We start from the raw sequence: 72,089 nt of genomic DNA on the forward strand, positions 1-72,089 counted from the left end.
CCCCGCGCACTATTTCACACGAGTCCGTACGGCCCCGCACGATCACCACAGAAAAATTTCAGTCCGCGCCGCCCGGCACCACCGAGGGGAGGGCGGGGGGCAATAGGGGGGCAGGGGGATTAATTTTGAGTCCGATGTGCGTCCTTTTTATTCCTTATTCCACAACCAACGTGCAAGTGGTCGACTGCAAATGCTGCTGGGGTTACGGGGGGTCACGGAGCTCCGTGCAGTGTCCGTACGGGCGCATCGCGTGCTTTTCGTGCCGCATTCGCAGTACGGAGCTGTTTTGCAACGCGCGTGCCTCGTGGCCGCCCCCGTGGGCCCCCTCCGCACCTCCACCACCGCACGAGGCCCTCTCCGTGCTCTTCTTCAGCAGCCGAAGCAACACGTAATGGGAGGTGGAGGTGCGGGGGGCGACGTCACGGGCGGGAAACGAGCTCCTTTATTCGGACGCTCGTGTAGCATTCCGCGATGAGCGTTACGTGCACGAGCTCGGCGGAGGGATTTTCCCCACGGATTCCGGCCAAGGCCCCTCGGCCAATGAGCGGAGCGCATCCCACGCGTCCTTTTTGTGCTTTCCGAGCACGTGCACGGGACGTACGAGACGTGTGGGCAGAGTGTGTGCTGTGTGTGTGCTGCCTCCCTCCAGCTCACGGCGCCCTCTCGCTGAATACAAATGTTCCTACTCGACCCGGAGCCTCCTCTCCCGTTCCTACTCACAGAGGCGGCGTGCGATGTGAGGCTGGGGGTTATTGGGGCTTGGCGGTGCTTTGGGGGGCTGGGGGTGCTCGAGGAGACCGCGGGTGTAATTGGAGAGACCTGGCTAGAGATACATTTGGGAGGAGGTGGGGGTGCTTGGGGCTTGGCTGCACTTGGGATTCCCTGTTGGGGAGCGCTTGGGTGGGGGGGGGGGGGGGTAAGGACATGCAGCGTCTGCAAGGGGAGGGGGTGATTTGTGATGGTGGAGAGGTCAGGCCTAGGGGGATATGTATATGAGGCTTGGGGATTTTGGGGGCTCTGGGTTCTTAGGGAGTCTAGGTGAAGGGGGCTATGAGCTTGGGGAGGCTGGGAATGCTTGGAGAGATTTGGGAACTTGGTGGTACTTGTAGAAGCTGGAGGGAGGGTGGGGGGGGGGGTTGGGCAGCCTGGGTCGCATGCTCGCTTGGGGTATACTGTGGGCTAATTTACCCCTCGGGGTGTCATGACATCATTTTGCCTCTCCACCTCCACGTGTGCTTCATCACATTTAAGTATTCGGAAAAAGATTCCACAAGTGTCGGAATAACAGGAAATAGTGAAAAGCTCAGCAGCGCTGTCTCCAGACACCCACACAGTTGCAACCACATTGACCTTCCCAAAGATAAAGAGGAAACATAGGGGCAATACCCCTGGTGCTCACCTGGTAGAATAAACCGTTTACTGCACTGACTAAAGGTATTTTAAACCAATTTCTATGGTTGATAGAAGACAGGGCAGCATGTAGAATCACACTAACATAATCATAAGACTTTAAATAAACAAACAAAAAAATACCTATTATAATAATTATAATAATTCATTTATTTTGTATAGCGCTTTTCATGAAGCCCAAAGGCGCTTTGACAGAGTGCAAAACATAATGCATAACAAAACATGAAAACAACAAGTGCAAAAAGACAAGAATCAATAGGGAAATATTTAAAGCAAAAGGAGGGAGAAGGAGAAGTGATAGTCAGGGGTTAAATGCTGTGGGTTGAATGTTGAATGCAGTGCTGAACATTATGGAGGGTAACCCACCTCCCCCGACCCTATATAGCTCGTAAGACCCCAATTTTTCAAATACCTTGGACAAACATTGGTACATCGTGGGTGATGAAGGTTGTGGTGACGTTTCATTGAAACTGTGTGTGTAGTTTCTGAGAAGAAAGCAAATACCTATTTTTGGGGGGTCAAACCTGGATTTACTTTGACCCCCCCGTGGCCCCCCTTAGACTTTGATTTTCTAAGTGCCATGAACAAACATCGGTATATCGTGGGTGATTAAGGTTGTGGTCAAGTTTCATCGAAATCGTATGTGTAGTTTCAGAGGAAAAAGTAAATACCAATTTAGGGGGTCAAACCTCGGTCCACTTTGACCCCCTGTAAACCCCCTTAGACCCCGATTTTTTTAAATGCCGTGAACAAACTTTAGTCACAACAAAACAAATATCATTTGTGCCAAATTTGGTCGCAATCCCATCAGCGGTTTCGAAGATGTTTCAAGTGTTTACGGACTGACGGACGGACAACGCGCCATCGCATAAGCTCCTCTGAACTTCGTTCCAGGTGAGCTAAAAATCACTTCGGTAGGTTAATACTGGTTAATGTAGTTTAATAGTATTATTCGTAACTATCAGGGACCCACGGAACATTCCCGTAATGTAAAATGTGACCATGTCCTGAACTCTCTCCTCTCCCTTCGCCTTGAAAACCACAAGTCTTCAACATCCACCTCTTAACCCCAAGTCCGAAACCTGAGGGAGGTGCCACCAGTTACTGATGTAAATGTTCACAAACTTTTCTTCACCACTGTATTTGGGCTTTGTACACGGCAACACTGCGCTTCCTCGATCGCTGAGGCCGATTGAGGCCGATCTTCACAAAGCGGTGACACCTATCAGCATCAAAACTTATTGGGAAAACTTATAGGTAGGGCATGGCTATTGTGAATATGACAGCTCCGAATATGTCTTTGACTTAGCATAACCGTAAGCACCAACATGGCGACCGTATGCCTTTTTATGCCTCCGCCCCGAAGGTGGCCGGAGGCATTATGTTTTCGGGTTGTCCATCCGTACGGGCTAAACCTCCTTTTTCTCAGCAGCCACATGTCCGATTGAGATTAAACTTTCAGGGTAGGAGTGACACCCACGCATAATGTTTTATGATAATTGTGACGTCATAGGTCCTATGACGTCATAGGTCCTATGACGTCATAGCCTGGTGTTGGCTTAGCGGTTAGGGTGCCGGCTTGGGATCCTAGGATCCTGGGTTTGAATCCCGGTCGATCGCTAAATGAACACCAGGGGGGTTGACTCAGCCTGTCATCCTTCCGAGGTCGGCAAATTGAGTACCAGCTTGCTGGGATGAATGATCCCGGTGTGTACCCCGGTTTAGAATAGGTACACCGTATCCCTGCGCATCGGAAGAGGCGACTAAGGGTTGGCGACAGGAAGAGCATCCGGTCATAAAAACATTGCCTCAAACAGGAAACCATGATTGTCATGGGGCCCGCAAGGCTAACACCTGCTCTAGTGGGGAAAATGGCCTTAAAACGATCATTCATATAGGTCACGTGGTATGGCAGCCATCTTGGATTAAACACAAATAATTAAAAGATTATTTCTCAGAAACCGCTGAATGGAAAAAATTGAAACTTGGCACATTGTCAAGTACTCCCAATGGGGAACAATGGCATGACAATGATGACATCATAGGTGAAGTGGTATACCAGCCAAAAATGTTTTAATCGAATTCCTTATCCTAAAAATCTGAAATTGCATGCACATGATCTCTCACCCATTTGTATTTAGATATATTAAATTTATGGCATCATAGGTCACATGGTTTGGCAGCCATATTGGATTTAATCTAACACTTTAAAATAACAAGTTCTCCCAAACCACCAAATTGATGACTCGAAACTTTACATGTGTCATTGACTAGGCATGTTGATTAAAATATGATCACAAAAACATCATTGGTCACATGGTGTGGCAGCCATATTGTATTGAAGGAAAATATTAAATAATTATATTTCTGAAACCGCTTACCCTATCGATGCAAAATTTTACAAATGTTATCCAACACCATTGCTGCATATAGGTTGAAAATGATGACAACGTAGGTCATGTGGTTTGGCATGTGGTTTGAAAGCCGATATTTTTTTAAATCCCTTCTCTGAAACCGCTTCACCGATCGATGTGATATCTGTCATGACTGGTGAAAATGTGATACTGTATTTGAAAACATCTGAAGGGATTTAAATCAAACTTGTTTATTTTTATGACTTGAGGATATCTACCCATTGTGTGACTATGTGGAGGCATATTGGCGTTTTCAAATGAAATTTTGGGTGAAGTCAGGCAAACTATCCATCAATGGGTGGAATGGAATGTTACACACAGACACACACAGAAGAACAAGTGTATTGTTATATAATAACCATTCCTTTCATGCCGTGAGGTACACAGAGCTGCTGAAGCAGTTTCATTTGGCGAAGGAGTACAATCCTAGACGAATCGCCATTCTGACGTATGATACGCAAATGGCTTACTACCCATGTAAGCTGGTACTTATTTTGCAAACCTCAGGAGGATGACAGGCTGAGTCAAATTAAATGAAAAAATGGGTGAGTAGTAATTAAACGAAGAATGAATGATATACTAATTAAATGAAGAATTGGTGAGTATCAATTACATCAAGAATGAGTGAGTAGTATTTCAAGGAAGAATTCATCAGTAGAAATTAAATGAAGAATGAGTGAGTAATATTTCAATTAAGAATCGGTGAGTAGTAATTAAATAAAGAATGAGTGAGTAGTATTTCAATTAAGAATCGATGAGTAGCAATTAAATAAAGAATGAGTGAGTAATATTTCAATTAAGAATCGGTGAGTAGTAATTAAATAAAGAATGAGTGAGTAGTATTTCAATTAAGAATCGGTGAGTAGTAATTAAATAAAGAATTAGTGAGTAATATTTCAATTAAGAATCGGTGAGTAGTAATTAAATAAAGAATGAGTGAGTAGTATTTCAATTAAGAATCGATGAGTAGCAATTAAATGAAGAATGAGTGAGTAGTATTTCAATTAAGAATCGATGAGTAGCAATTAAATGAAGAATGAGTGAGTAGTATTTCAATTAAGAATCGATGAGTAGTAATTAAATGAAGAATGAGTGAGTAGTATTTCAATTAAGAATCGATGAGTAGTAATTAAACGAAGAATGAGTGAGTAGTATTTCAATTAAGAATCGATGAGTAGCAATTAAATGAAGAATGAGTGAGTAGTATTTCAATAAAGAATCGGTGAGTAGCAATTGAATGAAGAGTAGGTGAGTGGTAATGAAATTGAAGAATGGGTGATACTAATTAAATGAAGAATTAGTGAGTAGTAATTAAATAAAGAATGGGTGAGCAGTATTTCAATTAAGAATTGGTGAGAAGCAATTAAATGAAGAATGAGTGAGTAGTATTTCAATTAAGAATCGATGAGTAGCAATTAAATGAAGAATGAGTGAGTAGTATTTCAATTAAGAATCGATGAGTAGCAATTAAATGAAGAATGAGTGAGTAGTATTTCAATTAAGAATCGATGAGTAGCAATTAAATGAAGAATGAGTGAGTAGTATTTCAATTAAGAATCGATGAGTAGTAATTAAATGAAGAATGAGTGAGTAGTATTTCAATTAAGAATCGATGAGTAGTAATTAAATGAAGAATGAGTGAGTAGTATTTCAATAAAGAATCGGTGAGTAGCAATTAAATGAAGAGTAGGTGAGTGGTAATGAAATTGAAGAATGGGTGATACTAATTAAATGAAGAATTAGTGAGTAGTAATTAAATAAAGAATGGGTGAGCAGTATTTCAATTAAGAATCGGTGAGAAGCAATTAAATGAAGAATGAGTGAGTAGTATTTCAATAAAGAATCGGTGAGTAGCAATTAAATGAAGAATATGTGAGTGGTAATGAAATTGAAGAATGGGTGATACTAATTAAATGAAGAATTAGTGAGTAGTAATTAAATAAAGAATGGGTGAGCAGTATTTCAATTAAGAATCGGTGAGTAGTATTTAAATGAAGAATGAGTGAGTAGTATTTCAATTACGAATCGGTGAGTAGTATTTAAATGAAGAATGAGTGAGTAGTATTTCATTTACGAAACGGTGAGTATCAAATGAAGAATGAATGAGTAGTATTTCAATTAAGAATCGGTGAGTAGCAATTAAATGAAGGAATAGGTGAGTGGTATTTCAATTAAGAATTAGTGAGTAGCAATTAAATGAAGAATGAGTGAGTAGTATTTCAATTACGAATTGGTGAGTAGCAATTAAATAAAGAATGAGTGAATAGTATTTCAATTACGAATCGGTGAGGAGCAATTAAATAAAGAATGAGTGAGTAGTATTTCAATTAAGAATCGGTGAGTAGCAATTAAATAAAGAATGAGTGAGTAGTAATTAAATTAAGAATCGGTGAGTAGTATTTCAATTAAGAATCGGTGAGTAGCAATTAAATGAAGTATGAGTGAGTACTATTTCAATGAAGAATTAGTGAGTAGCAATTGAATGAAGAATGAGTGAGTAGTATTTCAATTACGAATTGGTGAGTAGCAATTAAATGAAGAATGAGTGAGTAGTATTTCAATTAGAAATCGGTGACTAGCAATTAAATGAAGAATGAGTGAGTAGTATTTCAATTAAGAATCGGTGAGTAGCAATTAAATACAGAATGAGTGAGTCGTATTTCAATTAAGAATCGGTGAGTAGCAATTAAATGAAGAATGAGTGAGTCGTATTTCAATTACGAATCGGTGAGTAGCAATTAAATAAAGAATGAGTGAGTCGTATTTCAATTAAGAATCGGTGAGTAGCAATTAAATGAAGAATGAGTGAGTAGTATTTCAATTAAGAATCGGTGAGTAGCAATTAAATAAAGAATGAGTGAGTCGTATTTCAATTACGAATCGGTGAGTAGCAATTAAATGAAGAATGAGTGAGTAGTATTTCAATTACGAATCGTTGAGTAGCAATTAAATGAAGAATGAGTGAGTAGTATTTCAATTACGAATCGGTGAGTAGCAATTAAATAAAGAATGAGTGAGTCGTATTTCAATTACGAATCGGTGAGTAGCAATTAAATGAAGAATGATTGAGTCGTATTTCAATTACGAATCGGTGAGGAGCAATTAAATAAAGAATGAGTGAGTAGTATTTCAATTAAGAATCGGTGAGTAGCAATTAAATGAAGAATGAGTGAGTAGTATTTCAATTACGAATGGGTGAGTAGCAATTAAATGAAGAATGAGTGAGTAGTAATTAAATTAAGAATAGGTGAGTAGTATTTCAATTAAGAATGAGTGAGTAGTATTTCAATTACGAATCGGTGAGTAGCAATTAAATGAAGAATGAGTGAGTAGTAATTAAATTAAGAATAGGTGATTAGTATTTCAATGAAGAACGAGTGAGTAGTAATATTAAATGAAGAATGAGTGAGTAGTAATATTAAATGAAGATTGAGTGAGTAGTATTTCAATAAAGAATGGGTCAGTCGTAACTTCATGAAGAATGGTGAGTAGTAATTAAATGCAGAACAAGTACACATACATTCAAAGTACACCGCCCCCATGCCAAATAATTAAATATCCTACAGCGCGGCATTGCCGGGTCGCCCCCGGCGCCCGGCAATACCGCAGTGCAGCTCATAGAGGCTGCATTGGGAGGGAGAGGTGTACACTAATTGATTGATTAATTGCATAATTAAAATCAATAAAAGATTATCACAAAATATTTTCTTAATCAATTGGCTAATACCATAACAAAACCACTTGTGCTTCATCCGAACATGTATCTTTTAGAAATTTAATTAAATAACTCATTAATAAAAAATTAAATAATTAATTGATAAATCAATAAATAATTAATCGATTAATCAATAAATAATTAATCGATTAAATTATTAATCAATAAATCAAAAATATCCTTGATGGCCACATCACTTGGTCACTATCATGTCCAAATATTAGCTTCCCAGCTCAAAAGGTGCCTGAGATATTGGCCAAATGAGAAAGAAAATAAATAAATGATTAATAATGAAAATAAATAAATAATAATTATGAAAAAATTAAATTATTAATCAATTCGGTCACAGAACACATAAACCACCACCATTTCATCAGAATCTGTAACTGAATTATTTTTTTTTCAGTAATTAATCGAATAATTAAATAATTAATCCATTAATTGATTAATTGATTAATCAATAAATCAAAAATATCCTTGATAGCCACATCACTTGGTCACTCATGTCCAAATATTAGCTTCCGAGCTCAAAAGGTGCCTGAGATATTGGCCAAATGAGAAAGAAAATAAATAAATGATTAATAATGAAAATAAATAAATAATAATCATAAAAAAATTAAATTATTAATCAATTCGGTCATAGAATACATAAACCACCACCATTTCATCAGAATCTGTAACTTAAAAAAAAATTTTTAGTCATTAATCGAATAATGAAATAATTAACCGATTAATTGATTAATTGATTAATTAATAAAACAAAAATAGCCTTTGCAGCCAAATCACCTGGTCATTGGCATGTCCAAATATCAGCTTCCTAACTCAAAAGGTGCCTGAGTTAATGGTCAGAAGAGAAAGGAAATTTGATTAATTAAATAAGTACTTAATTAATCGCTAATAATTAAATAACTCCTTAATTAATTGATTATTCAAAAAAAAAATAGTGTTTTTGACAAAGGACTTTCTCACTACTGTGCCGAAATTTCAGCTTCCTAGCTCAAAGGATGGCTGAGATATCGTCCGGACAAACAAACAAGAAAGCAAGAAAGAAAGAAAGCAAGAAAACAAACAAACAACCAGAGTGAAAACTGAGTACTCCCTTTCAGCGTGCGTCACTGCCGAGCCCCCTTTGGTGCCCGGCAATGACGATTTGCAATGCCTGGAGATGGCATAGGAAAGGTGCGGTGTACAATTATCACAAAATATTTTCTTAATCAATTGGCTAATAGCATAACTAAACCACTGATGCTTCATACGAAGACCTATCTTTTAGAAATGTAATTAAATAAGTCATTAATAAAAAATTAAATAATTAATTGATTAATCAATAAATAATTAAGCGATTAAATGATTAATCAATAAATCAAAAATATCTTTGATAGCCACATCACTTGGTCACTGCCATGTCCAAATATTAGCTTCCCAGCTCAAAAGGTGCCTGAGATATTGGCCAAATGAGAAAGAAAATCAATAAATGATTAATAATGAAAATAAATAAATAATAATCATTAAAAAATTAAATTATTAATCAATTCGGTCACAGAACACATAAACCATCACCATTTCATCAGAATCTGTAAGTGAAAAAAAAATTTTTTAGTACTTAATCGAATAATTAAAAAATTAATCGATTAATTGATTAATTGATTAATCAATAAATCAAAAATGTCCTTGATAGCCACATCACTTGGTCACTCATGTCCAAATATTAGCTTCTCAGCTCAAAAGGTGCCTGAGATATTGGCCAAATGAGAAAGAAGATAAATAAATGATTAATAATGAAAATAAATAAATAATAATCATAAAAATTTTAAATTATTAAACAATTCGGTCACAGAACACATAAACCACCACCATTTCATCAGAATCTGTAACTTAAAAAAAAAAAATTGTCATTAATCAAATAATTAAATAATTAATCGATTAATTGATTAATTGATTAATTAATAAATCTAAAATAGCCTTTGCAGCCAAATCACCTGGTCATTGGCATGTCCAAATATCAGCTTCCTAACTCAAAAGGTGCCTGAGTTAATGGTCAGAAGAGAAAGGAAATTTGATTAATTAAATAAGTACTTAATTAATCGCTAATAATTAAATAACTCCTCAATTAATTGATTAATCAAAAAACAAAAAATTGTGTTTTTGACAAAGGACTTGCTCACTATTGTGCCGAAATTTCAGCTTCCTAGCTCAAAGGATGGCTGAGATATCGCCCGGACAAACAAACAAGAAAGAAAACAAGAAAGCAAGAAAACAAACAAACAACCAGAGTGAAAACTGAGTACTCCCTTTCAGCGTGCGTCACTGCCGAGCCCCCTTTGGTGCCCGGCAGTGATGATTTGCAATGCCTAGAGATGGCATAGGAAAGGAGCGGTGTACAATTAATTAGTAGTATTTCAATAAAGAATGGTTGAGGAACATCTGGGGTTCGGTTGCGAGAGGACGCTGGCGTTGCATATTCGCCGCTTCTCCGACTGGATGGATGTACAGGGTCTGCTTCTACCTTTCTGACCTGACATCTCACACCTGTCCTGCCTTTTCACACCCGCACGTGCCGCGTGTTCTCCGGCTGGATAACGGAATCTGCTTTTGATGGTACGGAATACGGAATTCGAAAGGCCCGCTCCCGTTGATTGTGGCCGTGGCCTTGTTTGCCGGTGGCCTTGTGGCCTTGTTTGCCGCTGTGGTCTTGATTAGCGGCTGCAGTCGTTTGCCGCTGCGTTTGCCGCTGCGTTTGCCGCTTTGCCTCCTCGACCTTGGCCTCGTACTCGTCCCTTCGCTCCTGCCTGGCATGGCTCTGAAGTACTCCGCCGCAAGGCTTCTTCTGCTCAATACCCGCTCCACCCCATCATGCATCTCTGCCATCAAATCAAATGGACTCCTCCGACGACCCAGGTACATTCACCGTGGCTCCGGTCGCAAGTTTGTTTATTTGCAATCAGGTCACTCCATCCCCGTCCTCTGGTCGGCTCAGCGCACTCTCACTCTTCGTCCCAGCGCACCTGGTCACAGCAACCCACACGATCGCACCTCTTGCCTACGAACCCTGGCTAAATCACCTGAATTCATCCCTGCTGTTCAAAACAACATCAAGCTCACCCTGTTCAACACCTGGTCCCTCAACAATAAATGCCTCATCCTGAACGAATACATCCTGGATAACAAACTGGACTTTCTCTGTCTCACCGAAACCTGGCAACAACCTCTGGACTACTACACACTCAACCTCACCACACCCAATGGATATTCCTACGTCAATAAACCACGCTCGGAGGGCCGAGGTGGTGGAATTGCCGTTATCCACCGTCAAGACATCAAGACCAACCTCATCTCCATCTCATCTGCTCCATCATTTGAACACCTGGCTTTAAAACTCTCTGGTCACACGCAGTCAGTCATGGCTGTCGTCTACCGCCCTCCCAAACCACACCCATCATTCCTGTCTGACTTCTCCTACTTTCTGACCCAGCTATGTTCCCTCTCCCCCTCAATCCTCCTCCTTGGTGATTTCAATATCCACATGGACTCCACTGACTCCACAATAACCACTGACTTCACTGATTTACTCACCTGCTTTAACCTCACTCAACATGTCGACTTTCCTACCCATATCCGTGGTCACATTTTGGACCTTGTCTGCTCCACTGGATTAAATTTGCACCATCTCTATGGCTCCGACCTCACCCTCTCTGACCACTTAGCCATCACTCTGACCATCAACATCCCCGCCCCAACACCAAGGCATTATCGCACAATCAACTTCCGTAAGCTAAACGCTCTTTCACCTACCTCATTCTCATCCACCCTCTCTGAAAAAATGTCCACTTCTCCCTTCATTGACCTCCACACCCCTTCCGACCTCACTGACTACTACAACCACACTCTCTCCTCCTGCCTTGACCAGCTTGCGCCTGTAAAAACCAAAACAGTTTCTTTCACCCATTCTGCTCCCTGGTTTACCCCTGAACTCCACCTGATGAAAACTCGTGCTCGCCAACTTGAAAGACTCCGCAATAAAACGGGTCTCACAGTTCACTCCCAAGCCTACAAGGACCACATACAACACTACAAAGATGCCCTCTCCCGCGCCCGCTCTGCCTACTACTCTCAAATTATCCACTCTGGCTCCGGAAACCCAAAAGCACTCTTCTCGACAATAAACAAACTCCTCCGCCCCCTGAACACCACCACCCAGTCATTCACAGTAGACAACTGCATCTCCTTCCTCTCTTTCTTCCAACGCAAAATTGACAACATCTACAACAGCTTGACCACCGCCGCACCCGCTCCCCCTCCAACCACCTGCCCCCCCTTGTCCTGCCATCCCCTGTCTCGGTTCTCCCCAATCTCTCCTACTGACCTCTCTGAACTCCTCATAGGAATGAAAACTGCCACCTGCACTCTTGACCCCATCCCCTCCAGCTTTGTCAAAGCCTCCCTCCCTGCTCTCTCTCCACTTATCATTGCAACAATAAACTCCTCCCTGTCTACAGGCATCGTCCCACCTTCCCTCAAAATTGCTGCTGTTACCCCCATTCTAAAAAAACCTGGTCTAAACCCTGACACCCTAAACAACTTCAGACCCATCTCCAACCTACCCTTTCTGTCAAAAGTTTTGGAACGCGCTGTAGCCACTCAACTCAAACATCATCTCTCTGCCAATAACTTGTATGAAACATTCCAATCCGGATTCCGCTCCAACCACAGTACTGAAACTGCTCTCCTCAAAATCACCAACGACCTTCTCCTCTCCTCTGACGCTGGCAACCTCAACATTCTCGTCCTCCTCGACCTCAGCGCTGCCTTTGACACCATCGATCACACTATCCTCCTCACCCGACTTGAATCCACCTTTAACGTCACCGGCACTGCCCTCTCTTGGATTAAATCATACCTCTCTGACAGATGCCAGTTCATCTCCATCAATAACTGCAAATCCCCCACTGCTCCCCTCCCCCAAGGTGTCCCCCAAGGTTCAGTTCTTGGCCCCCTCCTCTTCATCCTTTACCTGTCCCCGCTCGGTCACTTAATCCGCCGTCATGGTCTCCAATTCCACTGCTTCGCCGATGACATCCAGCTTTTCATCTCCACCAAGTCCGTCTCCACCGACACCCACTCTATCCTGACAAACTGCATCACTGAAATAAAATCCTGGCTTCAAATCAACTTCCTCAAGCTTAACTGTGATAAATCTGAAATAATCATCATTGGCCCAAAAACGCTCACAAAATCCACCCATAACTTTGCCCTCAACATCGACGGTATCCCAGTATCCACCTCCCCTCACATCCGGAATCTTGGCGTCATCTTTGACCAAACCCTTTCCTTCGACAAATACACTAAACAGATCACAAAGTCAGCCTTCTTTCACCTGAAAAACATTGCCCGTCTCCGCTCATCCCTCTCCTCCACGGCTGCAGAAACCCTCATCCACGCCTTCATCACCTCCCGTCTGGACTACTGCAATAGCCTCCTCTATGGTTCACCCTCAAAAATCACCAATAAACTCCAATACATTCAGAACTCCGCTGCCCGTCTACTCACTCATTCCCGGACCCGTGACCACATCACCCCCGTCCTTTACAAGCTTCACTGGCTCCCCATCCCCCAGAGAATCCAGTACAAAATCCTCCTCTTGACATACAAAGCCCTCCATAACCTGGCCCCATCCTACCTGGCTGACCTCCTCTCCAGACACACTCCCACCCGCAACCTCCGCTCTGCTGGTACCAACCTCCTGACCCCCTCCATCCGGACCAAATTCAGATCCTGGGGGGACAGGGCCTTCTCCATCGCTGCTCCCACCCTCTGGAACTCACTACCTCACACCATCAGAGACTCCTCCTCACTCACCACATTCAAAACATCACTAAAGACCCACCTGTTCAACGCTGCATTCAACATTCAACCCACAGCATTTAACCCCTGACTATCTCTTCTCCTTCTCCCTCCTTTTGCTTTAAATATTTCCCTATTGATTCTTGTCTTGTCTTTTTGATTCTTGTCTTATATATATGCCGTATATCGCTGCTGTTTGTTTTCTTGATTCTTGTCTTTTTGCAATTGTTGTTTTCATGTATTGTTATGCATTATGTTTTCCACTCTGTCAAAGCGCCTTTGGGCTTCTGGAAAAGCGCTATACAAAATAAATGAATTATTATTATTATTATAAATGCAGAACGAATTAGTAGTATTTCAATAAAGAATGGGTGAGTAGTAACTTCATGAAGATTGAGTGAGTAGTAATGAAATAAAGCACGGAAAGAACAGACGGTGTAAGACCATAAAGGAGGAGGTAGAAGGCAGAGAGGCCACCGAACTCCCTGCGATGGTGAAGTGATAGACCATAAACTCAGCTTCATCGCCAAAGATTCCAATGATATGGGAGGTCTTGGTTGCCATGGTATCAAGCTGAACAAGGTTTGACGAAGGGTGGGCAGCCAGAGGGGAAAGCAGTACAGTACTCCATCAAGCTGCAGATGAAGGCCTTGTAGCTCGTAGGAGTTCAGGTGTGCCAAGGAAGACCTTTGTATGATGGAGGATGCCTTGTCGGCGGCTGCCTTTGGAGGCCAACTTTGAAATGTGGTTTACCCAAGAAAGATCAGGATTGAAAGACATATTCCAAGTGTTTGACCAGTTTGTGATTTTCTCAAGGTCTGAAGAGAGGGAAGAGGCTGCGGCCTACCTGTCTGAAGGATGAGGGATGTCATGACAGAGAGTGGAGTCATCAGCAAAGAGATAAAGAGGATTTTCCAGAGAGTCAGAGATATCATTGATGAAGATCAGGAATAGGACAGGGCCCAGAACACTGCCTCTGGGTACTCCAGCCTTGACAGGGAGAGGAGATGAAAAGATTCCATTGAGAGCCACACGTTGGATGTGAGAGTAGAGGAAGTCAGTAAGCCATGTGTGGAGGTGATCTTGGATGACATAGGCAGAGAGTTTGGAGAGCAAGGCGGAATGACAGACTGTATCAAAAGCACGAGATACAGTCACGTGAAAAAGTAAGTACACCCCATGTAAAGTTTTGACTTTTTCAACATATTTCAACATACAGCTATTTGATCTTCATTTCAACAATATTGATAGATAAAGGTGATATAATATAACAAATACCATGAAACATTTACATTTTGTAGTCCATTGTATAATTTAAATAAACATAAATGCAAATTTCACATGTGGAAAAAGTATGTACACCCCTGCATTTATCACTACTTCAAATACCTAAAATTAGAATCAGGTGCACCAGCTCAGGTGCAAATGATTAGAACATCGTTAGAGAGGATCTTGGAGGAACCTGTCTTATTTAAACCTCAGACATTTAGTTTGGTTTGCTCTTTGTTGTTGAAATGTGTGGCGTCACCATGCCTAGATCAAAAGAGCTCTCTGAAGCCTTCAGAAAGAAGGTTATAGATGCCTACGAGTCTGGGGAGGGATTTAAAAAGATCTCCAAACAATGTGAAATCAATCATTTGACTGTCCGGAAGATCATCTACAAGTGGAGAAGATTCCAAACAACTGCCAACTTGTTCAGGCTAGGCCGCCCCAGCAAGTTCAGCTCGAGAGCAGACCGCAAGATGCTGAAAGAAGTCTCTAAGAACCTCAGAATGTCATCACGGAACCTACAGGTAGCTCTTGCCACTGTTGATGTCAAAGTGCACGAGTCTACCATTAGAAAGAGGCTGCACAAATTTGATCTACATGGGAGGTGTGCCAGGAGGAAACCTTTGCTGTCCAGAAAAAACATCAGGGCAAGACTACAGTTTGCCAATGAACACCTAGGCAAAGACCAGCACTTCTGGAACAATGTGCTCTGGACAGATGAGTCAAAGGTAGAGCTATTTGGCCACAGTACCAGAAGACGTGTTTGGCGAAAACCAAAGACAGCATTTGACCACAAGAACCTGATACCAACTGCAAAGCATGGTGGTGGAAATATTATGGTTTGGGGCAGCTTTGCTGCATCAGGGCCTCGGCAGCTCACCATCATAGAATCCACTATGAATTCTTCATTGTACCAGAGGGTGCTTGAGGATAATGTGAGGCCATCTGTCGGAAAGTTGAAGCTCAACCGAAGTTGAACCTTGCAACATGACAATGACCTTAAACATACCAGTAAATCCACCAAGGAATGGCTAAAAAGAAAGAAATAGAGGGTTCTGGAAAGGCCAAGTCAAAGCCCGGATCTAAATCCCATCGAGATGTTGTGGGGGGATTTGAAACGAGCTGTGCATGCAAGAAACCCCTCAAACATCGCACAGCTGCAAGAATTCTGCATGGAGGAGTGGGAAAAAATTTCTCCCAGTCGATGTCAGGGACTGGTAGACAGTTATAAGAAACGCCTACTTGAGGTTGTTTCTGCCAAAGGGGTCAATGCCACCTATTAGAGCCAAGGGTGTACTTACTTTTTCCACATGCGAAATTTGCATTTATATTTATTTAAATTATACAATGGACTACAAAATGTAAATGTTTCATGATATTTGTTATATTATATCACCTCTATCTATCCATATTGTTGAAATGAAGATCAAATAGCTGTATGTTTAAATATGTTGAAAAAGTCAAAACTTTACATGGGGTGTTCTTACTTTTTCACGTGACTGTATGTCCAAAGGGACGACCCTGATCTCATGTCTGATATTGAGGGCCTCCATCCATTGTTAAGAGAGTAGAAGCAGCATGTCTAAGGTAGAGTGACCAGGTCTAAATCCAAATTGATGATCTGGGATGAGGTTGTTGGAGAAAAGGAAGGTTTTCATAACAACTGTGATGATGGATTCCATGACCTTGCTGATGATTGGAAGTAAGCTGATACATCTGCAGTTAAGAAGATCAGGTTTTGCACATTTTTATGTCGTGCAGTGATTTTGGCGGACTCTCAAGCAGATGGAAGATGCCCAAGTGCAAATGACAGGGAGAAAAGAGCAGAGAGAGAGGATGTGCAGGAGCAGCAGAGCAGGATTTTAGGACACCTGAGTTGATGCCATTCAGTCCGGTAGCGGAGTCGGAGTCGAGGGTTGAATGAACCTTCTCTACCTTCTCAGGTGCAAAAAACACAGAGTCCAGTTCCGATTGACAGCATCCATTGGTCGCTTGACACAAAATGTTCACCATGGTATGCGTCTACTCATGTATAATTTTTAGTGACAATTATGACGTCATGGTTCACGTGGAACGGCGCCATCCTTCAAAACCAAAAACACCTTGGACCTCTATATCTCGGAAACCGCTCCATGGAAGAAAATGAAACGCAGCCCATTTTAAATAACTTTGCATGGGGAATAAGTGTTGTCAACGACGACGTCATTGGTGCCTTCATTATGACGTCATAATTCGACAAGTACAACGCTTAGCCCGATCAGTTTGAAATTTATTGAGCGTGATCTACACAGCAATTACGTTGGAGAATGTAAATTGATGACGTCATTGGTCACGTGGTCTGGCAGCCATATTGGATCAAAGAAAAAAAAATTAAAAAAAACAGAAGAGTCGACTGCGTGGGGTAAGTATTCTATGAATACCATATAGTTATTTCTGGAATTATGACTTTGAGTTACCTAGTTACCTGAATGTCAAATTTAAACTTTCTCGCCCACCGAGAAAGTACGAAACATTTATATGAGCGAGTCAGTGAGTGAGCATGGATTGAAGGAGCTTCTTGTATTTGTTGATATGCATATAGTGAGAAATATCGATTGTGATCAGCTTTATATCCAAGATCGAGGCTCATGGAAGAGCGAGGTGACGGGGTGTAAGAAGACAATGAATTGACAGTGAGACAACAGTTGGACACGAGAAACAATTAAGGAAGGAAAAGAACAGGAAAAGAGCAGAGTGCCAAGTGCGTGCAAGAGGGTTCGGTTAGATGGGGTTCACAGGGGTAGAAAAGATCATGGGTAGGGAATGGGGGTTAATGTGAGGTGTATGAGTCATAAATCAGAAATTTTTAAATGTGACTTTTGTTTCCCTTCAACACAAGAAATTTAAAAACAGGACGCAATAACACCCAAACAATGATATGATTGAATGTTGTGAGGGCTCAGAGTTTTGCACTCATTCTCTGACATTTGTTGTGACGTTTAAGGCTCTACTTGCGTAATAACTACAAAAAAGTGCTTTTGATGGCAAGGAGAAGGACTCATGGAAACCTGCGGGATGTCGACACTCACATAATATGTGTGTGACTGAGGAAAGTGCATTATACAAGTTAAAGAGACACAGACAGGATTTCAAGCTCAATTCACGTTTCCCTTTTACAAATAATTCATGAATGACGTTCTGGATGTTCCTGCTCACCCGTAACAGACGATAATGACCTATGTCTGAACTGCGTGTCCGTTTCATTCGCGTGAATGTCCAATCACTCCTCATGATCGACCAGGGAAACCATGGTCTGTCAGATGTTGGATATCTATATATATATAAAACACAGTTTGTGTGTGTGTGTGTGTGTGTGTGTGTGTGTAATGTTACCGATAGACTCCGAAACGGAGAGGCTCACGTGCTTGATATTTGGCATAGACATGGCCATTGAGCCTGGGACGAACATGGCCGAAACAATATTTGACGAGATCCATATTTTTTATTCATATTTACCTCAGCGCATTTCAGCGAAGTACCCGCTAATCTTGGCCAGTGCGAGCAGCTCGATGATTCGCTCAGAGCGATCACGTGATGTTCCATCCCGTCACACGTCACACGTTTGCACCTAATTCAGGGCGAAAAGCCATTGCGTTTTTTCACCTTTATGCGACCGTGTTTTGTGTCGATTTTGTGCGATATGAATTAAATTTTCATATTCATATAATATAAATTTTAATTCATATTTCGTGTTTACGAATTCGAATACGAAGGATTTCCCCTTTCGATTTCGAATACGAATCGAATACGAGCTTGAGTCGAGAGGGCGAATGTACGGGTTGGGAATGTGCGGGTCTCCCTTCCCCCGCCCGGCAACGCCGGTACTGGAGGACGTGGGTCACAGGATCGATGAGTCTCCAAAATCCGCTTCGTGCTCTTTCGAAGATGCAGGACGATGTCGCGATTGTTGTGCTGCTCTCCGACCATGAGAACTGCAACGTCATTGTTGACTGGCCCTCCCCCTTCCCCCTCCCCCATCCGTCCTCCCCCTCCCTTCCCCCTCCGTCCTCCCCCTTCCTCCCCCCTCCACCCTACCCCTTCTCCCCTCTCCCCTCCCCCTCGCCCTCCCCCTCCCTTCCCCCCCTCCCCTTTCCCCCTTCCCCCCTCCCCTTTCCCCCTTCCCCCTCCCCCTCCCCTTTCCCCCTCCACTCCCCCCTCCCCCTCCCTCCCCCCCTCCCCCTCCCCCTCCCACCCTCCCCCCTCCCTCTCCTATCCCCCCCCCCGCCCCCGCCCCTCCCCCCCCACCCCCCTCACCCTCCCATCCCTCACCCTCCCCTCCCCCCTCCCCCTCCCCCCTCGCCCTCCCCCTGCCCCTCGCCCTCCTCCTCGCCCTCCCCCTGCCCCTCCCCCAATTATACGTTCTGCCATGGTATGTTAGTCATGACTAGTACGTTCTGCCATGGTCCGTTGGTCATGATTAGAACGTTCTGCCATGGTGCGTTGGTCATGATTATAACGTTCTGCCATGGTCCGTTAGTCATGACGAGAACGTTCTGCCATGGTCCGTTCGTCATGATTCGAACGTTCTGCCATGGTCCGTTCGTCATGATTAGAATGTTCTGCCATGTTCCGTTAGTCATTATTAGAACGTTCTGCCATGGTCTGCTAGTCATAACGAGAACGTTCTACCATGGTCCGTTAGTCATAACTAGAACGTTCTGCCATGGTCCGTTAGTCATGATTAGAATGTTCTGCCATGGGCCGTTGGTCATGATTTGAAGGTTCTGCCATGGTCCGTTAGTCATGACGAGAACGTTCTGCCATGGTCCATTAGTCATGGTTAGAACATTCTGCCATGGTCCGTTAGTCATGACTAGAACATTCTGCCATGGTCCGTTAGTCATGACTAGAACATTCTGCCATGGTCCGTTAGTCATGACAAGAACGTTCTGCTATGGTCTGTTAGTCATAACTAGAGTGTTCTGCCATGGTCTGTTAGTCATGCTAGAACATTCTGCCATGGTCCATTTGTCATGACTAGAACGTTCCGCCATGGTCCATTGGTCATGACTAGAACGTTCTGCCCTGGTCCGTTAGTCATGACCAGAATGTTTTTCCATGGTCCATTAGTTATGACTAGAACGTTCTGCCCTGGTCTATTAGTCATGACTAGTACGTTCTGCCATGGTCCATTAGTCATGACTAGAACGTTCTGCCATGGTCCGTTAGTCATGACTAGAATGTTCTGCAAAGGTCCGTTAGTCATGATGAGAACGTTCTGCCATGGTCCGTTAGTCATGACTAGTATGTTCTGCCATGGTCCGTTAGTCATGACTAGAATGTTCTGTCATGATCCATTAGTCATGACAAGTATGAGTAGTGTAATAATGTTGCTTCTGGGACACCTCCGTTTAACATGGGAAATCCCTATCTAATGTCATTTACCCCCTTGTCTTTTTCAAAAATCATAAACACCTCTATTTCTCCCACCCTCATCTTTATGAACCTTTTGTCTGTAGTACCTATCCTTAATGTTGTTCATTAGACCACTCAAACACTACAAATATTTGTTTTCTCTTATAGACCTATCATCCTTCTTCTACATATCATCTGGCAGATTAATCTTTGACCCATTCACTTCCATATTGACCCTAAAGACCTCTATTTCTCTCACCCTGTTCTTTACGAACCTTCTAACCTTTTGACATGTTATCCTTATTCATTAGACCACTTAAACACCTGTGATCCTTCTGACCTTATGGACCTTTTAACCTTTGACTCTTAATATCATCTGGTGAATATAACCCACTCAAACAACGACCCTACAAATATTTGTTTATGCGTGGGAAATAATTTAATTCTCCTACAACTCTCTTCACCATCTAATATATTAACAAAAAATATGTTTGAGTTTGGTTCTTTATTAAGATATTTTAACTGAGCTAAGATAAAATGGTAAACCTCCCTCAATGTTCTTATTTGAGCGCCTCCAGTGCCACATACCATTTTTAAATTAAAGTATATATTTTCCTGACAACCATCAAAGTTTTCCGTCCACTCAAAAATATTTCCATCTTTTTTACCCAATTCACCGGTATTTAAATTAATTCTCTTATTTGTTTTGTGAACTTTTTTACCAGTTGCCTTTTCAATTATACCTATTTGATATTTTTCACATTCATTATGTTTTCCATTTATATACCAAGGTTGATTACACCTCCACTCTTTAGTCTGGTTGATACTTGGTTCTATCATTTATATAATAGTAAAAAAGGCGGCGGTAGCCCGTTAAAATCCCCAACCCCCCCCCCCCCCCTTTTTAACTTATCACTTATATATATCTTATCACTTATATATATCTTATCACTTATGTATATCTTATCACTTATATATATCTTATCACTTATATATATATCTTATCACTTATATACTTATATAACCATAAGGGAGACTATCAATTCCATTTTCTAAAATAAACCTCTTATCATCAAAAGCCCCCAATGCTTTCTTATTTATCTCTTCTGAATATAATTGATGTTTATAACTTCTTATTCCATTAATCTTTCTAAACTCTTCTTTCTTTGTTGTTAAACAGTTATAATAATCCTTAAAGTTTATTGTTTCTTTAATAACATTTTTCTTTACACCTTTTAACTTCTTATCAGTCTTTTCAACGTTATTCACAATGTATTTATAAGCATAAGCCTTTGACCTCAATCCCACAAATTCACTCATAACATTTCCTCCTAATTCATCCTTGAACTTTCCAATCACCTTTTTATTTTTAGAAGAGAACAACTCACTCTCTGGACTGTAATTACTCGTGTCATAGATATTAATGTCTCTTTTCATGTCTGAATAAACATCGTTGGTATTAATTTTCAAAATAAAACTATCTGTATCCATATAAAGTAGATTAACATCATTTTGATATTTCTTCCTCAAGTTATTATAAAAGTAATCATACATTAATGACTTTGATAAATCAAGAATTGTTGTTCCAATATAAATAGGTTTGTTCATTTCAATACTCTCTTTAATCAAATGGATCGCACAAAAGTTCTCAGTAAAGACCTCAGCTCGAGTAAAACTCGGTCTATTAATTAATTTTGATGCTTGTTCCCAAGATGTTGATAGTCTGATATTTTGTCTTTTCCTCACATTCTCCATAGTCTTACCAAAGACCGCATTATTCATCAATTTATAAAAGTCTTTCTCAAAATCTGTTTTTGACTCTGTTCTTCTTTGTGTATTAAAATCAATGTACCCCTTTAACCAATGACTTTGATTGAACTTTAGAACCCTATGGATCTTCTCTACTCTTAGACCTTTTGATAAATATTGTCGCAAATTTCTTTGGTGTAGAACATAATTTTTCTTGTTATATAATGTAGTAAGTAATTTTTCTGTTGATTCACCTATATCAAACGATCGTTGATAATCACTCAACCATTCTTTCTTTGGACTTTCTTTCTCACAAGCAAATGGGAGATCTTTGTGTAGGTTATGGAGTTCCTCTGGATATTTTAAATCAATTTCAAAATAATAACCAACTTTTTCTTCATCCAATTCTTTTTGTGTAGAGATACATACATCTTGTAAAACGTTTTTGTAGTCTTTTTCCTTTACCCATCTAAGTTTTCCATAAGGAAGAGCCTGAGACATTGCCCAGCCATACAGGTTGTTCGCGTCATAGTACATCAAGTAAGAACTCTCTTTCGTTGGATCATAATTTGGAAGATATTTGTTATTTGCTTTTGCGTATCTACTCGAGCAGACTTGTGAAATTCCACCTCTTTTTGCCTTTTCAATCATCAAAAGCATATCAACATCGGTTATCAAATCCAAATCTTGTTTTGTCATTTTCAACATCGCACTCCAGGCCAATCCAGGTGCTGTGTAGTAGTGAGCAGGATCCAATCCATATCCAGTGCGACAAACAGATCTAAAGGCTTCAAATACATCGGCCAATAAAAGCACATCAGTTTTGAGATACAAATCGTGATACTCGCCAAGATTCTTGATGTTATATTTTTCCCAAACATTTTGTGCGTGTACATAATCTTTATCAGATATATGACTATTATTTAATTTGTTATAGAAATTTTCTTTTGAAGGAAGTTGTGTTTCATTGAATATCTCAAATGAGTCCATATAGTCATAGGGGTAAATTCCCTTTTGTGTTAGAAAATCTTTATCTAAAAAATACTCTGAAAGACATGGAAACTCTTTTAGATTTTGAACCAAGTTAACCAATGGACTTGCCATGAATTTAAATGTATCAAGAAATCTGATATGAGTAATAGGAGATGTGTGAATTGTTTTTGTGAATGAAATGTATTTCTGATCCGTGTTTGGAATTGCTGAGATACTTCCAGAAGTCTTTGAGAGTTCCTTGATAAATAGATGTGTATCATAATGAGCGTTGTTATGAAGAAAGACAGGAATGAAAGAGGGGAGTTGATAATTAATATTACAACTTTGATGAGCCGGACCTCTATATTTACCAGTGAGATGACAATGGTCTCTAACCTTTAGACCTTTACCAATTTTCTCCTCACAAATATGACAGACATTGTTTTTTATAAATTCCCTTTTTTCTTTACTTGTTAAGGACATTGGTTTATTGGTTTCTCTCATTATCTTGGTTAATCGAACACAGTCTTTTTCTAGTCGTTTCACAAACTCCTCTGGGGTATTTGAGCCTCTATACATCTCTAACTTGTTATATTTATCACCAACGGATGATTTGATATAATAACAAAAACCACAAGGAGTATGTTTTTGATATTTATTTGTGTATGATTCTTTTGGATCTTGAGAAGCAGTATCAATTTTTTCTAAAATACTTTCAAAATCAGCATATATAACAAATGGATGTTTGATCTTTTTATTTTCATCTTTGAATGTGATCTTTGAGCCTTCTTTAGGCATATTGATTACCGTTGATTTATGTTCGCCACAATAATTTGAATGTTTATCTAATCTTTCTTGTGAATTGAAGAAGTTAAGACAACGCAAACAAATATATATTTTATTTGTTCTCTTACAGACTTGTGGTTTTATTAATTTAGCAATATCTTTGATGTATGTATAATGTGAATTTTCGTCTGAATTAAAATATAGAAGATTAATATGAGTTTGTTTACAATTGTCAGAAAGCTTTAAAACCTGAATGTTGTTTGTTTCTGTTAGACCATAAACATTAACTGATAAATTATTCATCTTTTCAAATTTAGGAATATCATTTAAAGTCATCGGAAACTTTAGATCTTTCGTATTTAATGTATTCTCATATTTTTTATAATGAGATACTCTTTCATCATGAAAATGTGGAGGATGTAAGTGTGCTAAAATAGACCAGAGAAAACATTTATTGTCTTTATTTTTGATATTGATAACTGCTTTTCTATTTTTGATAACACTGGGTAAATCAATGTAAGAAGAAGCTTTTAGAGGATCTGATTTAAGAATATGAATGTCTATGTAAATAATTTTTCCTATATTGAATCCACTTCCTACGATTGAATTATCCACATCTTGCTCTTGTTTAATAAGTTCATCATAGACTCCTGATGTTTTAAAATCTTGATATGAAGATATAAAGTGTGGCTCAGTTCTCATGTATGGTGCATCTATAACTCCTTCATCCTTTGTCATTTCTAATTTTACTCCCATATAAAATTTAAGTGGTTTCATTTCCTTTAGTGTTTTTTCAATCAACGTTTGAACAGCAGGTTTAACTATTTCTACAGCATCAACTATAGACTCTGGTTCAGGAGGTTTGAAGTTAAAGACTCTTATTTTAATATGTCCTTTGAATGCTCCATCAGAGTTTTTAGTTGTGATAAAATTTGATAAATGTAGATTTGTTTTAAGATGTATTTTGAAGCCTTTCTTGAGGATATTTTTATTACATGTAGAACAGTGTTTTGTTTCAGGTGGAAGAGGGGAAAGTTTGTTTAAAATGTTGTATGTATGTTTTGCGGTGAGAATATGTTGTTTATAATATTTTACTTCCTTCTCGCAAGTATCACAATAAACCATATTTATAGCGTGAGAAAACGTGGTGTTTTATATATATCACTGTGCTTAAAATAAAACACTTTTGAGCTTTACAGCTCCGTTTTATATATATCACTGTGCTTAAACTAAAACACTTTTTCACTCAGAATCATCTAAGTCATAACTATCACATGAATACTCAGAATCATACTCAGAGTCATCAATAAAGCTACTCTCATAACTATCATTTGAGCACAAACTATTAGTATCATAACTATCATCTGTGTTCAATGAAATACTATCATCACCATCATCCAAGTTCAATGAAATACTATCATCACTATCGTCCGAGTTCAATGAAATAGTAAAATCTTCACTGCTGTATTGACTCATATTTAATTAGCAAGAAAAATATTCCCATCAATATCTATATACTTTCTTTCATTAACAGATTCAATCTCTACAATTTTTATATCAAAAGTTATCTTTAAATAATCTCTAACTATCATAGAACGAAATGACATTTCACCAGAAATATTAACATCATTCATTTTACTTAGATCTACACCCTTTGGATTATTAAAGAAAATACAAATGTCTCCTCTAGAATTATTAATGGTCTTATCATTCTTTTTCAAAGTATCGTGGTCAATCACTTTTTCAAGCTTTGAATAAATTGCCAGGAGTAGAGGAGAAACTTTTGTTAGATTTACTTTAATGGATGTCTTTCCAGGTATAGTTAGAGCTCTTCCTTTAAATGAAATAGAGGGGCTCATGTTATTTTCCATAACTGGTTTTACCCAAAAATTTCCATATTTATCTTTGTTCAATTTAACATCTTTGACATATTTTTCTATATCTTCCACCGAAGTAGAGATTGATTGAAATTTGTCTTTTGTGCTTTGAAACATTGTATTTATTAATGAATAAACTTGCGTTTAGTTTAAGTAAAAATTTACCACATAAATATGATAAGTTCTGAAGGATATTTAGAATTTCCAGACTCTCCATATGATAAATTAGAGAATTGTCCGGCTTGTGATAGAGTGGGGCTTAATGATGAGGATTCATATAAACAATGTTTATTCTGTGATTATATTCTAATTAATGATAATAAGAAATATAAAAAAACATATAACTCTTTTAAATTAGAACCAAAAATGAATTACTTTACAAGATTAATAAGAGAGATGAATGTTAAGCATTATGGTGATAATACACCATTTCTTACAAGGAAAGAGACTCTTTGTATTGAGGAAATGTATAAGGGTTTAATGATATTTATTATTCAAAATAATTTTAATGGAAATGTTAATACAAGATACTACATAAATAAAATAATGAATTATTTTGAAATTAAACCAGAACTCAGGATAAAATATAGAGTTTCTAAAATAGCTCAAAAAAAGTTGGATGACTTGTTTTCCAAATATATAAATGAATGATTTTTTACCCGTTTGGGAAAATAAGATAAAATTTAATAACCATAAAAACATTCCAAATTCATTGAGATGTCTAATAGTTGGTTCAAGCGGATGTGGGAAAACCTGTTTACTTTTAAAGATGCTCCTTGGTCCTAATTTTTTAGATTATGATAATTTAATAATTTTTACAAAGTCAAGTTTTCAACCCGAGTATCAACTACTCTCACAGGGTTTTAATGCAGGTCTTAAAAAGGAAGACATTATCGGTTTATTTAAACTTCAAAACAAACTGAATGATTATAATATTGAAGATATAATACAATTATTTTGTGATACACAGAAATCAAAATCGAAACCCATAACTTGTATTCTCAGTGATAATACGGATGATATACCTTCACCTCAAGATTTAGATAAATCAAAAAAGAACCTCGTCATCTTTGATGATTGTGTTAATGAGAGAAACCAAACAGTAATGGATAGCTACTATACAAGAGGGAGACATTCTTCTTGTAATTGTATATATCTTAGTCAATCATATTTTCAACTCCCTCGACGCTCAATAAGAAACAATGCCAATACTTTTATTTTATTTAAGTTAAATTCAATAGATGTAAATAATTTTTGGAGAGATAATTGCTCTACGTTATGTAGTAAAAAAGAATTTGAAAATTATATGAAACACACGATTGGAAAATATAAATATATTGTTGTGAAACAAGATGAGATACTAAATGATATTTTTCAATAAATAAATACAGAAAATGAATACTGAAGAAAGAGAAAGAAAGTTTAAGGAACATCAACAATTAGTTTCAAAAGTTGTTAAACAACAGGAAGAGATAAAGAAGAAACGGAGACAGAAACTAACTGGTGAAGAAGCCTTTGAAAGAAAACAAGAGAAATTCTTTAAACCACTTTTGAAAACTCAACACTCACCTACTGTTCCCACAGTAGAATTTACTCCGAAAAAACTTCAAATGCTCAAAGATTTTAGTCAGATAACAAAACAAGAACTTGGTGAATTAGAATATGATGACGAGGGATTATTTCGGAAACTTGAGGAGGTAAATCAACCCCCTAATTATGTTGTGGAAGCTCTTCAAAACAATGAATATTCGGCGGGTTCAAAAACCAGAGCAGGTCTCATTCCAACAGAAGAACCAGCAGTGTTTCATCTTGTGGAAGAAAAGGTATTGATATTTAATGATGAATTGATGTTCTTGAGTTCTACTCAACCAAATGTTAAATTAACTCCAAGATTAATGTTTCTTCTAACAAACCCCGGATTCAGCGGTTCAAAATATTTTGAGGAACCACTTGATATGGAAAGAGAGGAAGATAGGGTATATATTGAGTTGTTAAATGCACTTGATTATGGAGTTTCTGTTGCTGGTAAAAGTAAGAAGAATGAGAAGGAGAAACATATTATTGATGCTTTAAGTAAGCTTGGTTCGGGTGTTAGTTTTCTTCCAAATGACCCATCACAATTAGTTAATAGGCTATTATTGTTGTTAGGTAGTAAGAAGGCTGGAAACAACAATTGTTTTAATGAATCCTCAGCCATTTTAGATCAGTTGATGAATATGAAAATAATTAATAAATGTCAATACAAAGATATTTTATTAGATATTAAATAAGATGAGAAGCACAATTCTTAGTTTTAATTTCACAACGAGCGATTACACAGCTTCATTCCCTTACCCACTACAACTTGACCCCCTTACCTCATATGAGGCATCTTTATTGTCGATGGAAACTTATAATACCTTGTTTAATATCACAGAGAAAAACAACAAGTTTAGTTATAATCCAGGAAGTGGATATAAAACTATAACCGTTTCACCTGGAGCTTACGAGATTTCTCAAATATCTTCAGAAGTCTCTCGCCTTATGAAAGAAAAAGGTGATGAACCAAAAAATATTGTAATAGATATTCAAAAACACACTTCAAAATCAACTATTAAACTTAAAAATAATTATAAAGTTGATTTCACGATTGAAAATTCGTTTAGAGAGCTATTGGGTTTCTCTTCAAAAAAGATTGAAAATAACGGGACGTTTTACAGTGATAATGTTATCCAAATATCCTCCGGTATAAATTCAGTATTAATTCATTGTGATTTGATTGATGGTGCTTATAACGATGGAATAAGAACAAATACAATATTTTCATTCAGTGCATACTCAACCCCGATTGGTTATAAATTTAATATGGAACCAAAAAATCTTGTCTATTTACCTGTGTCAGGAAAAACCATATACAGAGTAAATTTTAGGATAACCGACCAAGATAATCGTATGATATCCTTTAATGATGAAATTATATCCATCAGAATTCACCTACGTGAAGTTTTTCAATAAATAAATAATGGTTATTGTGAGAAAACACGAGTTGGGAAAATATAAAATAATTACAGGGGAGGGCATGTTCCTTTCACCAGACTATACAAGGTATGTGGGTAGAGGATACTATAAACCTAAGAGACAACGAGGTGTAGGTCATCAATTTCGAAATAAAGGAGATGGGATAATTGATACTCTAATGGGTATTGGTTCAACCATCCTTAAACATAAAGACCTAATTGGTTCAACTGCTTCTGCCGTGGGCTCCGTTGCGGGTGCTATAAAGAGTATAAAAGATGCTCAAAAGGAGTCTCATAAATTACAAGCAATCAAAGAAATAAAAAAAGGTAAAACTCAACTATCTTCACAAGAACGACAAAAAATCATTAAAATACTTGGGTCAGGGTTTCAACAATTTTAATGCTATATAAATACAAGTATGGAAGCGATTGATAGTATCTATGATTTGGATGATACGATTATCATTTCAAACTCCACTAAAAAGGAAGACTATTTTAAGGTAAATGCTATAACAGGAACAGACTGGAATTCAAACGGAACAAAAAGTTTTGAAATAAATAATCAACAAACTTACTTGAATATAGCTGATAGTTTCTTGCTGTGTAAATTTAAATTCACTAAGACTGCGAATAATACTAATGCTACACTCGTAAATGATTTCTTCTGGAAAATGTTTGACAGTGTTCGCCTGTATATTGGAACACAAGAGGTTGAAGCGGTTGATTATGTCTCTGCTACATCTGAAATGATGAAATTTACACTATATTCGTTTGGTGATAGAATGGGTAAGGGAGCTGTTGAAGGCTTTATTCCTGATATGTCAACGGGAACAAACACAGACCCTGGTTATAGTCAAAGGAAGTCAATGTATAATGATGACGCAAAAGCTGAGAATAGTTTTACCGTAGCAGTACCTCTTAAAGGTATATTTGGATTTTGTGATTATGATAAAGTTTTGTATGGTCTTAAAATTAGATTTCAACTACAAAGGAATGATAATGTAAATAGATTGCTTTTTGGGGATGAAAATGCTTTTGGAGAAAATAATAAATTTGTTATTAATGATTTGTGTTGGTATATCAGTGAATATACTCCTAATCTTAAAACGGAAGAGATGTTAAATAGAAGACTTAACTCAAAGAAACCGCTAAATGTATCATACCTTAAAAGAAGATGTCAACACGTTAAACTGGAACACACTACCTACACTTGGAATTTGGGTGTTCTTCAAGGAAAGCCACGATACCTCTGGCTCATTTTTAAAAAACCAGATGGAGAGGACGGTACTAATAAGAATAATGCCCTGAGTGATAATGCTAAGGTGAAACAACTTCGGGTTTCTCTTGATGGCACATTTTATCCGCGAGATAGATTGGAAATTGATTGGGAAAAAAATGATTATGCGGAAGCCTACAAGTCCTACCAAAAGGTGTGTGAAAGTAATGGTAATAATGATCCTATTTTGGATATGGTTGCATTTAAAGGTTTATATACAATCTACGCAATTGACCTGAGTTCTCAAAAGGAAACTATAAAGTCTAATCGAGTGGATACTTCTCTATACATTGAAAGAGGGGAGAATGAAGAGGTTAATGCATATTGTTTGCTTTTGGAGGAAACAGAATTACAGATTAATACAGATAATGGTGTTATGATTAATATCACATAGGTTTTTTCTCATAAATAAATGGTTGGGGTATATGTTAATCAAATCAATCTTAATAAATTAACATCTTGTATTCAAAATCAAAAGCCTTGTATTATTAATGTTAATACAATTCAAAGAAAAGGAGCTGTAAGAATTGATGTTTTACTCACACACACACAAGTAAAAACACTAAATGATGTTGGATCACTTAAAATTAAAATGACGAAACCTATGTTAAAGAAATATTCAATAGATGAGTCAAGAGGAGGATTTCTCCCGTTTCTAATTCCTTTATTTGCTGGTTTAAGTGCGGCGGGAGCATTGACTGGTGGTATTTCAGCAGCGGTAAAAACTGCTAACGAAAGGAAGGCACAACTAAAAGCTCAAAAAGAATTGGAAAGACATAACAAGGAGTTGGAGAAACAAATTAGTGGAAGTGGTGTAATTGTAGATTTTGCTCAAAAACTTGAAAGTCTACCTGATAAAGCTAGATTGTTGGTTGGAGATATGCTTTCCTCTATCGCTCAAGCGGGTGTTAAACTAACTAAACGGGGTAATGGATTGTATCTTTCTCATAAATAAATGGATAAATGGTTTAAACAATTTGGAAAGAATACAACGTCAAATATAGAACTAGCTAAGTATTGTAAAACACTAAAAATTGATAATGTGGTTATTTGTATGAGAGATGAATTAATACATATAAATAAGAATACAAAGAATATTATTATGAATTTAGACACACAGAATGGTTCTCATTGGGTTTGTATTCATAATAGTCAGGATAAATATTATTTTGATAGTTATGGTATGCCACCACCTGTTGAAGTAATACAATTCTTACAGAATGGTGTTTATCAAACATTCCAAGTTCAAGAAATTAATTCTAAATGTTGTGGCCAATTATGTTTATATGTATTATTTCAACTCAACAATAATGAAAATTTTTATGATATCATTTTTTATCTAATATAAATGACCTATGTTGGAAAAGATGGTTCTATCTTTGGGAAATCCTCTCAGGATATTGATTTATCAAATTATTATACAAAGGCACAGGCTGAACGACAAAAATATAGTGTAAGTAAAAATATTAATATGAAGAATACTTATAAATTAATCAATTATCCAAACCCTACAGATGCGAATGACTTGATTAGATTCAGTGATTTATCACAATATATATCTTTAAAGAAAACAGCACGTTTTGTGAAACAAGTAAAATTTACAACCACAACACCTGGTTATACTGACCATACACCTTTCCTCATTGAATTTAACTACCTGCTTACAATTAAATTTTATAAAGAAGGACATTTAGTTAATATGCGAATTAATAAATGGGGGTATGATATGCCTGATTTAGGGTATAATTGGTCTTTTTCAATAAACATAGAAGACCTACATGATTTAAATCAGTCTCGTAAAGAAGAATATTATCCACTTGGTGAAGATAAGGATTTATGTGGAAGTACAATTAGTAAACAACAAATACGTGATTTTAAGAAAATAAAAATATATGATAGTATAGCGATGGTTCGCATGACAAAGAAGGAAGGTAATGAGATAAGGATAGAAAGCCGAGGAATACAAACCGATTTGGTAGTGGGAAGATGGGGTGGTATTACCTGTCATAATATTAATCTCACATATATTTCTGATACATAAATGGCAGGAAGAAGACTACAAGAGAATTATAATTTTTGTATTCAAGGATACCTACAAGAAAAGGGTGCTCGGTATTACATACCTTATGATTTGGAGCATATACATGGGAATTTTGTCATAAAAAACTGGCCTTATACTGATATTGTTAAACCCACAAATAGAGACTTGTTTAAAATATTAAATAAAAATGAACTTCTCAAAGTTATGAAATATAAAACTCTTTTAGAAATCGTCAACAAATCTTATTGGTATCCTATTATGAGAAAAATAATTATAGATACAAGAATATCTCAAAATCCAGATGAGTATATGTATAATATTCTTTGGGGTTTAAACTCAAGGGTAGCAAGGGATGAGGAAGGAGTTGAAGAAGAGAAGGAGGAAAGAGAGAAAAAGGAGAAGGAGGAAAGGGAGAGGGAGGAGAAGGAGGAAAGAGAGAAAAAGGAGAAGGAGGAAAGGGAGAGGGAGGAGAAGGAGGAGAGGGAGAAAAAGGAGAAGGAGGAAAGGGAGAAAAGGGAGAAGGAGGAAAGGGAGAAAAGGGAGAAAAAGGAGAAGGAGGAGAGGGAGAAAATGGAGGAGGAGGAGAGGGAGCAAAGAGAGAGGGAGGAAAAATATAAAAAGATGGAAATCACTGAGATTCATAAAAGATTGAGTGTATTAAAGCAAATAAATCAATCTCAACGCACCGAAGAGGAAATTAAAGAATTAACAACTCTTACGAAGATAATGGTTTCAAAAATAAGAACGTCAATGTCTTCAATTTCAGAGATTTAAACGAGAAAGTGGTGAAGAAGAAGAAGAAGAAGAAGGAAAAGATTATGTGATTGATGATGTTGGTGTCATTGACTTTAGTTAGTTTTTATTTGTAAATAAATGGAGGAGAGAGTGAAGGCATTCCTTAGGATTCTTTATGTTTTAAAAATAAAGATTGAAATGTATATGTTGAAAACCAAAAAGGTTTTGATACTCTGTCGGAATTTTTCTGATAAATAAATATGAGTTATTGTCTCAAATGTAAAAAGAAAACTAAATCTAAAAATATCTCTTATGTTAAAGCTAAAAATAATAGAGTTTATCAAAAAGGAATATGTCAAGTATGTGGCTCTAAAAAGTGCCAATTCATCTCTCCTAAAAGAGGAGGAGACATACAAAAGTTTCTGTCAGGAAGTAAATTTACAACAACTGGAATTCCAGGGGAATTACACCTTCCAGGGTATTCTTTCTGTGGTCCAGGAACAAACTTGGATAAAAGATTAGATGAGGCTGACAATCCTAAACCTTGGTCTAAACCTACAAATAGGGTTGACGAAGTGTGTATGAAGCATGATATTGCTTATGGGAAAACCACTACGTTGACTGAAAAACATAAAGCCGACAGCGAAATGTTGTATAATTTGTCTTTGATACAAAATCCAACGTTGAGAGAGAAAGTTGATAGGTTTATTGTGAGAAATTTGATAAATGCTAAATTGAAACTTGGTCTTGGTTATTCCTCAAAAAACTATTAGGCTCTAATGATGCCATCAAGACTGAGGAGCTTTTGGCTGAAGAATTACACAAACCTATAATCACAAAGTTTAAAAGAAGGAAGGTTTATTCTAAATACACTGACCACATATGGTCCGCTGATTTAATTGAATTGAATAATGACAGGGGATACAGGTATGCTTTAACCGTTATTGATTTGAGGAGTAGATTTGCCTGGGTTGTCCCTTTAAAAAATAAAAGGGGTGATACTTTAATGTTAGCCTTTAAGCTAATATTTGATCGGGATAAAAGGAAACCAAAGAAGTTATGGACTGATGAGGGAACAGAGTTCTATAACAAAATATTCATGAAATTTCTTAAGGGGAAGGGTATTAAATTATACAGCACCTTTAATGAAGGAAAGGCAGTTGTTATTGAGCGTTTTAATCGTACTTTAAAAGAGAAATTATATAAAAAATTCACACAACTCGGTTCTCAAAAATGGGTGTATTTAATTCAGGATATTGTAGATAATTACAATAATACAGTTCATTCATCAACACAATCAAAACCATCAGAAACATTTACAAAATTAGAATATGAAAAGGAGATTAATTTGAGAAAGCCCAAGTTTAAAGTTGGTGATATTGTAAGGATATACAAATGGAAAAGCCATTTTGAGAAAGGTTATACACAAAAATGGACTAATGAATTATTTATAATCGTTGATGTAATGGCTACAAACCCTTGGACTTACAAATTAAATGATATAAATCGAGAAGAAATCTTGGGTTCATTTTACTCGCAAGAATTACAAAAAACAAAGCTAATAATTCATTAAACAACATTTCTATTCACCCCACCCATATTAGCTAATTTAATTCGTGGTAATAATAAAAAAAAATTAAATAAATAAAAAATCATAAGCCACGCCCACACCGACCCCGCCCACACAGACCCCGCCCACACAGACCCCGCCCACACAGACCCCGCCCACACAGACCCCGCCCACACAGACCACACCCATCATCCCCCACCCTCCGTGCACCCCCACCCTTGACCCTTCACCCCCCTCATCCCACCCCCACCTTCCCCACACACACAAGGGGAGGGGAGGGGTGGGATGAGGGGGGTGAAGGGTCTTTGGCAGGGGTGCACCTCCCCGTTCCCTCCTTTATTCTCTTTTTGTAATTAAGAATTAAATAATTGTAAACAAAACAAATATATATAAATATTGAAAACATTAAAATCTTTATATTATTAAAACATTTTTCTTGAGGTATACATTCAACTTCTCCCCAGCATAAGTCATCAATTTCTTCCCAACATAAGACAAAGGTAGTTTCAACAGCAGCAGATATCTTCAGGTTTGGAATCTCTTTCTGTCAAAGGCAAGAGGACAAGAGGGGAGAGAAAATATTACACACACACACACACACACATACACACATACACACATACACACACACACACACACACATACACACACACACACACACACACACACACACAAGGATATGAGGATATTGGGATACATACCTCTAAAAAATCGAGCTTTGTGTCCAAGTGGTCGAGTTGAAAATTTAGGGTACCACATGTTGACGGGAAATAACCACTCTTTGGAAAATCAAAATCGTCCCACTCCAAGCTTTGGTCTTCAAGGCTGCAAACAAAATAAGGAGAAATTACTATGTTGAAGTAAGCTTGACAAAACATCACACACACGCACACACACATACACACACATACACACACATACACATTCACACATACACATACACACACACATTCACAGATACATACACACACACACATACACACACGAACGCACACACAAACACATACACACATTCACAGATACATACACACACACACATACACACACACACACACACACACACACACACACATTCATAGATACATACACACAAGAACACACACATACACATACACACACACATTCACAGATACATACACACACACATACACACACGAACACACACAAACACATACACACACGAACACACACACACACACACACACACTAAGGCAGCGTCGTTTAACACAAATGTATTAATATTTAGTATCTTACCTTGCATATGAATCTTCCAAGAATGGTGAAACAGGCAAGTTGTTCAAGTTCATTTCGTTTTGCAACTCTTGAGATTCTGCAGTATTTTCATTCCAACCAGTTTGAAGTTCTGCCAGGATATTCGCATTGCTGTAAAGATAAAGGAATATTAAGTCATTTGTTGTATAATTAATCCCATACAAAGCTTTAAACACTTTAATTTTAAATGAAACTTACCTTGGTGAGTATTCTTCTTCTTTATCAGAGTAAAGGATGGAGTAGTAAGACATGTCGATCCCCAATGATCAAAATTGAATTGAACACGTTCTTTTATAATGAACAAAATGTATTTTCTTGAAATGACGACATGCAGTCATTTCGGGGAAGCCCTGAGCGTGTGTGAATAACAGGAAATAAGACAATGAAATCTTTCTGGGAAGTTATCCAAGTCATTGAAACAACGTCATTTCTCAAAAGCGAAGAATTAATAAAAAAAGGTTTGAGTATGGTGATGGAAGTTGGAGGAGAATTAAATTATTTCCCACGCATAAACAAATATTTGTAGGGTCGTTGTTTGAGTGGGTTATATTCACCAGATGATATTAAGAGTCAAAGGTTAAAAGGTCCATAAGGTCAGAAGGATCACAGGTGTTTAAGTGGTCTAATGAATAAGGATAACATGTCAAAAGGTTAGAAGGTTCGTAAAGAACAGGGTGAGAGAAATAGAGGTCTTTAGGGTCAATATGGAAGTGAATGGGTCAAAGATTAATCTGCCAGATGATATGTAGAAGAAGGATGATAGGTCTATAAGAGAAAACAAATATTTGTAGTGTTTGAGTGGTCTAATGAACAACATTAAGGATAGGTACTACAGACAAAAGGTTCATAAAGATGAGGGTGGGAGAAATAGAGGTGTTTATGATTTTTGAAAAAGACAAGGGGGTAAATGACATTAGATAGGGATTTCCCATGTTAAACGGAGGTGTCCCAGAAGCAACATTATTACACTACTAGTATGTTCTGCCCTGGTCCGTTAGTCATGACTAGAACGTTCTGCCATGGTCCATTAGTCATGACTCGAACATTCTGCCGTGGTCCGTTAGTCATGATTATAATTTTCTGCCATGGTCCATTCGTCATGAATAGAACGTTCTGCCATGGTCCGTTAGTCATGACTAGAACACTCTACCATGGTCCATTAGTCATGACTAGAACGTTCTGCCATGGTCCGTTAGTCATGATTAGAACGTTCTGCCATGGTATGTTAGTCATGACTAGTACGTTCTGCCATGGTCCGTTAGTCATGACTAGTACGTTCTGCCATGGTCCGTTAGTCAAGATTAGAACGTTCTGCCATGGTCCGTTAGTCATGACTAGAATGTTCTGCCCTGATCCTTTAGTCATGGCTTGAACGTTCTGCCATGGTCCGTTAGTCATGACTATAATGTTCTGCCATGATCCTTTAGGCATGGCTAGAACGTTCTGCCATGGTTCTGCAGTCATTGCTGGAATATTCTTCCTTGGTCCTGGCGTCATGACAAGAACATATGCCATGGTTCTGGGGTCATGGCTAGATTATATTTGGGTTCACGTCTGAATCCAGATCTGACCTATCAGTGGATACAAAACCTAAACTGTTCAACCTGGCTGAGGCAGTGAGGCATGCTCTCTACCGAGTGTCATTCTCGTTTTTACCTGGGGTCCTATGGCCACAAAGAGATAAGCACTGAAGAACCCGATGTGCTCTCGAGCAGATGTTAACCAGTACCGTGACTCCAAATATCCAGCTCAAGAATGTCTAAGATTAAGATTATCTTGTATTGCATAACTAGAGAGTTCATAGAACATGATACCCCACGCAGTGTTGAGCTATGTATATGAATGAATTAATGAATGATCGTTTTAAGGCCATTTTCCCCCACTAGAGCGGGGGTTAGCCTTGCGGGCCCCATGACAATCATGGTTCCCTGTTTGAGGCAATGTTTTTATGGCCGGATGCCCTTCCTGACGCCAACCCTTGGTCACGCTCGTACGATGCGCAGGGATACGGTGTACCTATTCTAAATCGGGGTACACACCGTGATCATTCATCCCAGCAAGCTGGTACTCAATTTGCCGACCTCGGAAGGATGACAGGCTGAGTCAACCCCCCTGGCGTTAATTCAGCGATCGACCGGGATTCGGACCGGGACCGGGACCGGGACCGGGATGTGCGGAGTATAGTTTCTCATATTTCTGTAAACACCAAGACTCGTCATTCATTCCCAGCCCACTCTTTTCCCCTTTTCGCCCAATGGAATTTAAACAGATTCCAATTCTGCACGAACGACTCGACTTCACATTGACCTCCCAGTAATAACGGCCTGAGGAGAAACAATCAGAGGCAACAAGTTGTGGCCAAACATCAAATCGATCAGGATGGTCCGGGTACTTTTGATCGGTCCCGGATCGAGTCGCCTTCCTGAGGTCCCGGGAGACCTTGATCCGTTGATTTGCAGAGTTTGGGTCCAGACTCGGGGTCCGTCCATAAAGGTTTATCAGGTTGTTCTGATCCAGGTCAACCATCTCCTTATGCCCCACCAGCCCTTCTCTGTTTTCTGTTCCTCTTCCTGAACCTGCTTTATTTGGGATGCAACGCTCTGCGTTGTTGAACTATGTATACAGGAGGATATTGCCATTCACAGGGGCTACGATCTTGAAAATCCGTGAATAGCAAATCCGCAAAGTTAGAGGGTAATCGGGAAATTAGGGCTGGGGACTCCAACCTTTACAAGAGCAATAGTTGAACGAAGGTGTAGCCGGACTTGTTTGATACTTTAGTTGAAGAGGATAGTGTGACCTGGATGGGGATACCAGTTAGCAAATAATGTAAGTATTAAAAAAAAATTCAATAAATCCCACATTTCTGTGCCACCTTCAGTCAAATGTCAGGCATTGACAGCAGGTTCGTGAAGGGCTTGGACAAAAAACGTACCCAGTCTTGATGCTGCTATGTCCAGTCAATGGCAAAACTGCAAATTGTGAATCAGCGAATGCCATGGATGGAAACCTTTAAGTCATTTCCTCATTCTCCTTTAAACTCAATATCTCTATATTTTCATTTCAAACAGCATTACTCTTTTTTCTTTCTTTTTTTCTTTTTTGGGGATACAGGATCGAGGCTCGTGAAAGAGCTAAGATTGATCACACAAAAAATCAAACAGACACATATAACATACAATAAGGGGAGCGGTAGACAAGATGGGGAGAGAAGGGAAAGCACACAAACACAACATTTGAGAGCAGGGACATCGGGAGATCTGTGAGAGGGCATGGGCTTGGGGAGAGGAGGCGTGGGAAGGGGGGGGGGGGGTGGGAGAAGTATAAAACACACGGACACTGCAAGGACTTCCAGGAAAGAAGTTGGTATTTCAAAAAAGTGGATCTGGGGTGAAATTAGCGGGGGTAGAAAAGATCAAGGTTTTGGATGGGGGAAGATAAGAGATAGTGGTGAACAGCTGTTTTAAAGACCTGGAGGGAGGAGTGGGATTGAAGAGAGTGAGGGAATTTGTTCCAGAGTTGGGGAAAAAAAGAGGAATGAAGGAGTGAAGGTGAGCAGAGAGTCTTGATTTTGGCAGTTTAACCATAAGAGGGTTGCTGGCAGATCTTGGGCGACCTGTAGGAGTATTTGGGGAACAGTGCCCAGAGAGAGCTGGGAGAGCAAGGCCTGAGAGGAGTCGGTAGAAGACAGAAAGACCACCAACCTGCCTGCGGTGAGTAAGTGAGAGGACCTCGGAGTTAGCTTCATCGCGGGAGATTCCAATGATTCTGAAAGCTTTGGTTTCAACATCGTGAAGCCGAGCTAGGTGTGAGGCAGGAGCACCAGCCCAGAGGGGAGAGCAGTATTCCATTGAGCTGCGGATGAAAGCCTTGTATGTGGTGAGGAGCTCAGGTGTGCCAAGGAAGGACTTCGCACGATGCCCTCTCGGCGACTGACTTTGGAGGCCAGATTTGAAATGTGGTTTTCCCAGGAAAGATCATGGCAGATAGTGAGACCCAAAAGCTTGAGCGACAGAACTTCTTGGAGAGGATTGTTGAGAAAGTAGATGGGAGGGTTGTCCAGTCGATATTTTCGGAGAGACATAGTAAGAGTGTGAGATTTGTCAGGATTGAAAGACATATTCCATTTGTTTGACCAGTCTGTGATTTTGTCCAGGTCTGCAGAGAGTGAGGAGGCTGCAGACTGCCGATCTGAGGGATGAGGAATGGAGCGGCAGAGAGTAGAGTCATCAGCAAAGAGATAGAGAGGATTTTCAAGAGAGTCAGAGAGATCATTGATGAAGACCAGAAAAAGCACAGGGCCCAGGATTCCAATCACAAATTAATACTATGTTGTGGCGGACACAAAAGCCCACTGGCGTGGTGACATCATTCCACGCACCAAGTGGGCGGTGGCCACGTCCGAGGGGTAGGCGTGGCCTCATGATATACACCGGGCGCCCAGCCCGGAGCGACACAGTGTTACAGTGTAGTCTTACAATAAAGACGTTTATATGTTACCGCTTGTCCGCTTCCTCCTTGCTCACAAGCAGCGCGCGTAACGCCGCGCTTTACTGGTGACCCTCGACGTTGGATCTGCCGTAGCGATCCTTCTGAACACGACGCCATTGCAATGGCCAACGACAAGTCAATGGCGATTAAACTTCCCGAATTTTGGGAGGCCCAGGCCGAGGTCTGGTTCGTTCAAGCCGAAGCCCAATTTCAGCTTCGGCGCCTCACCAACGACGACCTGCGCTACTGCCATGTTGTCGCCTCCCTCGGGCCCGGCACGGCCGCTCGAGTTGTGTCCGTCCTTCGCCACCCACCGGACGGCCACAAGTACGAGGCACTCAAGCGGCTACTCCTAGCCACGTTCAGCCTCACGGACGACGCACGGGCCGACCGCCTCCTGGATCTCCCCGAGCTCGGTGAGACGTGCCCGTCGGTCCGAATGGACCATATGCTGTCACTGTTGGGCGACGAAGCCCCCGGTTCGCTATTCCGGGCGCTTTTCCGTCGCCAACTTCCAGCGCAGGTTCGCCTCGCGTTGGACGGGACCGGGCTAACGGAACCCCGAGCATTGGCGGCCGAGGCGGACAAGTACTTCGCCGCTTCGGACACGCGGGCGAGCGTTGGCGTGGCCGTCACGGCCTTCGACGCTGCTGTTCCACAGCATCATCTTCTACAGCACGCTGAGTTTCAGCAGCATGCTGATACGCACCTCGTGAACGCCGCCACGCCCCGCCCACCGCCGCGGCGAAAACCACCACCGCGGGGAAACCCGTCGACTCCACCGGCCTGGCGGAGCCAGCCGCGCTCCTCCAGCTCCACCACCTGGTGCTGGTTCCACGCCAAGTTCGGCCACGAAGCTCGGCGGTGTCATCCGCCGTGCTCCTTCAACGGGTCGGGAAACGCCCGGGCCGGCGCTCAATTGTGGCGATGAGCGCCGGCCGTTCGAGCAGCCTGCTGTTCATAACGGACACCTTCTCCGGGCGCCGTTACCTGTGCGACACGGGAGCACAGGTGAGTGTCATTCCCGCCGGCACGTCAGACAAGCACGCCGCGGGTGGGGGCCCCGCGCTGCTTGCCGCGAACGGGACGCCCATCCGTACGTACGGAAAACGCTGCCTCTCTCTGCGGTTTGGAGGGCAGGTTTTCCGATGGACGTTCGTCACCGCCGACGTGCCCATGGCACTGCTTGGCGCGGACTTCCTGTGCGCTAATGGGCTCCTGGTCGACGTCAAGCGCAGACGGCTTGTCCAGGCCGAGACGTTCAGCTCGCTCGCATGTGCGTTGCCCAGCTCAACGAGCGGCTTGCCAAGCGGCTTGCCGAACGATTCGGTTCCGGCCACGTTGGTCTGTACGCTTCCGGCAGCGGACGCATTCACCCGCCTCCTCGCCGGCTTCCCGGCCCTCACGCGGCCCACCTTCTCGGCGGGGGCCGTCAAGCACGGGGTGGCCCATCACATCCCCACCGTCGGGCCACCGGTCTACGCCCGGGCACGCCGCCTCGAGCCGACGAAGCTGGCGGTGGCAAAAGCGGCGTTCGCTACCCTGGAGCGACTCGGCATCGTTCGGCGCTCAGAGAGCGCTTGGGCGTCGCCGCTGCACATCATGCCGAAGCCCGGCGGGGGATGGCGACCGTGCGGGGACTATCGCCGTCTCAATGACGCCACGACTCCCGACCGCTACCCCGTCCCCCACATTCAGGACTTTTCCGCCCGTTTGGCGGGCAGGTCCTTCTTCTCGAAGGTGGACCTCATACGCGGCTACCATCAGGTCCCCGTCAGGCCGGAGGACGTCCCGAAGACGGCGGTCATCACGCCATTCGGACTCTTCGAGTTCCTGCGCATGCCCTTCGGTCTGAAGAATGCGGCTCAGGCGTTCCAGCGACTGATGGACAGCGTCCTGCGCGACTTGGATTTTGTCTACGTCTACCTGGACGATATCCTCGTCGCCAGCGCGTCCCGCGAAGAGCACCTACGCCACCTCCGCACGCTCTTCGAACGCCTGGGCCAGCATGGCCTGATTGTGAACCCTGCAAAGTGCCGGTTCGGCACCGCCACAATCGATTTTCTGGGGCACCGTGTCACCAGGCACGGAGCCGTCCCCCTGCCGGCCAAGGTGGAGGCGGTGAAGGGGTTTCCGCGCCCCCGCACGATCAGAGGGCTGCAGGAGTTCCTGGGCATGGTGAACTTTTACCATCGGTTCCTGCCCCGTATCGCCCAGCTCCTGCGCCCCCTGCACGAAGCTCTCCGAGGTAAGCCGGGCAAAGGCGACGTTACCTGGACCGAGCAGATGGACACGGCGTTCACGGGCGCGAAGCTCGCCTTGGCTAACGCCACCATGCTCGCGCACCCGGCGCCCGATGCACCGATCGCCCTCACCACCGATGCCTCGGACTACGCGGTGGGCGCGGTGCACGAGCAATGGGTGCGTGGAGCTTGGCAACCACTGGCGTTCTTTAGCCGGCAGCTTCGCCCGCCCGAACGCCGTTACAGTACCTTCGACCGCGAGTTGCTCGGACTTCACTTGGCGGTCAGGCACTTCCGCCATCTGCTCGAGGGCCGGGCGTTCACTGCCTTCGTCGACCACAAGCCGCTGATCTTCGCGATGGGCAAGGTCACCGAGCCGTGGTCGGCCCGGCAGCAGCGTCACCTCTCGGCCGTGTCCGAGTACACGACGGACATCCAGCACGTCGCGGGGAAGGACAACCCGGTGGCGGATTGCCTTTCCCGGGCCGTCGCCCACGCAGTCCACCTCGGCATCGACTATGCCCGGATGGCAGCGGACCAGGCCGCTGACCCCGACGTCCAGGCCTTGCGGACCGCCGTCACGGGCCTCCGCGTCACGAGGTGCCGTTCGACGGCGCGGGCGCGGCCCTCTTGTGCGACGTCTCCCTCGGGCGTCCTCGCCCCATTGTGCCCGCGGGCTGGCAGCGCCAGGTGTTTGACGCCATCCACGGCCTGTCCCACCCGGGCGCGAGGGCCTCCCAAAGGCTGATCGCCGACAAGTTCGTCTGGCATGGCCTCCGGAAGGCCGTCCGCGGCTGGGCCAGGACATGCCTCGCGTGCCAGCGCGCCAAGGTGCACCGGCACACCCAGGCCCCGTTGGCCCCGTTCACGGTGCCGGAACGCCGGTTTGACCACGTCCACGTGGACCTGGTGGGACCTCTGCCCCCCTCGCGGGGTTTCACCCACGTCCTCACCATGGTGGACCGCACCACCCGGTGGCCGGAGGCCGTGCCCTTGGCGTCGACAACGGCGGCCGATGTCGCGCAGGCTTTCATCGCCACCTGGGTCGCCCGGTTCGGCGCCCCCTCAGACATCTCATCCGACCGCGGCCCCCAGTTCACCTCGGAGCTCTGGGGGGCGGTTGCGCAGGGGCTCGGGGTCCGGCTGCACCGAACCACGGCCTACCACCCCCAGGCTAACGGCCTGTGTGAGCGATTTCACCGCTCATTGAAGGCCGCGCTCCGGGCCACCCTCCGCGACGGCGGCTGGGTCGACAGGCTCCCCTGGGTCCTGCTGGGCCTCCGGACGGCGCCCAAGGAGGACCTGCGCGCATCCGCGGCGGAGTTGGTCTTCGGGCAACCACTGCGGGTGCCGGGCGAGTTCCTCCCCGACTCCACGGCACCATGGTCCGCGGCACAGCAGCGCTCCGCTCTGCAAGAGACCGCCCAGAGGTTCGCCCCGGTGCCAACGGCATGCCACGGGCACCCACCGACGCACGTCGCCCCGGAGCTTCGCACGGCGGAGTACGTCTTCGTCCGCCACGATGCCCATCGGACACCACTGCGGCCCCCGTACGACGGGCCTTTCCGCGTGCTGGAGACCGGGGCGAAGCACTTCACCCTGGACATCGGCGGTACTCCTGACCGCGTTTCGGTAGACCGCCTCAAGCCGGCCCACCTCGATGTGGACCATCCACCGCCAGTGGCCCGACCCCCACGTCGGGGCCGCCCTCCTGCGGGCGGACTCCCGGCACCGCCCAGCCCCGCCGCCACGCCGCCCCCCGGAGCACCCATCCCAGGAGCAGCCAGGGGCATCCCACCTGGCATCCCTGCACCCCGGACGCCGCCGATCGCCAGGGGGCGCTTCGGCCGGGTCATTCGTCTGCCCCGCAAACTGGCCCTCCAGGTGCGCGGGAATTCTGGGGGGGCGCGTGTGGCGGACACAAAAGCCCACTGGCGTGGTGACATCATTCCACGCACCAAGTGGGCGGTGGCCACGTCCGAGGGGTAGGCGTGGCCTCACGATATACACCGGGCGCCCAGCCCGGAGCGACACAGTGTTACAGTGTAGTCTTACAATAAAGACGTTTATATGTTACCGCTTGTCCGCTTCCTCCTTGCTCACAAGCAGCGCGCGTAACGCCGCGCTTTAATGTTATCAATATATCAAAATACAAGAAGAAAAAGACATAAATTGTCATAGCCCCGGGGTTTTAGTAATTTTGCTGCACGGAGTTAAAGGCCGTCAGTCGGCCATCTTTGGTCGGATGATTACAAAACAAAATCTTGTGCATATGTCTACTCTCATGTTTTGGCGTTGTGCCAAGTTTGAACAAAATCGGTCCATTTAAGTCGGGAAATGGTTTGGGGACACGTTTAAATAATAGAATGGCCACCAGTCGGCCATCTTTGATCTGATCACAAGTATTACCTTACTTGCCAATAAAGTATTACCTCACTGGCCATTCGAATGATTCCTCACTAGCTAGTTCAAGCGGTTCCTCACTAGCTAGTTTAAGCAGTCCCTCACTAGCTAGTTCAAGTGGTCCCTCACTAGCTAATTCAAGTGGTCCCTCACTAGCTAGTTCAAGTGGTCCCTCACTAGCTAGTTCAAGTGGTCCCTCACTAGCTAGTTCAAGCGGTTCCTCACTAGCTAGTTTAAGCAGTCCCTCACTAGCTAGTTCAAGTGGTTCCCCACTAGCTAGTTTAAGCAGTCCCTCACTAGCTAGTTCAAGTGGGGCCCCACTAGCTAGTTCAAGTTGTTCCTTATTAGCTAGTTCAAGTGGTCCTCCACTAGCTTGTTCAAGCGATACCTCACGAGCTAGTTTGAGTGGTTCTCACTAGCTAGTTTAAGTGATGCCTTACTAGCTAGTCCAAGTGGTCCCTCATTAGCTAGTCCAAGTGGTCCCTTATTAGCTGTCCAAGTGGTCCCTTATTAGCTAGTCCAAGTGGTCCCTTACTAGCTAGTCCAAGTGGTCCCTTACTAGCTAGTCCAAGTGGTCCCTTATTAGCTGGTCCAAGTGGTCCCTTACTAGCTAGTCCAAGTGGTCCCTTTCTAGCTAGTCCAAGTGGTCCCTTACTAGCGAGTCCAAGTGGTCCCCTACTAGTTAGTCCAAGTGGACCCCTACTAGTTAGTCCAAGTGGTCCCCTACTAGCTAGTCCAAGTGGTCCCTCATTAGCTAGTCCAAGTGGTCCCTTACTAGCGAGTCCAAGTGGTCCCCTACTAGTTAGTCCAAGTGGTCCCCTACTAGTTAGTCCAAGTGGTTCCCTACTCGCTAGTCCAAGTAGTCCCTCATTAGCTAGTCCAAGTGGTCCCTTACTAGCTAGTCCAAGTGGTCCCTTACTAGCTAGTCCAAGTGGTCCCCTACTAGCTAGTCCAAGTGGTCCCTCATTAGCTAGTCCAAGTGGTCCCTTATTAGCTAGTCCAAGTGGTACCCCACTAGCTAGTCCATGTGGTCCCCTACTAGCTAATCCAAGTGGTCCCCCTACTAGCTAGTCCAAGTGGTCCCTCATTAGCTAGTCCAAGTAGTCCCTTACTAGCTAATCCAAGTGGTCGCCTACTAGCTAGTCCAAGTGGTCCCCTACTAGCTAGTCCAAGTGGTCCCTCATTAGCTAGTCCAAGTCGTCCCTTACTAGCTAATCCAAGTGGTCCCCTACTAGCTAGTCCAAGTGGTCCCCTACTAGCTTGTCCAAGTAGTCCCTCATTAGCGAGTCCAAGTCGTCCCTTACTAGCTAATCCAAGTGGTCCCCTACTAGCTAGTCCAAGTGGTCCCCTACTAGCTCGTCAAAGTGGTCCCCTACTAGCTAGTCCAAGTGGTCCCTCCTTAGCTAGTCCAAGTGGTCCCTTACTAGCTAATCCAAGTGGTCCCCTACTAGCTAGTCCAAGTGGTCCCCTACTAGCTAGTCCAAGTGGTCCCCTACTAGCTCGTCAAAGTGGTCTCCTACTAGCTAGTCCAAGTGGTCCCTCCTTAGCTAGTCCAAGTGGTCCCCTACTAGCTCGTCAAAGTGGTCCCCTACTAGCTTGTCAAAGTGGTCCCTCCTTAGCTAGTCCAAGTGGTCCCTTACTAGCTAGTCCAAGTGGTCCCATACCAGCTAGTCCAAGTGGTCCCTTACTAGCTAGTCCAGATGGTCCCTCATTAGCCCTTGAAGCATTACATCACTCTCCTCAGTGTCCACCTAACTTTTGTTCCGTTTCTAAAGTGTTTCCCATATAAACGTGGATCGGGATTCGAACCGGCACTCCTTCCAGGCCCAACCCGTGCGTGGACATGGAATTCTCACATGAGTTCCTCGTCCGGGAATGGCGTGGAAGTGATGTGTGTGGTGCCAGGTAGGAAGCCATTTTATCCTCAACACGAGGTTCACATCTGACACATGTCTTACCCTCATGTGTGCTGATGAACCAGCATTTAATATGATGCCATTGGTCGTTTTTACAAATCACACACCAATTCATGAATCAAACATTCGATTTCAACCAAAGGAACATGAAACGGTCCCAGTAGTTTCCATAATTGCCTCCAACACTGAACATCATCATTCAAATTGTAATGTCATTGCTTTCCTTCAAGGGCCAGACTGTCACGAATGGAAATAAAACGTTTTTACATCAACAACAGCACAATGGAGAATAAATCAACATGAAACTGTCCACACACTGGTTCAAGAATATTTGCAATTAATTTGTCCTCGACAGCCCGGAATGTCCCGGGACATTAACGCGAAGATCCGTCAATGGCGGCCGATTGCTCTTCCCACGGTGGATTTCCTCGCTATACGGTGTGCCTCGCATCACACCTTTCAACCTCATCACCGAAAACCTCTTTAGCACCGATCACGGACGATCCCTGAAAACGCAGCCTTTGTGTGGGACACTTCGAGGGGACATCCGACCAGATGTTGTCAAAAGGACCCCGTTTGGCCTTGAAAATGGCTGAGCACGTGATTCCCATTGGACAAATACCCTAAATCTGTTCAGTGGTCTAACTCTTCTATGAGCATTGACTGTTGACAAAAATACAATTCTGGAAGAGTTATTTTGCTGGATTGTGACGTCACAGAGCACTTGACCTCAGGTGAGGTCAATGTCTTGCATCCACTGCTCTACGTCTGGGCAGTAAGAGACCTACTTCCTCCATTCACCTTTTGTTGTTTTCACTACTTCAACAAATAAAGCAAGACATCGCTCCTCAATCCCATAAACTCCGAGTCTGCATGCTCCACATGGCTCCAATTTCTCTTCCTATATTACTTCACTTCCATTGGGCTGACTGAATGGCCTAGACCTGCAGGTACGCACATTTGCCATGAAAATTTATTATTTTTCAGATCAAAATAGATGAATTTACAAGTTTAATCTTGAGTTGACCTTTTACCCTATGACCTCAACAATAGTTCAAGTGGTCCCTTATTAGCTAGTTCAAGTGCTCTGTTGGCAAAGACCACATGGCAAAGAGCAAAGTCTGCTGTTCTTGCAGGACCCAAAAGACCATGTGGACCCAAAAGACTTTGAGGATCCAAAATGACCGCGAGCACCCGTAAGACCCAGAGGACCCAAAAGACCCCGAGGACCCAAAGGACAAAACCACACAAACACGTCCTGGCGAGGGTCTGCAATCTCTGATTGCTCTCTCTTGTTACATGAGTCTGTGTGTTTGCTGCTGGCATTCCCAAAAATTATAGTGGGCAAGGACTTTGACAAATACCGGGCAAGGACTTTGACTATAGCGGGAAAGGACTTTGACTTATAGCGGGCAAGGACTTTGACTTATAGCAGACAAGGACTTTGACTTATAGCAGGCAAGGACTTTGACTTATAACGGGCAAGGACTTTGACTTATAGCGGGCAAGGACTTTGACTTATAGCGGGCAAGGACTTTGACTTATAGCAGGCAAGGACTTTGACTTATAACGGGCAAGGACTTTGACTTATAGCGGGCAAGGACTTTGCCTTATAGTGGGCAAGGACTTTGATCTATAGTGGGCAAGGACTTTGATCTATAGCAGGCAAGGACTTTGACCTATAGCAGGCAAGGACTTTGACCTATAGCAGGCAAGGACTTTGACTTATAGCGGGCAAGGACTTTGACTTATAGCGGACAAGGACTTTGACTTATAGCGGGCAAGGACTTTAACAAATACCGGGCAAGGACTTTGACTTATAGCGGGCAAGGACTTTGATCTATAGCAGGCAAGGACTTTGACTTATAGCGGGCAAGGACTTTGACTTATAGCGGGCAAGGACTTTGCCTTATAGTGGGCAAGGACTTTGATCTATAGTGGGCAAGGACTTTGATCTATAGCAGGCAAGGACTTTGACCTATAGCAGGCAAGGACTTTGATCTATAGTGGGCAAGGACTTTGACCTATAGCGGGCAAGGACTTGGATCTATAGCGGGCAAGGACTTTGACCTATAGCGGGCAAGGACTTTGATCTATAGTGGGCAAGGACTTTGATCTATAGCAGGCAAGGACTTTGACCTATAGCAGGCAAGGACTTTGATCTATAGTGGGCAAGGACTTTGATCTATAGTGGGCAAGGACTTTGATCTATAGCAGGCAAGGACTTTGACCTATAGCAGGCAAGGACTTTGATCTATAGTGGGCAAGGACTTTGACCTATAGCGGGCAAGGACTTGGATCTATAGCGGGCAAGGACTTTGACCTATAGCGGGCAAGGACTTTGATCTATAGCCGGCAAGGACTTTGATCTATAGCGGGCAAGGACTTTGATCTATAGCCGGCAAGGACTTTGACCTATAGCGGGCAAGGACTTTGACCTATAGCGGGCAAGGACTTTGACTTATAGCGGCAAGGACTTTGATCTATAGCCGGCAAGGACTTTGACCTATAGCGGGCAAGGACTTTGATCTATAGCCGGCAAGGACTTTGATCTATAGCGGGCAAGGACTTTGATCTATAGCCGGCAAGGACTTTGACCTATAGCGGGCAAGGACTTTGACCTATAGCGGGCAAGGACTTTGACTTATAGCAGGGAAGGACTAATGGAACTAATCAGAGAAATTGGGGATATCGCAGAGCCATTTTTTGCTCTGTGCAGAGAGGAGGCTGGTGCTGCGTCACCAACATTCAAGTTCTGGGATGACTTCCTGTGCAAGGTTCTGCTCCCATTCAAAATTGATATCAGCTCCACCAGACGTGGCTCATGGGATATCAAAGAAACACAACGGCACAAGTTGTCCCACTTCATTTTGCCAGAAATCAATCCAATTAAGCAAAGTTCATGCTTGTTTTGTTACTGTTGATGAGAGGACTAGCACATGAGATCACTGGGACATTTTTAAAATGACAAATTTGTGGCAAAATTATCCAAAGGAAAGTTTAAAGATGTGTGCATGGATTACACGTTTGAAGCTCCTGACAACAAGTTGTTGAAAGCTGGCGGAAGTATCGGACTAATATTAAGTGGGCCTGCTCTGGCTCAATGGCTGTTTAGTAGGCCTATCACAGCGCAGTACTCGCAACAAATTCAGTTGTCCTCCTACCTCGGTGCAGCTGCAGCAAAACTTTGGCCGACTGATTTCAGAGAGGTGATCAAAATGTTTGGATGGTCGTCCATTGATCCTTTCGACACATCAGATCCACTTTCACAGCTTGGAAATTTTGCTGCTGGAGCAGCTGCAACTCTTGCCGTCCAAAAGAGCCTGTTATATGCTTTGGGCAAGGGTTCTAGCTTGGCTGATAACTTTGCGGAAGATCGATTGGCAGAAAGAGCAAGCCAGGAATAAAAGCTTCATCGACACACTTTCAAAATCGACAGTGAAATTCCAAAAAAAATAAAAATCGTTAATACAAAAAACAAGGATGTTTCGATGGACAGTGAAGTGATGTACTCAAGATTGCTGTCGGTGAACTGTAAGAAAAATGTCCACCTCAAGCGTGTCCTCTCCTACGGATAATTCTGCACGACCACTCAGTCTGTTCACAGAAGATGGGCTCATGGTGTCCTGCGTCAAGTCCGATTTCAGGTGCAAGCCTCAATTGCTGGTACCTGGTGAGACCGCCATCATTTTTTAGGGCAACGCAGTCATTCAAATGCTATGGCACCTCCGGCCACGTCATTCAAGGTTACATTCTGAGAAATGGCCGAGCGATTTTGCCGCCACGCAATACAGACACAACCACAAATCAAATTCCGATTCAAGTCCTGTTTGACGGATACATAGAGTCGAGTATAAAGGACCAAACCAGAGCAAGGCATGGAGGGCGACGATGGCCAAGGCCAATGTTGCTCAGTTTTACCCGTAAGAAATGCAGTCGCTTTCTTGAGTGGCAAGCAGACACGATAAACAGTAGTGGACAAGGAAACAAGGATGTGCGTATCACAAATTGAGTGGTTGGCCTCAAATCACAAGGAGGAAGACACAAATCCAAATCTGCTGCAAATAAGGGTGCGGAGCACATTGAGTTAAGGAGTTCTGACACCGATGTCCTAGTGTTGCTTTTCCATCACTGCACGAATATTGCTTCGAGAGACTCACTGGTAGAGAAGGCAAGCATGCTGATCTCAAAAAGTTATATCCCCATCCACCAAATAATATATCACAAATTGGGAAAGAGACAGCATGAGATTATGTTGCCAGCTAACCGTCTTACAGGTTCCATCTGGGGGTAAGGGAAGCGCATGGCGTTCCGTTTGAACCTGCCAGGCTCTGTCCAATTTGGAGGCAGGTTTGACACTAAAATAACCAAAAACACCCTTTTGAAGCTTTCATACGGCAAAGGAGATTGTGAGTCTTTCAATTCCTTCGGGTGTGCCAAAGCAAATCAGAAAAATCTAGAAGCTACCTCCACCAGATGACAGCTTTCACTTGCACCTTGACCGGACACGGTCATTTGCATGCACGAGTCATTGGACCCTGCAGACTTTGGCTATGAAAAGATGGTGGATGAGAAATCTATATTTCCAAAGTTGATGGACCTACCTGCTGGAGCTGTTAAATGACCTGGTGGGTGATTGCCCGCCAGACTCCTGGGCTTCTCAAAGTACGTGCCTTGAAAACGGCCGTTTCCTTTCCTTGGCCCAGCCAACTGTGGGTCAGACACCAAAATCATCTACCTACTTGGTATATTAAGTGGTTCTACGTGGTAAGAAGTGAGAATGTCAGTAATCTTGGGAATTGGTGGTGTATGCAAATTGCCCTCACATTTCAGCTTGGAATAAGATTGTTTTTCTTATATCTCAATAAATCAAATATTAATTCCAGCTTTGTGATGAAATGTTATTCCGGCCCTGGTCGGTCCCAAAACTGAGGCTTTTTTACACCTCGAGCTGCAGGACTATTTCACCAATTCCCTTCCTCCCACCTTCTGTGACTCCATCGGAATGACTCAATCTGTGAACTTTCCAACCCAGATTTCTCCCAATGGCAAATCCTCCCTTCTGGACTTGGTGATGACAAACTTTCCCGCAAATGTCTCCTGCTCTTCATCTGTCCAATTGGTTCGTCTGATCATATACTTGTGAAAGTCCACATCTCTCTAGCTATTCTCGTGGAATCCATTTTGTTGCAGTTGATATGAAAAACCTACCTTTTTTTGTTGTTTTTTTGTATACAAGATCGTGGCTCGTGTAAGAGCTAACATCAATCACAAACAACAACAACAAACGGACACACAAAACATACAAAAAAGGGAGCGGGAGACAAGGAGAGGGCTTGGGGGAGGAAGCGTGGGAAGGCGGGGGTGGGGGGACACATATAAAACACATGGACACTGCTAGGTCTTCCAGGAAAGAAGTCGGTATTTCAAAAAACAAAAAGTGGATCTGGGGTGAATTTGCGGGGGTAGAAGAGATCAAGGTTTTGGATGGGGGAAGATAAGAGATGGTGGTGAACAGCTGTTTTAAAAACCTGGAGGGAGGAGTGGGATTGAAGAGAGTGAGGGACTTTGTTCCAGAGGTGGGAGTAAAGTGGAATGAAGGAGTGAAGGTGAGCAGAGAGTCTCCAAAAAGAGTCTCCTCTTCTCGAATGGCTTGATCTGTGATCATCAATTTGGTTTCAGACCAGGTCACTCTACTCTGGACATGCTGCTTCTGCTGTCTCAACAATGGATGGAGGTCCACACAAAGGACCCTTTTTGCCTTTGCCACAAAGGCAAAAAGAGCAGAGAGTCTTTTCTCCAAAAGCCTCATCTCAGATTACCAGTTTGGATTCAGACCAGGTCACTCTACCTTGGATGTGCTGCTTATACTCACCCAACAATAGATGGAAGCCCTCAATGTCAGGCTTGAGATCAGAGTCATCTCTCTGGACGTGATACAGTCTGGTAACCCACCTTGCTCTTCAAACTCTGTGCCTATGGCATCCAAGACCAACTCCACCCAAAAGTACTGACGTCCTCTACTCTCGTATCCAACGTGTGGCTCTCAACGGAATTCTCTTATGTCCTCTCCCTGTCAAGGTTGGTGTACCCCAAGACATAATTCTGGGCCCAGTCCTATTCTTGATCTTCGTCAGTGATCTCTCTGACTCTCTGGAAAATCCCCTTTATCTATTTGCCGATGACTCCACCCTCTTCTGTGACATCCCTCATCATTCAGACAGACAGGCAGCAACCTCTTCCCTCTTCAGACCGTGGGAAAAAATCCCAAACTGGTCAAACACATTCGTCTAGCATCTCTGAAATGCTGATCTATTTCGACTAAAGCCGATGATGTCACCAGGTGTCTTGCTGTCCCTGTTCACTGTCTGTTCAATAGTCTGGTCAACCTGGATTTGGCTGAGAGCTTTGCCCTCTGACCGCTGCACAGCAACTTCACCGTGCTTCATATATTCATCAGCTGACGGATGAGCTGTTGGAAGTTGGAACATGTCCTACAAGTAGATGGTCAGGTACCTTGCGTAATTGGTGCGGTCTTATGAAAACATCTAAGGCAACATCCTCTGGAGGCATACGTTGTGGAGTCCGCAATTTCCTTATCTTGTTGATATGATAAAGTGAGGAAGAGCTCAAACAGGGAGAGGTAGGATTCCCAGAAAGCAGCCATTGCCTGCCCATGACACGCAGGTGTGTATATCGAAAAGGTTGCTGGCATTTGCATAAAGTGTGATGACTCAAGCAGCAATCTGAATTCATCAAATGATTGGCCATCTTGCAATTTTTTATCAAAAGTGTGCAAAGATCTTGTTGGTCAAATGAAATATCAGTATTCTCTGGCATGCAAGAAGAGAAGTATACCACTTCGGTCTCAGGTCTTATTGGCGCTCACCGCTCTGTCGTAGTGGTGTTCAGTACACCTGAGATGGATCCAGATGACAACCTAATTCTCGATTAGTAGGCCGCGAAGGTCCCATACGCAGGATGACTCTGTTGAAATGTTTAGATAGAGAGTGCGGTGCTAGTATGGGCCAGTGGTTACCAAACATCTCCATATTGTGCATCAAGCGACATGGAGTAGTGCAACATACCACAATGATAATGGATAATCAGCACCTACAGCATCCTTCAGGGTATGCTATGACATGATCAGGCACCATCTTGTTTGCCTAGGGATCGATGTTGGATCCTTTTAAAAACTTGATGGTATTCATAGAATACTTACCCTGCGCAGTCAACTTGGTGTGAGCCAACTCTTCTGTTTTTGAACATTTCTTTTTTTCTGGATCCAATATGGCTGCCAGACCACGTGAGCGATGACATCATAAATTTATATTCTCTAATATAATTGTTGCATAGATCATGCTCAATAAATTTCAAACTGATCAGACGAAGCGTTGTCCCTGTCGAATTATGACGCAATAATTATATGGCACCATTGACGTCATCGTAAACAACACCTATTCCCCATATGGAGTTATTTACAATGAGCCACGTTAAAAAAAATTCCATAGAGCGGTTTTGGAGATATAGAGGTGCAACGTTTTTCGGTTTTTCAAAGATGGCGCCTGCAACACATAACCTATGACGTCATGATTATCATTAAAATATTCCACATGAGGAGGTGCTCCTATGGTGAAAATTTCGTATCCATCAGACCAACAGTTGCTGAAAATAAATTAATAATGATTGCATGGATAAGTGTTGTATTTGTCGAATTATGACGTCACAACGAAGGCACCAATGACATCATCATTAACATATCTTATTCCCCATGGGGAGTAGTTGACAATGAGCCAGGTCTCAATTTTTTTCCGTGGAGCGGTTTCGGAGGTATAGAGGTGAATTTTTTTTTCGATTTTTCCAAGATGGCGCCTGTACCTATGACATCATAATTATCATTTTAAAAATTCCACAGGAGGAGCCGCTCATATTCTGAAAATTTCGTGCCAATCGGACTAACAGTTGCAGAGGAATTTTTTCTTTTCAGACTGATCAGATCAAGCGTTGTACTAGTCGAATTATGACGTCATAATTAAGGCACCGATGACATCATCATCAACATATCTCATTCCCCATGGGGGATATTCCCCATTCCCCATGACAATGAGCCATGTTTCCATTTTTTCCATTGAGCGGTTTGGGAGATATAACGGTGTAACGCGTTTCCAAGATGGCGTCCGTACCACGTGACCTACGACGTCCTAATTATGAATACAATTCTTCGACTGGCGGAGGCGCTTCTATGGTAAAATTTCGTGTCAATCGGACCAACGGTTGCCGAGAAAATGAATTTTTAAAATGCAGACACGGCACACGTGCGGCACACGGCACACACACGGCACACGTACGCAACCGAATGCTTAACCCCGTCGCTTCGCGAGCGCAGGGTAATGAGAAACACCCTCTTTATCCAAGCCAGGTGATAAAAGGTCTACACGAAAGAACCACCCACATGTTTCTTCTCCAAGAGTGACTAACAACCTGGTTTCAATGGATCATAGAAGGACAACCACAAATTTTCCATGTTGCTACCCACACGACTAACATTGTGGTACACCGATATAGTACACTGTAGCGGCTACTGCTGGGTTTACACAATCGCCTTGCACCTACCAAGGACGCGGAGCGATCACCATGCCGGGCTCGTCCAGGACGCCCGGGCAGGCCCGCGATCAACTTGCCAGGCCTCGGACGGGATGCCCGGGCATGCCCGGGCACGCACGGCCACGCCCGCTCTCGACTTGCCAGGCCGCGGCCAGGACGCCCGGCCACGCCCCTCTCGCCTTTCCCGGGCAAACGCTCCGGGATAATGTGTGTATATATATTGCTGCCCGATAAACGGGCTTTTCAGAGTACCCGAGTTGTTTTGTGACAATAAAGAAACTCAGACGAATTCCAGCTTTTTGTCGCGTCCATTCTTCCGACTACGTGGGAGCACAGCTCCTTCAACACAAACATTGTGCTACACCGATACAATTCACTAACATTGGGATACACCGATACAGTACCGGTACATTAACATTGTGTTACACCGGTACAGTACACTAACATTGCGATGCACCGATACAGTACACTAACATTGTGGTACACCGATACAGTACACTAACATTGCGATACACCGATACAGTACACTAACATTGTGGTACACCGATACAGTACACTAACATTGCGATACACTGATACAGTACACTAACATTGTGGTACACCGATACAGTACACTAACATTGCGATACACCGATACAGTACATTAACATTGTGTTACACCGGTACAGTACACTAACATTGCGATACACCGATACAGTACACTAACATTGTGGTACACCGATACATTACTGGTACATTAACATTGTGCTACGCCGGTGCAGTACACTAACATTGCAATACACCAATACAGTACACTGTAGCGGTTCCCGCTGAATGTACACAATCGCCTTGCACCTGCCAGGACGCGGCCAGGGCACGATCGCCATGCCGGGCTCGTCCGGACGGGCCCAGACGCGCCTCTCCTGGGCATGCCCGGACTCGCTGTTCCCGGGCACGCCCGAACCTCCCGGGCACGCCCGGTCTCGTCTTTCCCGGGCATGCCCGCTCTCGCCTTTCCAGGGCTCGCCCAGAGCGCCCGGGCACGCCCAGCCTTGACTTGCCAGGCCGCATCCAGGACGCCCGGACATGTCCAGACTCGCCTTTCCATGACTCGCCCTTGACACCCGGGCATGCCCGGTCTCGGTTTTCCCGGGCAAACGCCCCGGCATAAATGTGTATATATATTGCTGCCCGATAAACGGGCTTGTCAGAATACCTGAGCTGTTTTGTTTCAATAAAGCAACTCGGACGAATTCCGTCTTTGGTCGCGTCAATTCTTTCGACTCGCGTTGGAGCGCAGCTCCTTCACTGGTGACCTACCGACATGGACACGGCAGTGACTCTTAAACTGCCTACCTTCTGGGAGACTCACGCGGCTGTTTGGTTCGCCCAGGCGGACTCCCAGTTCGCCCTGTGAGGCATCACCGCGGACGACACCCGCTTCCACCACGTCGTGGCAGCGCTCGGTTCAGCCACCGCGGGCAGCGCCCTGAGCCTCCTCGAGCACCCGCCGGTTGCTGACAAGTATGACGCGCTGAAGACGCTCCTCCTCGACGCTTTCGCCCTCTCACCGGCGGCACGCGCACGGCGCCTGCTCGACCTGCCCGAGCTTGGCGACACGCGCCCGTCCGAGCGCATGGACTATATGCTCTCGTTGCTCGGTGAGCACTCTCCGGATTTTCTGTTCCACGAGCTGTTCCTTCGCCAGCTGCCTCACCCGGTACGCCTCGCCCTGGCTGGCATGTCGATCACCGATCCCCGCGCCCTCGCCAGGGAAGCCGATAAGATCTCCTCGGTGGGCCAACACATCGGCGCGGCTACCTGGAGCCTGCCGCCGTCCGAGGCGACGCCCGAGCACCCTGCGCGGTTGGAGGCCGAACTGCCGGTGCAACTGGCGGCCGCCACGCCATGCCGACCGCTTCCGACACGACGGCCGGGGCCTCCACCTGACCAGGCATGGTGTTATTACCACGCCAGGTTCGGACACAAGGCTCGGACGTGCCGACCCCCGTGCACTTTCGGCAAGTCGGGAAACGGCCGGGCCGGCGTTCATTCCCAGCCATGAGCACCAGCCACTCGGGCAACTTGCTTTTTATTCGGGACAAAGCGTCCGGGCGGCGTTTCCTTTGTGACACCGGCGCCCAACTGAGCGTCATACCTGCCTCCGAGCAGGACAGGCGGGACGCCGTTTGCGGCCCCTCTTTGGTCGCTGCTAATGGCTCGGCCATACCCACTTTCGGCCCGCGCGACGTCACCCTCTGCTTCGGCAGCCAGCGCTTTCAGTGGACCTTTGTGACCGCCTGCGTCCCCATGGCTTTGCTTGGCGCCGACTTCCTCTGCGCGCATGGGCTGCTGGTCGACGTCAAACGACGTCGCCTTGTCAACGCCGAGACCTTCAGCCCCCTGGCGTGCACGATGAGCAGCTCTGCGCCGACCGAACTGGCGTGCGCCCTCCCGACGGCGAACGAGTTCGCTCGCCTGCTCGTGGAATTCCCGGCCCTCACGTGGCCGACGTTTTCGGCCGTCGCGGTGCGGCATGGGATCGAGCACCACATACCCACTACGGGCCCGCCGGTCTACGCCAGGGCCCGCCGCCTCGACCCGGCCAAGCTCGCCGTCGCAAAGGCCGAGTTCGACTCGTTGGAGCACCTCGGCATCGTGCGGCGCTCCAATAGCGCGTGGGCCTCACCACTGCACATCGTGCCAAAGCCGGGGGGCGGATGGCGCCCATGTGGCGACTACCGCCACCTCAACGACGCTACCACCCCCGACAGGTACCCGATCCCGCACATCCAGGACTTTTCCGCCCGTTTGGCGGGACGGGTCATATTTTCCAAAATTGACCTGATACGGCGATACCACCAGGTACCTGTTCGGGCGGCCGACGTCCCGAAGACGGCCGTCATCACGCCGTTCGGCCTGTTCGAATTTTTGAGGATGCCGTTTGGCCTCAAGAACGCGGCCCAGGCGTTCCAGCGCTTAATGGACAGCGTGCTGCGCAACTTGCCATTTCTTTTCGTCTATCTGGACGACATCCTCGTCGCCAGCACGTCCCGCGCCGAGCACCTCCTCCACCTCCGAACACTGTTCGGTCGCCTCAGCGAGCACGGCTTAATTGTCAACCCGGCCAAATGCCACTTCGGCACGACGACCATTGACATTTTGGGCCACCGCATTACCAAGACCGGGGCCGTGCCGCTGCCGACCAAGGTCGAGGCCATCACCACGTTCCCGCGTCCCCGTTCCATCAAGGCCCTACAAGAGTTCCTCGGTATGGTAAATTTTTATCACCGATTCGTGCCCCGCGCTGCTCAGCTCATGCGGCCCCTTTACGAGGCCCTCCGGGGCAAGCTGGCCAAGCATGACATCGTTTGGTCCGCGGCCATGGACGCGGCCTACGCGAGCGCAAAACGGGCCCTCGCCGACGCAACGATGCTGGCTCACCCGGTGCTCAACGCGCCCATCGCCCTCACTACGGACGCCTCCAACTACGCGGTGGGCGCCATCCATGAACAATGGGTGGACGGGGTTTGGCAGCCACTCGCGTTTTTCAGCCGGCAACTCCGGCCGAACGAGTTAAATTACAGCACGTTCGACGGTGAGCTGCTCGGTCTATTCCTGGCCGTTCGCCATTTCCGACACCTCCTGGAGGGCCACCCGTTCACGGCTTTTGTCGACCACAAGCCGTTGGTCTACGCAATGGCCAAAGTCACAGAGCCATGGTCGGCCCGCCAGCAGTGCCACCTCTCCGCCGTGTCGGAATTCACCACGGACATCCGGCACATCGCCGGCAAAGACAACGCCGTGGCCGACTGTCTTTCTCGGGCCAGCGCGAACGCGGTCCACCTCGGCGTGGACTTCGCGCTCATGGCGGCCGACCAGACCACCGACACCTCGGTGCAGGCCCTCCGGGCGGCGGACACGGGCCTCCGCCTGGCCGACATCCCCTTCGCGGGCACCGTCCTGCTCTGCGACGTCTCCCAGGGCCAGCCTCGCCCCATCATGCCCGTTTCCTGGCAGCTCCGCATCTTCGCCCCCATCCACGGCCTTTCTCACCCGGGCCGGAAAGCTTCTCAGAAGCTGGTGTCGGCGCGTTTCGTCTGGCACGGCCTTCGACGGAACGTCCGCGACTGGGCCAACGCCTGCACGGCCTGCCAGCGGGCCAAGGTCCACTGCCACACCCAGGCCCCGCTAGCACCTTTCACCGTGCCTGCACGGCGTTTCGACCACGTCCACGTGGACCTGGTGGGTCCCCTGCCCCCATCGCGGGGGTTCACCCACCTGCTCACCATGGTGGACAGGACCACCAGGTGGCCGGAGGCCGTGCCCCTCACCTCCACCACCACCGCTGACGTGGCGCAGGCGTTCATCGCCACCTGGGTCGCGCGCTTCGGCGCACCGGCGGACATCTCGTCGGACCGCGGCCCACAGTTCACGACCGAACTTTGGGGCGCGATCGCCCGCTCGTTGGTTGGTCACACTGCACTGCACCACGGCCTACCACCCCCAAGGCAACGGGTTGTGCGAGCGGTTTCACCGCTCCATGAAGGCCGCACTCATGGCCAGCCTTCAGGATGATGGTTGGACCGACCGGCTGCCGTGGGTCCTTTTGGGCCTCCGCACGGCCCCCAAGGAGGACCTCCGGGCGTCCGCCGCCGAGCTCGTCTACGGCCAGCCGCTCCGCGTCCCGGGCGAGTTCGTGCCCGACGCTACCAGTCCCTGGTCCGCCGCACACCAGCGCTCGGACCTCCAGGAGGCCGCCCAACGATTTGCCCCCGTGCCAACGTCCCGCCACGGTGGCCCCCAGTCCTACATCCCCCCGGCGCTTCGCACAGCGGAGTACGTCTTTGTGTGTCATGACGCGCACTGGGGGCCACTCCGGCCGCCGTACGACGGGCCCTTCCGGGTCCTGCGACGGGGCGACAAGTCCTTCGTCGTCGAAGTCGGCGGCCGGTCGGACCGGATCTCTGTGGACCGCCTCAAACCGGCGCACGTGGACGTCGACCGACCACCACGGTTGGCCCTTCCTCCGCGGCGAGGCCGCCCCCTGTCCACAGTTCCCCCCGCTCGACCACCCACCACCAGATCGGACCCGCCCCCCCCCCATGACCCTCCAGGGGTCGCTTCGGCCGGGTCATCCGGACCCCCCTTAAATTGACCCTGCCGGTGCAGGTCGATTCTGGAGGGGCGTGTGTAGCGGTTCCCGCTGAATGTACACAATCGCCTTGCACCTGCCAGGATGCGGCCAGGGCGCGATCGCCATGCCAGGCTCGTCCGGACGGGCCCAGACGCGCCTCTCCTGGGCATGCCCGGACTCGCTGTTCCCGGGCACGCCCGAACCTCCCGGGCACGCCCGGTCTCGTCTTTCCCAGGCATGCCCGCTCTTGCCTTTCCAGGGCTCGCCCAGAGCGCCCGGGCATGCCCAGCCTCGACTTGCCAGGCCGCGTCCAGGACGCCCGGGCATGTCCAGACTCGCCTTTCCAGGGCTTGCCCAGGGCGTCCGGGCATGCCCGCTCTCGCCTTTCCAGGACTTGCCCTTGACACCCGGGCATGCCCGGTCTCGGTTTTCCCGGGCAAACGCCCCGGCATAAATGTGTATATATATTGCTGCCCGATAAACGGGCTTGTCAGAATACCTGAGCTGTTTTGTTTCAATAAAGCAACTCGGACGAATTCCGTCTTTGGTCGCGTCAATTCTTTCGACTCGCGTTGGAGCGCAGCTCCTTCAACACTAACATTGTGGTACACCAATACAGTACACTCACATTGTGCTACACTGATACAGTACACTAACATTGTAGTACACTGATACAGTACGCTAACATTGCGATACACCGATATAGTACACAAACATTGTGGTACACCAGTACAGTGCACTAACATTGTGGCACACCGATATAGTACACAAATATTGCGGTACACCAATACAGTACACTCACATTGTGCTACACTGATACAGTAAACTAAAGCGCGGCGTTACGCGCGCTGCTTGTGAGCAAGGAGGAAGCGGACAAGCGGTAACATATAAACGTCTTTATTGTAAGAGCACACTGTAACACTGAACTGCTCCGGGTCCGGGCTGGTCGCCCGGTGTATATCATGAGGCCACGCCTACCCCTCGGGCGTGGCCACCGCCCACTTGGTGCGTGGAATGATGTCACCACGCCAGTGGGCTTTTGTGTCCGCCACACGCGCCCCCCCAGAATTCCCGCGCACCTGGAGGGCCAGTTTGCGGGGCAGACGAATGACCCGGCCGAAGCGCCCCCTGGCGATCGGCGGCGTCCGGGGTGCAGGGATGCCAGGTGGGATGCCCCTGGCTGCCCCTGGGATGGGTGCAGGACCGGGGGGCGGCGGGGCTGGGCGGTGCCGGGGGTCCGCCCGCAGGAGGGCGGCCCCGACGTGGGGGTCGGGCCACTGGCGGTGGATGGTCCACATCGAGGTGGGCCGGCTTGAGGCGGTCTACCGAAACGCGGTCAGGAGTACCGCCGATGTCCAGGGTGAAGTGCTTCGCCCCGGTCTCCAGCACGCGGAAAGGCCCGTCGTACGGGGGCCGCAGTGGTGTCCGATGGGCATCGTGGCGGACGAAGACGTACTCCGCCGTGCGAAGCTCCGGGGCGACGTGCGTCGGTGGGTGCCCGTGGCATGCCGTTGGCACCGGGGCGGACCTCTGGGCGGTCTCTTGCAGAGCGGAGCGCTGCTGTGCCGTGGACCTTGGCGCCGTGGAGTCGGGGAGGAACTCGCCCGGCACCCGCAGCGGTTGCCCGAAGACCAACTCCGCCGCGGATGCGCGCAGGTCCTCCTTGGGCGCCGTCCGGAGGCCCAGCAGGACCCAGGGGAGCCTGTCGACCCAGCCGCCGTCGCGGAGGGTGGCCCGGAGCGCGGCCTTCAATGAGCGGTGAAATCGCTCACACAGGCCGTTAGCCTGGGGGTGGTAGGCCGTGGCTCGGTGCAGCCGGACCCCGAGCCCCTGCGCAACCGCCCCCCAGAGCTCCGAGGTGAACTGGGGGCCGCGGTCGGATGAGATGTCTGAGGGGGCGCCGAACCGGGCGACCCAGGTGGCGATGAAAGCCTGCGCGACATCGGCCGCCGTTGTCGACGCCAAGGGCACGGCCTCCGGCCACCGGGTGGTGCGGTCCACCATGGTGAGGACGTAGGTGAAACCCCGCGAGGGGGGCAGAGGTCCCACCAGGTCCATGTGGACGTGGTCAAACCGGCGTTCCGGCACCGTGAACGGGGCCAACGGGGCCTGGGTGTGCCGGTGCACCTTGGCGCGCTGGCACGCGAGGCACGTCCTGGCCCAGCCGCGGACGGCCTTCCGGAGGCCATGCCAGACGAACTTGTCGGCGATCAGCCTTTGGGAGGCCCTCGCGCCCAGGTGGGACAGGCCGTGGATGGCGTCAAAAACCTGGCGCTGCCAGCCCGCGGGCACGATGGGGCGAGGACGCCCGAGGGAGACGTCGCACCAGAGGGCCACGCCCGCGCTGTCGAACGGCACCTCGGTGACGCGGAGGCCCGTGACGGCGGTCCGCAAGGCCTGGACGTCGGGGTCAGCGGCCTGGTCCGCTGCCATCCGGGCATAGTCGATGCAGAGGTGGACTGCGTGGGCGACGGCCCGGGAAAGGCAATCCGCCACCGGGTTGTCCTTCCCCGCGACGTGCTGGATGTCCGTCGTGTACTCGGACACGGCCGAGAGGTGACGCTGCTGCCGGGCCGACCACGGCTCGGTGCCTTGCCCATCGCGAAGATCAGCAGCTTGTGGTCGACGAAGGCAGTGAACGCCCAGACCTCGAGCAGATGGCGGAAGTGCCTGACCGCCAAGTGAAGTCCTAGCAACTCGCGGTCGAAGGTACTGTAACGGCGTTCGGGCGGGCGAAGCTGCCGGCTAAAGAACGCCAGCGGTTGCCAAGCTCCACGCACCCATTGCTCGTGCACCGCGCCCACCGCGTAGTCCGAGGCATCGGTGGTGAGGGCGATCGGTGCATCAGGCGCCGGGTGCGCGAGCATGGTGGCGTTAGCCAAGGCGAGCTTCGCGCCCGTGAACGCTGTGTCCATCTGCTCGGTCCAGGTAACGTCGCCTTTGCCCGGCTTACCTCGGAGAGCTTCGTGCAGGGGGCGCAGGAGCTGGGCGATACGGGGCAGGAACCGATGGTAAAAGTTCACCATGCCCAGGAACTCCTGCAGCCCTCTGGTCGTGCGGGGGCGCGGAAACCCCTTCACTGCCTCCACCTTGGCCGGCAGGGGGACGGCTCCGTGCCTGGTGACACGGTGCCCCAGAAAATCGATTGTGGCGCGCCGAACCGGCACTTTGCGGGGTTCACAATCAGGCCATGCTGGCCCAGGCGTTCGAAGAGCGTGCGGAGGTGGCGTAGGTGCTCTTCGCGGGACGCGCTGGCGACGACGATATCGTCCAGGTAGACGTAGACAAAATCCAAGTCGCGCAGGACGCTGTCCATCAGTCGCTGGAACGCCTGAGCCGCATTCTTCAGACCGAAGGGCATGCGCAGGAACTCGAAGAGTCCGAATAGTGTGATGACCGCCGTCTTCGGGACGTCCTCCGGCCTGACGGGGACCTGATGGTAGCCGCGTATGAGGTCCACCTTCGAGAAGAAGGACCTGCCCGCCAAACGGGCGGAAAAGTCCTGAATGTGGGGGACGGGGTAACGGTCGGGAGTCGTGGCGTCATTGAGACGGCGATAGTCCCCGCACGGTCGCCATCCCCCGCCGGGCTTCGGCACGATGTGCAGCGGCGACGCCCAAGCGCTCTCTGAGCGCCGAACGATGCCGAGTCGCTCCAGGGTAGCGAACGCCGCTTTTGCCACCGCCAGCTTCGTCGGCTCGAGGCGGCGTGCCCGGGCGTAGACCGGTGGCCTGACGGTGGGGATGTGATGGGCCACCCCGTGCTTGACGGCCCCCGCCGAGAAGGTGGGCCGCGTGAGGGCCGGGAAGCCGGCGAGGAGGCGGGTGAATGCGTCCGCTGCCGGAAGCGTACAGACCAACGTGGCCGGAACCGAATCGTTCGGCAAGCTGCTTGGCAAGCCGCTCGTTGAGCTGGGCAACGCACAAGCGAGCGAGCTGAACGTCTCGGCCTGGACAAGCCGTCTGCGCTTGACGTCGACCAGGAGCCCATTAGCGCACAGGAAGTCCGCGCCAAGCAGTGCCATGGGCACGTCGGCGGTGATGAACGTCCATCGGAAAACCTGCCCTCCAAACCGCAGAGAGAGGCAGCGTTTTCCGTACGTACGGATGGGCGTCCCGTTCGCGGCAAGCAGCGCGGGGCCCCCACCCGTGGCGTGCTTGTCTGACGTGCCGGCGGGAATGACACTCACCTGCGCTCCTGTGTCGCACAGGTAACGGCGCCCGGAGAAGGTGTCCATTATGAACAGCAGGCTGCTCGAACGGCCGGCACTCATCGCCACTATTGAGCGCCGGCCCGGGCGTTTCCCGACCCGTTGAAGGAGCACGGCGGATGACACCGCCGAGCTTCGTGGCCGAACTTGGCGTGGAACCAGCACCAGGTGGTGGAGCTGGAGGAGCGTGGCTGGCTCCGCCAGGCCGGTGGAGTTGGCGGGTTTCCCCGCGGTGGCGGTTTTCGCCGCGGCGGTGGGCGGGGCGTGGCGGCGTTCACGAGGTGCGTATCAGCATGCTGCTGAACATCAGCGTGCTGTAGAAGCTGATGCTGTGGAACATGCTGCTGAACATCAGCGTCGAGGGCCGTGACGGCCACGCCGACGCTCGCCCGCATGTCCGAAGCGGCGAAGTACCTGTCCGCCTCGGCTGCCAATGCTCGGGGTTCCGTTAGCTCGGTCCCGGCCAACGCGAGGCGAACCTGCGCTGGAAGTTGGCGCCGGAAAAGCGCCCGGAATAGCGAACCGGGGGCTTCGTCGCCCAACAGTGACAGCATATGGTCCATTCGGACCGACGGGCGCGTCTCACCGAGCTCGGGGAGATCCAGGAGGCGGTCGGCCCGTGTGTCGTCTGTGAGGCCGAACGTGGCTAGGAGTAGTCGCTTGAGTGCCTCGTACTTGTGGCCGTCCGGTGGGTGGCGAAGGACGGACACAACTCGAGCGGCCGTGCCGGGCCCGAGGGAGGCGACGACATGGCAGTAGCGCAGGTCGTCGTTGATGAGGCGCCGAAGCTGAAATTGGGCTTCGGCTTGAACGAACCAGACTTCGGCCTAGGCCTCCCAAAATTCGGGAAGTTTAATCGCCATTGCCTTGTCGTTGGCCATTGCAATGGCGTCGTGTTCGGAAGGATCGCTACGGCAGATCCAACGTCGAGGGTCACCAGTAAAGCGCGGCGTGACGCGCGCTGCTTGTGAGCAAGGAGGAAGCGGACAAGCGGTAACATATAAACGTCTTTATTGTAAGAGCACACTGTAACACTGAACTGCTCCGGGCTGGTCGCCCGGTGTATATCATGAGGCCACGCCTACCCCTCGGGCGTGGCCACCGCCCACTTGGTGCGTGGAATGATGTCACCACGCCAGTGGGCTTTTGTGTCCGCCACAAAACTAACATTGTTGTACACCGGTACAGTACACTAACATTGTGTTACACCGGTACAGTACACAGTACACTAACATTGCGGTACACCGATATAGTACACAAACATTGTGGTACACCGATATAGCACACAAACATTGTGGTGCACCAATACAGTACACTCACATTGTGCTACACTGATACAGTACACTAACATTGTTGTACACCAATACAGTACACTAACATTGTGATACACTGATACAGTACACTAACATTGTGTTACACCGTTACAGTACGCTAACATTGCGATACACCGATATAGTACACAAACATTGTGGTACACCGGTACAGTGCACTAACATTGTGGCACACCGATATAGTACACAAACATTGTGGTACACCGATATAGTACACAAACATTGTGGTACACCGGTACAGTGCACTAACATTGTGGCACACCGATATAGTACACAAACATTGTGGCACACGGATATAGTACACAAACATTGTGGTACACCGATATAGTACACAAACATTGTGGTACACCGATATAGTACACAAACATTGTGGTACACCGATATAGTACACAAACATTGTGGCACACCGATATAGTACACAAACATTGTGGCACACCGATATAGTACACAAACATTGTGGTACACCGATATAGTACACAAACATTGTGGTACACCTATATAGTACACAAACATTGTGGTACACCGGTACAGTGCACTAACATTGTGGTACACCGATATAGTACACAAACATTGTGGCACACCGATATAGTACACAAACATTGTGGTACACCGGTACAGTGCACTAACATTGTGGCACACCGATATAGTACACAAATATTGCGGTACACCAATACAGTACACTCACATTGTGCTACACTGATACAGTAAACTAACATTGTTGTACACCGATACAGTACACTAACATTGTTGTACACCGATACAGTGCACTAACATTGTTGTGCACCGATACAGCACACTAACATTGTGGTACACCGACACAGTACACAAACATTGTGGTACACCGATACAGTACACTAACATTGTTGTACACCGATATAGCACACTAACATTGTGGTACACTGATACAGCACACAAACATTGTTGTACATCGATACAGCACACTAGCATTGTGCTACACTGATACAGTACACGAGTATTGTTGTACTCCGATACAATACACTAACATTGTTGTACACCGATACAGCACACTAACATTGTGGTACACCGATACAGTACATTGACATTGTGGTACACCGGTTCAGTACACTAACATTGTGGTACACCGATACAGTACACTAACATTGTTGTACACCGATACAGTACACTAACATTGTGGTACACTGATACAGTACAGTCACATTGTGGTACACCGATACAGTACACTAACACTGTGGTACACCAGTACAGTACACTCACATTGTGGTACACCGATACAGTACACTCACATTGTGGTACCCCGATACAGTACACTAACATTGTGGTACACCAATACAGTACACTAACATTGTGGTACACTGATACAGTACACTAACATTGTGGTACACCGACACAGTACACTACCATTGTGGTACACTGGTCCAATACACTAACATTGTGGTACACCGGTACAGTACACTAACATTGTGGTACACCAATACAGTACACTCACATTGTGCTTCACTGACACAGTACACTAACATTACAGTACACTGATACAGTACACCAACATTGTTGTACACCAATACAGTACACTAACAATGCGATACACCGATACAGTACACTAACATTGTGTTACACCGTTACAGTACACTAACATTGCGATACACCGATATAGTACACAAACATTGTGGTACGCCTGTACAGTGCGCAAACATTGTGGCACACCGATATAGTACACAAACATTGCGGTTCACCAATACAGTACACTCACATTGTGCTACACTGATACAGTACACTAACATTGTTGTACACCGATACAGTACACTAACATTGTTGTACACCGTTACAGTGCACTAACATTGTTGTACACCGATACAGCACACTAACATTGTGGTACACCGACACAGTACACTAACATTGTGGTACACCGATACAGTACACTAACATTGTTGTACATCGATTCAGCACACTAACATTTTTGTACATCGATACAGCACACTCACATTGTGCTACACTGATATAGTACACTCGCATTGTTGTACACCGATACAGTACACTAGCATTGTTGTACACCGATACAGTAGACTAGTATTGTTGTACACCGATACAGTACACTAACATTGTGGTACACCGGTTCAGTGCACTGACATTGTGGTACACCGATACAGTACACTAACATTGTTGTACACCGATACAGTCCACTAACATTGTGGTACACTGATACAGTACACTCACATTGTGGTACACCGATAAAGTACACTAACATTGTGGTACACCGGTACAGTACACTCACATTGTGGTACACTGATACAGTACACTCACATTGTGGTACACCGATACAGTACACTAACATTGTGGTACACCGATACAGTACACTAACATTGTGGTACACTGACACAGTACACTACTATTGTGGTACACTGGTACAATACAATAACATTGTGGTACACCGGTACAGTACACTAACATTGTGGTACACCGATACAGTACACTAACATTGTGGTAAACCGGTTCAGTACACTAACATTATGGGACACCGATACAGTACACTAACATTGTGGTACACCGGTTCAGTACACTAACATTGTGGTACACCGATACAGTACACTAACATTGTGGTACACTGATACAGGACACTAACATTGTGGTACACCGATACAGTACACTAACATTGTGGTACACTGATACAGGACACTAACATTGTGGTACACTGATACAGTACACTCACATTGTGGTACACCGATAAAGTACACTAACATTGTGGTACACCGGTACAGTACACTCACATTGTGGTACACTGATACAGTACACCAACATTGTTGTACACCAATACAGTACACTAACAATGTGATACACCGATACAGTACACTAACATTGTGTTACACCGTTAGAGTACACTAACATTGCGATACACCGATATAGTACACAAACATTGTGGTACACCTGTACATTGCGCAAACATTGTGGCACACCGATATAGTACACAAACATTGCGGTTCACCAATACAGTACACTCACATTGTGCTACACTGATACAGTACACTAACATTGTTGTACACCGATACAGTACACTAACATTGTTGTACACCGTTACAGTGCACTAACATTGTTGTACACCGATACAGCACACTAACATTGTGGTACACCGACACAGTACACTAACATTGTGGTACACCGATACAGTACACTAACATTGTTGTACATCGATTCAGCACACTAACATTTTTGTACATCGATACAGCACACTCACATTGTGCTACACTGATATAGTACACTCGCATTGTTGTACACCGATACAGTACACTAGCATTGTTGTACACCGATACAGTAGACTAGCATTGTTGTACACCGATACAGTACACTAACATTGTGGTACACCGGTTCAGTGCACTGACATTGTGGTACACCGATACAGTACACTAACATTGTTGTACACCGATACAGTCCACTAACATTGTGGTACACTGATACAGTACACTCACATTGTGGTACACCGATAAAGTACACTAACATTGTGGTACACCGGTACAGTACACTCACATTGTGGTACACTGATACAGTACACTCACATTGTGGTACACCGATACAGTACACTAACATTGTGGTACACCGATACAGTACACTAACATTGTGGTACACTGACACAGTACACTACTATTGTGGTACACTGGTACAATACACTAACATTGTGGTACACCGGTACAGTACACTAACATTGTGGTACACCGATACAGTACACTAACATTGTGGTACACCAGTTCAGTACACTAACATTGTGGTACACCGATACAGTACACAAACATTGTGGTACACCGATATAGCACACAAACATTGTGGTGCACCAATACAGTACACTCACATTGTGCTACACTGATACAGTACACTAACATTGTTGTACACCAATACAGTACACTAACATTGTGATACACCGATACAGTACACTAACATTGTGTTACACCGTTACAGTACGCTAACATTGCGATACACCGATATAGTACACAAACATTGTGGTACACCGGTACAGTGCACTAACATTGTGGCACACCGATATAGTACACAAACATTGTGGTACACCGATATAGTACACAAACATTGTGGTACACCGGTACAGTGCACTAACATTGTGGCACACCGATATAGTACACAAACATTGTGGCACACCGATATAGTACACAAACATTGTGGTACCCCGATATAGTACACAAACATTGTGGTACACCGATATAGTACACAAACATTGTGGTACACCGATATAGTACACAAACATTGTGGCACACCGATATAGTACACAAACATTGTGGCACACCGATATAGTACACAAACATTGTGGTACACCGATATAGTACACAAACATTGTGGTACACCTATATAGTACACAAACATTGTGGTACACCGGTACAGTGCACTAACATTGTGGTACACCGATATAGTACACAAACATTGTGGCACACCGATATAGTACACAAACATTGTGGTACACCGGTACAGTGCACTAACATTGTGGCACACCGATATAGTACACAAATATTGCGGTACACCAATACAGTACACTCACATTGTGCTACACTGATACAGTAAACTAACATTGTTGTACACCGATACAGTACACTAACATTGTTGTACACCGATACAGTGCACTAACATTGTTGTGCACCGATACAGCACACTAACATTGTGGTACACCGACACAGTACACAAACATTGTGGTACACCGATACAGTACACTAACATTGTTGTACACCGATATAGCACACTAACATTGTGGTACACTGATACAGCACACTAACATTGTTGTACATCGATACAGCACACTAGCATTGTGCTACACTGATACAGTACACCAGCATTGTGGTACACCGATACAGTACACTAACATTGTGGTACACCGGTACAGTACACTCACATTGTGGTACACTGATACAGTACACTCACATTGTGGTACACCGATACAGAACACTAACATTGTGGTACACCGATACAGTACACTAACATTGTGGTACACTGACACAGTACACTACTATTGTGGTACACTGGTACAATACACTAACATTGTGGTACACCGGTACAGTACACTAACATTGTGGTACACCGATACAGTACACTAACATTGTGGTACACCGGTTCAGTACACTAACATTATGGGACACCGATACAGTACACTAACATTGTGGTACACCGGTTCAGTACACTAACATTGTGGTACACCGATACAGTACACTAACATTGTGGTACACCGATACAGTACACTAACATTGTGGTTCACTGATACAGGACACTAACATTGTGGTACACCGATACAGTACACTAACGTTGTGGTACACTGATACAGGACACTAACATTGTGGTACACCGATACAGTACACTAACATTGTGGTACACTGATACAGGACACTAACATTGTGGTACACCGATACAGTACACTGACATTGTGGTACACCGATACAGTACACTAACATTGTGGTACACCGATTCAGTACACTAACATTGTGGTACAGCCGTACAGTACACTAACATTGTGGTACACCGGTTCAGTACACTAACATTGTGGTACACCGGTACAGTACACTAACATTGTGGTACACCGGTTCAGTACACTAACATTGTCGTACAACGGTAAAGTACACTAACATTGTGGTACACCGGTTCAGTACACTAACATTGTGGTACACCGGTTCAGTACACTAACATTGTCGTACAACGGTAAAGTACACTAACATTGTGGTACACCGGTTCAGTACACTAACATTGTGGTACACCGGTTCAGTACACTAACATTGTGGTACAACGGTAAAGTACACTAACATTGCACACTAAAAAATACCAGAATGTTCCCATTCCGTCAAAATGACATGACCTTCTCTCGAAGTTCCCAGGTCTGAGTCCTATAGACCATTCCCACTCCCTGTGGTTAATAGTAAAGCCAAGGTCCTCTCCAGGTACAGCCTCCTGTGACCTTGCTGATGGATTACATATGGCGTTATTAAATAGGACGGAATTCTGTTCTCGCATTCCTCAAAGTATAAATATACATTCGTGCCAAGTTCACAACCCAGATGTGTCACTCACTGTGATAAAAAATGAACGTTCCATTTCTCATGTCCATGAATCGTTCTTTGGAATACTTTTTCATTTATAAAGGGAACGCAACTTCCACAAATAATTATTCACAATACCTGTACAGGATTGAAAATTTCAGGTATAAAGCATTTGTTTTGGAAACTCTACTGAAATAGAGGGGAATATCCTCACATTCGTGATAGTCATCATGCACCTGAATTAGGGATTGGCTTGAAACAAGCAGGTGACACTAGAAGCAATGAAAACGAACACAATGGCTGAACCACAGGTGGCCAATAGTGATTTAACCTTAAAATCAAATCATAGGGTTTAATTTAATCGTGGTGGGAAACTTGTCCTTAATTACACCCGCTCCCCCCCCCCCCCCCTCCCCCCACCACCCCACCCCTAAACCCTCGTTTTATATTTTTAGAAATTATTTA

At 45.5% G+C, this 72,089-nt stretch overlaps 1 protein-coding gene across 1 annotated transcript; it reads right to left on the bottom strand.

Annotated features, from left to right (window-relative positions):
• Positions 1-2,527: 2,527 nt before the first annotated feature.
• On the bottom strand, positions 2,528-35,875 carry LOC137423889 (uncharacterized). The gene is made up of 5 exons (XM_078773650.1): positions 35,516-35,875; positions 35,300-35,428; positions 34,747-34,870; positions 34,493-34,589; positions 2,528-2,613 (listed from the first exon to the last, which is right to left on the bottom strand). Exons 1-5 carry the CDS (start codon positions 35,566-35,568, stop codon positions 2,528-2,530), a joined length of 489 nt encoding a protein of 162 aa, XP_078629776.1. The 5' UTR covers positions 35,569-35,875.
• Positions 35,876-72,089: the final 36,214 nt, after the last annotated feature.

This window comes from Myxine glutinosa, chromosome 3 (genome assembly GCF_964187855.1).
Source record: "Myxine glutinosa chromosome 3, kmMyxGlut1.1, whole genome shotgun sequence".
Lineage (NCBI taxonomy): Eukaryota > Metazoa > Chordata > Myxini > Myxiniformes > Myxinidae > Myxine > Myxine glutinosa.

Bases quoted from the DNA above. Each gene is read 5' to 3' on its own strand.
- LOC137423889 (XM_078773650.1), bottom strand. From the start codon at position 35,568: ATGTCTTACTACTCCATCCTTTACTCTGATAAAGAAGAAGAATACTCA. The intron at 34,871-35,299 runs GTAAGATACTAA...TTTTGTTTGCAG, and splicing joins TTGGAAGATTCATATGCAAG to CCTTGAAGACCAAAGCTTGG. The intron at 34,590-34,746 runs GTATGTATCCCA...TGCCTTTGACAG, and splicing joins CAAAGCTCGATTTTTTAGAG to AAAGAGATTCCAAACCTGAA.